At 44.1% G+C, this 70521-nt stretch overlaps 4 protein-coding genes across 23 annotated transcripts in view; all 4 read left to right on the top strand.

Annotated features, from left to right (window-relative positions):
- LOC121536532 (guanine nucleotide exchange factor DBS) overlaps positions 1–20755 on the top strand; it is a 91223-nt gene extending 70468 nt beyond the window's left edge. For 2 of the 7 annotated variants that reach the window (XM_041843884.2, XM_041843881.2), the window contains exons 5-33: positions 1107–1226; positions 1633–1749; positions 1947–2096; positions 2466–2590; positions 4666–4780; positions 5014–5133; positions 5455–5646; positions 7402–7593; positions 7850–8009; positions 8165–8229; positions 8363–8436; positions 8917–8983; positions 9436–9551; positions 9662–9731; positions 10061–10153; positions 11278–11370; positions 12120–12245; positions 12536–12757; positions 13084–13176; positions 13342–13420; positions 13575–13647; positions 15860–15951; positions 16100–16186; positions 16318–16377; positions 16639–16713; positions 17565–17674; positions 17975–18087; positions 18240–18343; positions 18456–20755. In XM_041843884.2, coding sequence (XP_041699818.2) covers positions 1107–1226; positions 1633–1749; positions 1947–2096; positions 2466–2590; positions 4666–4780; positions 5014–5133; positions 5455–5646; positions 7402–7593; positions 7850–8009; positions 8165–8229; positions 8363–8436; positions 8917–8983; positions 9436–9551; positions 9662–9731; positions 10061–10153; positions 11278–11370; positions 12120–12245; positions 12536–12757; positions 13084–13176; positions 13342–13420; positions 13575–13647; positions 15860–15951; positions 16100–16186; positions 16318–16377; positions 16639–16713; positions 17565–17674; positions 17975–18087; positions 18240–18343; positions 18456–18535 — 3183 coding nt within the window. In that variant the 3' untranslated portion in view covers positions 18536–20755. Of the gene's footprint in view, positions 1–1106; positions 1227–1632; positions 1750–1946; positions 2097–2465; positions 2591–4665; positions 4781–5013; positions 5134–5454; positions 5647–7401; positions 7594–7849; positions 8010–8164; positions 8230–8362; positions 8437–8916; positions 8984–9435; positions 9552–9661; positions 9732–10060; positions 10154–11277; positions 11371–12119; positions 12246–12535; positions 12758–13083; positions 13177–13341; positions 13421–13574; positions 13648–15859; positions 15952–16099; positions 16187–16317; positions 16378–16638; positions 16714–17564; positions 17675–17974; positions 18088–18239; positions 18344–18455 lie in introns of those variants that run through there. The other 5 variants (XM_041843882.2, XM_041843883.2, XM_041843885.2 and 2 more) reach the window with 5 other exon arrangements.
- A 20865-nt stretch (positions 20756–41620) lies between these two features.
- LOC121536530 lies at positions 41621–55913 on the top strand. 10 transcript variants are annotated; one of them, XM_041843870.2, is made up of 8 exons: positions 41621–42045; positions 49215–49327; positions 53240–53277; positions 53418–53488; positions 53721–53787; positions 53953–54150; positions 54413–54484; positions 55202–55913. In XM_041843870.2, the coding sequence occupies exons 1-8, from the start codon at positions 41797–41799 to the stop codon at positions 55303–55305; spliced, it is 912 nt and encodes a 303-aa protein (XP_041699804.1). In that variant the 5' UTR covers positions 41621–41796; the 3' UTR covers positions 55306–55913. The 10 variants fall into 10 exon arrangements, with proteins under 10 accessions (XP_041699804.1, XP_041699805.1, XP_041699809.1 ...); XM_041843871.2 differs by lacking the exon at positions 41621–42045 and adding an exon at positions 42352–42782; XM_041843875.1 differs by lacking the exon at positions 41621–42045 and adding an exon at positions 42369–42503.
- LOC121531270 (E3 SUMO-protein ligase ZBED1-like) lies at positions 51257–52368 on the top strand. Its single transcript, XM_041836512.2, has 2 exons — positions 51257–51754; positions 51839–52368. The coding sequence occupies exons 1-2, from the start codon at positions 51302–51304 to the stop codon at positions 52229–52231; spliced, it is 846 nt and encodes a 281-aa protein (XP_041692446.2). The 5' UTR covers positions 51257–51301; the 3' UTR covers positions 52232–52368.
- Positions 55914–56545: 632 nt separating the features above from the next.
- LOC121536529 lies at positions 56546–69635 on the top strand. Of its 5 annotated transcripts, none has more exons than XM_041843867.2 (20): positions 56546–56765; positions 60599–60703; positions 60991–61124; positions 63280–63314; positions 63596–63609; positions 63878–63948; positions 64076–64125; positions 64245–64327; positions 65872–65894; positions 66206–66255; positions 66373–66455; positions 66582–66604; positions 66805–66857; positions 67344–67422; positions 67642–67667; positions 67761–67819; positions 68299–68368; positions 68472–68888; positions 69002–69073; positions 69196–69635. In XM_041843867.2, exons 1-20 carry the CDS (start codon positions 56646–56648, stop codon positions 69270–69272), a joined length of 1644 nt encoding a protein of 547 aa, XP_041699801.1. In that variant the 5' UTR covers positions 56546–56645; the 3' UTR covers positions 69273–69635. The 5 variants fall into 5 exon arrangements, with proteins under 5 accessions (XP_041699801.1, XP_041699799.1, XP_041699800.1 ...); XM_041843865.2 differs by having other exon boundaries at positions 63596–63681; XM_041843866.2 differs by having other exon boundaries at positions 63596–63681; positions 69002–69083; positions 69196–69286.
- Positions 69636–70521: the final 886 nt, after the last annotated feature.

Raw genomic sequence — 70521 nt, 5'->3', positions numbered from 1 at the left:
GTCAAACGTTTCGGGTAGCCTTTTACAAGCTTCAAACAATAAGTTGGGTGAATTTTGGCCAATTCCTCCTGACAGAACTGGTGTAACTGAGTCAGGTTTGTAGGCCTCCTTGCTCGCACACGCTTTTTCATTTCAGCCCACACATTTTCTATAGGATTGAGGTCAGGGCTTTGTGATGGCCACTCCAATACCTTGACTTTGTTGTCCTTAAGACATTTTGCCACAACTTTGGAAGTATGCTTGAGGTCATTGTCCATTTGGAAGACCTATTTGCGACCAAGCTTTAACTTCCTGACTGATGTCTTGAGATGTTGCTTCAATATATACACATAGTTTTCCTTCCTCATGATGCCATCTATTTTGTGAAGTGCACCAGTCCATCCTGCAGCAAAGCACCCCCACAGCATGATGCTGCCACCCCTGTGCTTCACGGTTGGGATGGTGTTCTTCAGCTTGCAAGCATCCCCCTTTTTCCTCCAAACATAACAATGGTCATTATGGCCAAACAGTTCTATTTTTGTTTAATCAGACCCGCCCTCTCTACCCCTCTCTCTACCCCATCCCTCTCTCTACCCCCCTCTCTACCCCCCTCTCTACCCCATCCCTCTCTCTACCCCCCTCTCTACCCCATCCCTCTCTCTACCCCTCTCTCTACCCCATCCCTCTCTACCCCATCCCTCTCTCTACCCCCCTCTCTACCCCATCCCTCTCTCTACCCCCTCTCTACCCCATTCCTCTCTCTACCCCCCTCTCTACCCCATCCCTCTCTCTACCCCCCTCTCTACCCCATCCCTCTCTCTACCCCTCTCTCTACCCCATCCCTCTCTACCCCTCTCTCTACCCCATCCCTCTCTACCCCCCCTCTCTACCCCATCCCTCTCTCTACCCCCCTCTCTACCCCATCCCTCTCTCTACCCCTATCTCTACCCCTCTCTCTACCCTCTCTCTACCCCATCCCGCTCTCTACCCCATCCCTCTCTACCCCTCTCTCTACTCCTCTCTCTACCCCTCTCTCTACCCCATCCCTCTCTACCCTTCTCTCTACCCCATCCCTTTCTCTACCCCTCCTTTCCCCCTTCCTTCCCACTCTCTCTGTGTGTGTCTAGGGTTCGTTCCCAGGGAACCTGCAGTTGGTTCTGGTATTGAGGCCGACCACATTATTCCAGAGGACTCTATCAGACATCCTGTTCAAGTTCAATAAGGATGAGTTCAAGATGAAGGTGCCGGTATGTAGAGACAGCAGCCCAAACACACACACACACACACAGACACACACAGACACACACACACACACAGACACACAGACACACACACACACACACACACACACACACACACACACACACACACACACACACACACACACACACACACACACACACACACACACACACACAGCACACACACAGACACACACACACACACACACACACACACACAGACACACACACACACACACACAGACACACACAGACACACACAGACACACACACACACAGACACACACACACACACACAGACACACACACGCACACACACACACAGACACACATTCATATAATTATGTTTTTCTATCCTGAATTGGTGTGTGTGTGTGTGTGTGTGTGTGTGTGTGTGTGTGTGTGTGTGTAGGTCATTATGTTGAGTTCTGTGACTGAGCTTCACTCCTACATAGACCGGACACAACTGACTACTGAGCTAGGAGGAACCCAGGAGTACTGCCATGACAAGTGGATCTCACACCGCACCGTGAGTACACACACACACACACACACAAACACACACACACACACACAAACATATCCAGCAAACACACAACCAACAAATACACTGTAAATACACACATCATAAAAACCTTGGCCCAGTTCCCTACTTTTAGACTAATTACTTTTCCCAGTAAAGCTATGTATGTTATCAACCAATGTGTTTTATCCATCTGTGTCTAGGCCATTGAGGGCTTTGCTTTGATGGTGAAGGGAACAGCTCAGATCCTGCAGTCATTTGGGACAGAGCTAGCAGAGACTGAAGTACCCAACGAGATCCAGGCTACCGTCAACTTACTGAGGACACACACAAACAAGAAAGACAAGATGAAGGTACAGAGCGCGCACACACACACACACACACACACACACACACACACACACACACACACACACACACACACACACACACACACACACACACACACACACACACACACACACACACACACACACACACACACACACACACACACACACACACACACACACACACACACACACACACACACACACACACACACACCTGGTCCTCCAGATAGACAAATACACAAATTAATATGAGGCAGAATGTATTTAATGACAATCCATCTGTGTTGAATCTAAATGAACTGTTGTATAATGTTCTTTATCCCACACTGCTGATCTCAGAGTGGTAGTGTGTGTGTGTATCTGACTCCCGGGATGTGGGTGTGTCTCCAGGAGGATCTGCAGGTGGCTCTAGGACAGGGCAGCAGACTGTTGGAGAGGATTAATGAACCAGTGGTCAGAGATCCCGACCACAGCATGAACCAGGACGAACTGGAGAATCTGGCCACCGTACAGAGGTTAGAACACACACTGGGAACCTAGAACACTGGGGTTAGAACACACACTGGGAACCTAGAACACTGGGGTTAGAACACACACTGGGAACCTAGAACACTGGGGTTAGAACACACACTGGTAACCTAGAACACTGGGGTTAGAACACACACTGGTAACCTAGAACACTGGGATTAGAGAACACACTGGCAGCCTAGAACACTAGGGTTAGATGTAGAACACACACCTACAACCTAGAACCCTGGGGTTAGAACACACACTGGGAACCTAGAAGACTGGGGTTAGAACACACACTGGGAACCTAGAACACAAGGGTTAGACATAGAACACACACCTACAACCTAGAACCCTGGGGTTAGAACACACACTGGGAACCTAGAACACTGGGGTTAGAACACACACTGGTAACCTAGAACACTGGGATTAGAGAACACACTGGCAGCCTAGAACACTAGGGTTAGATGTAGAACACACACCTACAACCTAGAACCCTGGGGTTAGAACACACACTGGGAACCTAGAAGACTGGGGTTAGAACACACACTGGGAACCTAGAACACAAGGGTTAGACATAGAACACACACCTACAACCTAGAACCCTGGGGTTAGAACACACACTGGGAACCTAGAAGACTGGGGTTAGAACACACACTGGGAACCTAGAAGACTGGGGTTAGAACACACACTGGGAACCTAGAACACTAGGGTTAGACGTAGAACACACACCTACAACCTAGAACCCTGGGGTTAGAACACACACTGGGAACCTAGAAGACTGGGGTTAGAACACACACTGGGAGCCTAGAACACTAGGGTTAGAACACACACTGATAATCTAGAACACTGGGGTTAGAACACACACTGGGAACCCAGAATACTGGGGTTAGAACACAAACCGGGAATCTAGAACACTGGGATTAGAATACATACTGAAAATCTAAAACACTGTGGTTAGAACACACACTGGGAATCTAGAACACTGGGGTTAGAACACACACTGGGAATCTAGAACACTGGGGTTAGAACACACACTGGGAACCCAGAATACTGGGGTTGGGCTTAGAACACACAGTTAGAACCTATAACATTGGACTTAGAACACACGTTGAATCTAGAACACGGGTTAGAACACACAGTGGGAATCTAGAACACTGGGGTTGGACTTAGAATACACAGTTAGAACCTATAACACTGGTATTAGAACACACACTGAGAACCTAGAAGATTGGGGTTAGAACACACACTGGGAACCTAGAACATTGGGGTTAGAACACACATTGAGAACCTAGAACATTGGGGTTGAACACACAGAGGGACAGAACACACACAGAGGGACAGAACACACACAGAGGGACAGAACACACGCAGAGGGACAGAACACACGCAGAGGGACAGAACACACACAGAGGGACAGAACACACACAGAGGGACAGAACACACACAGAGGGACAGAACACACACAGAGGGACAGAACACACACAGAGGGACAGAACACACACAGAGGGACAGAACACACACAGAGGGACAGAACACACACAGAGGGACAGAACACACACAGAGGGACAGAACACACACAGAGGGACAGAACACACACAGAGGGACAGAACACACACAGAGGGACAGAACACACACAGAGGAACAGAACACACACAGAGGGACAGAACACACACAGAGGGACAGAACACACACAGAGGGACAGAACACACACAGAGGGACAGAACACACACAGAGGAACACACGCAGAGGGACAGAACACACAGAGGGACAGAACACACACAGAGGAACAACAGAAAAACACAGAAGAACAGCAGAGATTGTCCAAATGTCTCATGTCTCCTCTTCTCTAATCTTCTCTCCCTCTTTCTCTCAATCTCTCTCTCTTTCTCTGGCCCCATCTGGCTCTCTCACCTCCCCCATCACTGTTTCTCTCTCTTTAACCCTCCCCATATTTTCCCCCATCACTGTTTCTCTCTCTTTAACCCTCCCCATATTTTCCCCCATCACTGTTTCTCTCTCCTCTATCCATCTTCTCCCCTCTTCCTCCATCCCTCTCTCCCTCTCTCCTCTCCTCCGTCAGACTGCTGTCCCAGTTGGATGAGACAGAGCGGGCGTTTGATGAGTTCTGGGTGACACACCAGGCTAAGCTGGAGCAGTGTCTGCAGCTCCGTCACTTTGAACACAACTTCAGAGAGGTGAGTGGAACAACACACACCTGACGTCTGTACATGTTGGGTAACATAGACTAGCTACAGTATCTGAGAGCAATACACCATAGAGCAACATAGTGACACACCTGATCTTGGTACACCTATGGAACAGTGACACAGCCACCTGCGTTTGTGCGTGTACAACCGGATCTGAGTGTACATTGTGCTTTTGTGTACATCATTACACCTGTGTGTGTTCTGTTGTGCTGCTCTTCTAGGTGAGATGTCTGCTTGACCAGGTGGCAGAGAGATTGACAGCTTTCTCAGAGGTGGGAATAAACCCTGCCCATGCTGATCACATCATCCGTGAGCTGAACAGCCACGAGGAGAGAGTCTTAGTAAGTAAACACACACACTGATAAACATATATTATCCACAATACATATACACGTCTCATCATCTCCCTTTTATCTCTCTCTCTCTCTCTCTCTCTCTCTCTCTCTCTCTCTCTCTCTCTCTCTCTCTCTCTCTCTCTCTCTCTCTCTCTCTCTCTCTCTCTCTCTCTCTCTCTCTCTCTCTCTCTCTCTCTCTCTCTCTCTCTCTCTCTCTCTCTCTCTCTCTCTCTCTCTCTCTCTCTCTCTCTCTCTCTCTGTCTCTGTCTCTGTCTCTCTCTCTCTCTCTGTCTGTCTCTGTCTCTGTCTCTGTCTGTCTGTCTGTAGGAGGTATTGGACCGAGCCCAGGCTCTGGCACGTGAGGGTGACGAGTTGATCCAGAGCTCCCACTACGCTGAGGACTCCATCCACCCCAAATGTAGCGAGCTCCGAGCCGTGAGCGAGGAACTGAGTGCCAACCTGAGAGCAAAGAAAGACCACCTACTCAGAGCTATGGAGCTACACCACAATCTGGAGAGGGTGAGAGGGACAGACACACACACACATCCATACACACACACATATCCATACACACACACATATCCATACACACACACATATCCATACACACACACACATCCATACACACACACACATCCATACACACACACATATCCATACACACACACATCCATACACACACACATATCCATACACACACACACACACTACCCTTCAAAAGTTTGGGGTCACTTAGAAATGTCCTTGTTTTCGAAAGAAAAGCAAAAAATGTTGTCCATTAAAATAACATCAAATTGATCAGAAATACAGTGTAGAAAACCCTTTTGCAATTATGTTAGCACAGCTGAAAACTGTTGTGCTGATTAAAGAAGCAATAAAACTGGCCTTCTTGAGACTAGTTGAATATCTGGAGCATCAGCAATTGTGGATTCGATTACAGGCTCAAAATGGCCAGAAACAAATAACTTTCTCCTAAAACTCATCAGTCTATTCTTGTTCTGAGAAATGAAGGCTATTCCATGTGAGAAATTGCCAAGAAACTGAAGATCTCCTACAACGCTGTGTACTACTCCCTTCACAGAACAGCGCAAACTGGCTCTAATCAGAATAGAAAGAGGAGTGGGAGGCCCCGGTGCACAACTGAGCAAGAGGACAAATACATTAGAGTGTCTAGTTTGAGAAACAGACACCTCACAGGTCCTCAACTGGCAGCTTCATTAAATAGTACCCGCAAAACACCAGTCTCAACATCAACAGTGAAGAGGCGACTCCGGGATGCTGACCTTCTAGGCAGAGTTGCAAAGAAAAAGCCATATCTCAGACTGCCCATCTTAATCTTTTATTTTTATTGGCCAGTCTGAGATATGGCTTTTTCTTTTAACTCTGCCTAGAAGGTCAGCATCCTGGAGTCGCCTCTTCACTGTTGATGTTGAGACTGGTGTTTTGCGGGTACTATTTAATGAAGCTGCCAGTTGAGGACCTGTGAGGTGTCTGTTTCTCAAACTAGACACTCTAATGTATTTGTCCTCTTGCTCAGTTGTGCACCGGGGCCTCCCACTCCTCTTTCTATTCTGGCTAGAGCGGGTTTGCGCTGTTCTGTGAAGGGAGTAGTACACAGCGTTGTACGAGATCTTCAGTTTCTTGACAATTTCTCACATGGAATAGCCTTCATTTCTCAGAACAAGAATAGACTGATGAGTTTTAGGAGAAAGTTATTTGTTTCTGGCCATTTTGAGCCTGTAATCGAATCCACAATTGCTGATGCTCCAGATGATCAACTAGTCTCAAGAAGGCCAGTTTTATTGCTTCTTTAATCAGCACAACAGTTTTCAGCTGTGCTAACATAATTGCCAAATAGTTTTCTAATGATCAATTAGCCTTTTAAAATGATAAACTTGGATTAGAAAACACAACATGCCATTGGAACACAGGACTGATGGTTGCTGATAATGGTCCTCTGTACGCCTATGTAGATATTTCATTAAAAAATCAGCCGTTTCCAGCTACAATAGCCATTTACAACATTAACAATGTCTACACTGTATTTTTGATCAATTTGATGTTATTTTAATGGACAAAAACATTGCTTTTCTTTCAAAAACAAGGACATTTCTAAGTGACTTTTGAACGGTAGTGTATACACACACACACACAAACACACACATATACAGTACACACACATATATACACACACACACATAAAGTCGAACACCACCCCATAAACCTCTAAAAACTCCCTACCTCTCTCTCTCTCTCTCTCTCTCTCTCTATCAGGCTGCTAAGTGGTGTGATGATGGCCTCTACCTGCTGGCCTCCCAACCCGTGGACAAGTGTCAGTCACATGAAGGGGCGGAGACAGCGCTGCAGGAGATCGAGCGTTACCTAGATACGGCAGGACAGAACAAACTGACTGATCCTAGCGTCATCTGCAGTGATTACGAGACAGTGCTCAACCAGGACTTCAGGGTAAGGGGCTCCAGCTCTCTGACATGCAGTCATGTATGGTCACTAAAATGTGTCATCATAATGTAATGAAGTCAATACAAAGAAAGGATGGCACAGCAAACAAATAGCTGTCAACACCTGTGAGTGTCCCAGAGAGTCATTCTGCTGCTTGGTCCTCTCCTCTTCTCTTCCTCTCATCTGCACTCCTCTCTCCTTTCCTCTCCTCTCATCTCCCCCCTCTCCGCTCCTCTCCTCCTCCTCTCTCCTCCTCCCTCAGGACCAAGTAGAGAAGGTCTTTCAGAAGCAGGTGTCCATGCAGGAGATGTTTGAGAAGAGGATGGTCAGTCTGAAGAAGCTGGCAGCCAAACAGACCAGGCCAGTCCAGCCTGTGGCCCCAAGGCCTGAAGCCTTCATCAAGTCCCCACTGTCCTCGCCAGGTGAGTCCTGACATGCCACATGTCCTGAAGTACCACCAGTCCTTACATACCAGCAGCACCCTGTCCTCACAAATACAGTCAATGTATATTTAGATATGTGTGTAGTGTTAATTTCCCACCTCATGTCTTCCCCTCTCTCTTCCTCTCCCCCATAGCAAAGAGAGTGATGGAGAAGAGCTGCTCAGAGGGAGACTCTGTGAATGGGGTCAGCTGTAGAACAGTAAGTAGAGGTTCCTCTTACTTTGGTCTGTCTTTTATTGTGGGGTAGTATTATCATACCTGTGGTATGTATGTTAAATGAGACACTAGCTCCAGTCATTTCAGTAGATACTCATCCTATCCTGTGTTCTCAGGTGGAGGACCAGCTACAGAACAACAGAAGTGCCTCTCTGTCAGAGGAGGACGAGAACCTGGCCATCCTCAGAAAGTAAGTTGTCTGGGTGTTTTGTCAGCTGTTATGATGTATGATGCTAGTGTCTTCATTATGTCTGATCGTCTGTCTGTATTGAGTCTTTGATGTTTCTCTGACTTGTGTGTGTTGTGTTTCACCCCATACAAATAAGAAGGATAAAGACTCCCTAATCATCTGGTGTCTGTGTCATGTCTGGCCTGTGTGCAGGCTATAGCGTCTGACCTGCCTATATTATCATAATATAATTATGTCTGACCCGTCTAAGGTTGCAAAATTCCCAGGTTTTCCAGAAACTATGGTCGGAGGATTCCGTATTTCCTGCTTATTCCCTCTCGATTCCGGAAATCTTCCTACTGGGATTCCTAGAAAACCTTGGAATTTGGGGAAAGTTACGGGAATTTTAAAAACCCTAGACCTGTTTAAATCATGCTGACCTGTCTATATTCTGTCTGACCTGTCTATATTCTGTCTGACCTGTGCTATCTCTCTCTGTAGACATGTAATGAATGAGCTGCTGGAGACAGAGAGGGGGTACGTGGAGGAACTGCACTGTGTCCTACAGGTGTGTATCCCTCTCCCCTGGACCATATGAAGCCTCTATCCCTCTCCCCTGGACCATATGAAGCCTCTATCCCTCTCCCCTGGACCATATGAAGCCTCTATCCCTCTCCCCTGGACCATATGAAGCCTCTATCCCTCTCCCCTGGACCATATGAAGCCTCTATCCCTCTCCCCTGGACCATATGAAGCCTCTATCCCTCTCCCCTGGACCATATGAAGCCTCTATCCCTCTCCCCTGGACCATATGAAGCCTCTATCCCTCTCCCCTGGACCATATGAAGCCTCTATCCCTCTCCCCTGGACCATATGAACCTTTTCAGTCCTCCTCACCTGTGTGCATCGGTCTTAAGTGTTCAGCTTAGCCTCTCCACATCATGAGCTCAATCATTAGTGGTGGTGGGTAACAAAACTGCCTATTGGTCATCCTAAGTCATCTTTCTCTGTGTGTTTCAGGGCTATGCCTCAGAGATGGACAACCCAGCCATGGCCAGCCTCATGCCGGCTCCACTACAGAACAAGAAAGATGTGCTGTTTGGCAACATGCCAGAGATCTACCACTTCCACAAGAGGTAAACAAGCGCCCCCTAGCGGTTAATAATGATGCTCACACAGTGATAGAACTACTGTCATTGTACTGACTAACTAATCATATTTTTCTCTCTGCCTCATCATCTTCCAGAACCTTTCTGAGGGAGTTGGAAGAGTACCAAGACTGCCCAGAACTTGTGGGTCATTGTTTTCTGGAGAGGGTGAGTGTTTGGAGATTGAACTGGAATATGTTGTGTCTAAATCACTAGTCTGATTTTTTTATTTTACCTTTATTTAACTAGGCAAGTCAGTTAAGAACTAATTCTTATTTACAATGACGGACTACACCGGCCAAACCCGGACGACGCTGGACCAATTGTGCGCCGCCCTATGGGCCTCCCAATCACGGCCGGTTGTGATACAGCCTGGAATCGAACCAGGGTGTCTGTAGTGACGCCTCTAGCACTGAGATGCAGTGCCTTAGATGGCTGGTTGTGATGCAGGGGTATTTCTCTCTCAACCTTTCTCTCTTTTCTTCATTCTCTCTCAGATGACAGACCTGCAGATCTATGAGAAGTATTGTCAGAATAAGCCTCGCTCTGAGAGCTTGTGGAGACAATGCTCCGACTGCGCCTTCTTCCAGGTACACACCTACAGTGCCTTCGGAAAGTATTCAGACCCCTTGACTTTTTCCACATTTTGTTACGTTACAGCCTTATTCTAAAATTTATTAAATAAATAAAAATCCTCATAGATCTACACACAATACCACATAATGACAAAGTGAAAACATGTTTATAGAAATGTTTGCATATGTATTAAAACTGAAAAACAGAAATACCTTATTTACATACTTATTCAGACCCTTTGCTATGAGCTCAGGTGCATCCTGTTTCCATTGATCATCCTTGAGATGTTTCTATAACTTGATTGGAGTCCACTTGTGGTAAATTACATTGACTGGACATGATTTGGAAAGGTTTTTGTTTGTCATTATGGGGTATTGTGTGTAGATTGATGAGTGGGGGAAATGTTTTACAATCCATTTTAGAATAAGGCTGTAACGTAACAAAATGTGGAAAAAGTCAAGGGGTCAATACTTTCCGAATGCATTGTATACACACCTCCCCTAAGGTATACACCATATACACACCTCCCCTAAGGTACACACCATATACACACCTCCCCTAAGGTACACACCATATACACACCTCCCCTAAGGTACACATCATATACACACCTCCCCTAAGGTACACATCATATACACACCTCCCCTAAGGTACACACCATATACACACCTCCCCTAAGGTACACACCATATACACACCTCCCCTAAGGTACACATCATATACACACCTCCCCTAAGGTACACATCATATACACACCTCCCCTAAGGTACACACCATATACACACCTCCCTAAGGTACACATCATATACACACCTCCCCTAAGGTACACACCATATACACACCTCCCCTAAGGTACACATCATATACACACCTCCCCTAAGGTACACATCATATACACACCTCCCCTAAGGTACACATCATATACACACCTCCCCTAAGGTACACATCATATACACACCTCCCCTAAGGTACACACCATATACACACCTCCCCTAAGGTACACACCATATACACACCTCCCCTAAGGTACACATCATATACACACCTCCCCTAAGGTACACACAGACCCCCAATAGCTTCAGGCCTGAGCGGTTATTATCTCCTACTAATCTATTCTCCCGGTTCTGGTCTGTACCAGGAATGTCAGAAGAAGCTGGAACATAAACTGGGCTTGGACTCCTATCTCCTGAAACCGGTCCAGAGGATCACCAAATACCAGCTCCTGTTGAAGGTATATAATCTTTAAAGATCAAATTCGCATTTGGGGAAACAGCTCCATCCTCTCTCCTTCACTTCCTCATGCCTTAAAGCTGAAATTCATACAGAGGGAAACAGCTCCATCCTCTCTCCTTCACTTCCTCATGCCTTAAAGCTGAAATTCATACAGAGGGAAACAGCTCCATCCTCTCTCCTTCACTTCCTCATGCTTTAAAGCTGAAATCCATAGAGGGAAACAGCTCCATCCTCTCTCCTTCACTTCCACATGCTTTAAAGCTGAAATCCATAGAGGGAAACAGCTCCATCCTCTCTCCTTCACTTCCTCATGCCTTAAAGCTGAAATCCATACAGAGGGAAACAGTTCCATCCTCTCTCCTTCACTTCCTCATGCCTTAAAGCTGAAATCCATACAGGGGGAAACAGCACCACTGTTTTCCCCAGCACCTTTGTTATTGTTTTGTTGAGGAAACGGAGGAGAGGAGCATCATGGTAAAAAAAAATTGCAGCACATATTCTGCTGTTCTATCGCCAGTGCAATGATGTCCGAGGAAAAAAAACAGTGCTGGTTGTTTGTAGTAACTTCTTTGTTGTTGTAATATCTCAAACGGACGTGGCAGTTTCACCAATGAAGGATTCTAGCTTTAAGTTGTCTCAAGCATTCAAATATTTAGGTCCATATTAATATCCTTTGTACTTTGTACTTTATACACCGTTCCATTACAGATCCAAAAACAGACTTCAATGTGTGTCTTTGAATTGTAGGAGCTACTAAAGTACAGTAAGGGCTGTGAGGGGTCAGAGGACCTTCAGGAGGCGCTCACCTCTATCCTGGGCATCTTGAAGGCTGTCAACGACTCCATGCACCTCATCGCTATCACTGGATACGATGTGAGTTTATCATCGCTCAACTTCACATTGTATGAAATGTACAGCATATTGTATGAAATGTACTTCATATTGTATGAAATGTACTGCATATTGTATGAAATGTACTGTATATTGTATGAAATGTACTTCATATTGTATGAAATGTACGTCATATTGTATGAAATGTATTCCTTTCATGGCGTCATCATCACATTACATCATCAGAGATGTCAATATTACATGGGTCAGCAGCACCATAGCTTATGATGACACATTAACTTTCTCCTGACCTGTGACCCCTCCTCTGATAGGGTCACCTGGGTGACCTGGGCCGGCTGCTGATGCAGGGGTCATTCAGCGTATGGACGGAACACAAGAAAGGTCACGCCAAGGTCAAGGACCTGGCCCGCTTCAAGCCCATGCAGAGACACCTGTTCCTGCATGAGAAAGCCCTGCTCTTCTGTAAGAGACGCGAGGAGAACGGGGAGGGCTATGAGAAAGCCCCCTCCTACAGCTTCAAACAGTCCCTCAGCGTAAGTCTGTCTGTCTCTCTTTCTTTGTCTGTCTGTCTGTCTGTCTGTCTGTCTGTCTGTCTGTCTGTCTGTCTGTCTGTCTGTCTGTCTGTCTGTCTGTATGTCTGTCTGTCTGTCTGTCTGTCTGTCTCTCTTTCTGTCTGTCTGTCTGTCTGTCTGTCTCTCTCTCTCTCTTTCTGTCTGTCTGTCTGCCTTTCTCTTTGTCTGTCTGTCTCTCTCTTTCTGTCTGTCTGTCTGTCGGTCTTACCAAGTGTTTGATATTGCAAGTGAGTTAAGATATATGTTTTACAAGCTAACATTTTCCAAAACGGTATGCCCTCTACCAGATGAGTGCTGTGGGCATCACTGAGAATGCCAAAGGTGACAACAAGAAGTTTGAGGTCTGGTGCAACTCACGGGAGGAGGTGTACATCGTACAGGTGTGTGACCATCACTCAAACCCTGCCCATTCCACTGCTATAGATTACATGACAATGTATTTATTTTTTACAATGATACACAAGTCATATCTGACTCTATTTGGAAAAAACATGTAACACATGTATCTGCACTAACCAGTAATGGGTTTCATCGTTGTAATTCAGGCCCCGACATCTGATGTGAAAACGACGTGGGTGAACGAGATCCGTAAGGTTCTGACAACACAGCTGGAGGCCTACAGAGGTAGGCAGGGTGTCTGTGGCAGACCTGGGGTGATATAGTATTTGTTTTCTTTCTAATACTTTGAGTGTATTATATTGTAATCACATTGAGCATTACATTGCTCAGTGGTCATGATGAGGTGGGACTGTAGTAGATAACCCTGCGTGTCTTCTAGAAGCCAGCCAACAGAGGCCGTCAGACGGACTGTTCCAGTTCCCTCCTGCCGCTGGAGGACCTGTCAGCCTCGGGTCAGTCACATGGCCCATACTGACCTATCACAGACCCTCTCCTACACTTGTCCTATACTGACCTATCACAGACCCTCTCCTACACTTGTCCCATACTGACCTATCACAGACCCTCTCCTACACTTGTCCCATACTGACCTATCACAGACCCTCTCCTACACTTGTCCCATACTGACCTATCACAGACCCTCTCCTACACTTGTCCCATACTGACCTATCACAGACCCTCTCCTACACTTGTCCTATACTGACCTATCACAGACCCTCTCCTACACTTGTCCCATACTGACCTATCACAGACCCTCTCCTACACTTGTCCCATACTGACCTATCACAGACCCTCTCCTACACTTGTCCTATACTGACCTATCACAGACCCTCTCCTACACTTGTCCCACATTGACCTATCACAGACCCTCTCCTACACTTGTCCCATATTGACCTATCACAGACCCTCTCCTACACTTGTCCTATACTGACCTATCACAGACCCTCTCCTACACTTGTCCCATACTGACCTATCACAGACCCTCTCCTACACTTGTCCCATACTGACCTATCACAGACCCTCTCCTACACTTGTCCCATACTGACCTATCACAGACCCTCTCCTACACTTGTCCCTATACTGACCTATCACAGACCCTCTCCTACACTTGTCCCATACTGACCTATCACAGACCCTCTCCTACACTTGTCCCATACTGACCTATCACAGACCCTCTCCTACACTTGTCCTATACTGACCTATCACAGACCCTCTCCTACACTTGTCCCACATTGACCTATCACAGACCCTCTCCTACACTTGTCCCATATTGACATATCACAGACCTGCTCTCATAGCCTGACGACACACTAAATTCTTCCGTTGCTCTGTCGTTCGCTACATACGCTAGTCTGAGACTGCCGTCATTGAAGTCATTATGGTGATGAGGGGCATGAGGAGCTTTGTACAAAACAAAGTCATCAGCGATTGGATAATCTCTAACCAATCAGAGTATCAAAGCCAATGAAAAAGTTTCAAACCGCAGCTTTACCCACGTGTGTTCTGGCTCTGGCCCAACGCATCGGTTTCTGGACCATTCAGACGGCCCCGAATGTGTTCGTATTCAGTGAAGTGGTATAAAGTACTTAAGTAAAAATACTTAAAAGTACTACTTAAGTAGTTTTGGGGAGGTATCTGTACTTTACTATTTATATTTTTGACAACTTTTACTTTACACCACTATATTCCTAAAGAAAAGAATGTACTTTTTACTCCCATACATTTTTCCTGACACCCAAAAGTACTTGTTACATTTTGAATGCTTAGCAGGTCATGAAAATGGTCCAATTCATGCATTTATCAAGAGAACATCGCTAGTCATCCCTACTGCCTCTGATCTGGTGGACTCACTAAACACAAATGCTTCAGTTGTAAATGATGTCTGAGTGTTGGAGTGTGCCCCTGGCTATCCATAAGTATTATTTTTTTTAACTAGAAAACCGTGCCGTCTGGTTTGCTTAATACAGTGGTTCCTAACCAGGGGTACTAGGACCCCTGGGGGTACTTAGCCTATCCATAGGGGGTACTTGAGAAGACTTATGAGACCAAAGGCCTACTGGTAAAATGCACGAGGGGGTACTTCAGGGGCACTTCGGGCAGAGCAAAATTCAGTTTGTGATACAGTAACTGAAAAGGATGGGAACCACTGGCTTAATATAAGGAATGTGAAATTATTAATACTTTTACTTTTGATACTTAAGTATATTTTCGCAATTACATTTACTTTTGAAAATGAAGTATATTTAAATCCAAATACTTTTAGCCTTTTATTCAAGTAGTATTTTACTGAGTGACTTTCACTTTTACTTGAGTCATTTTCTATTAAGGTATCTTTACTTTTACTCAGGTATGACAATTGGGTACTTTTTCCACCACTGAGGGTCGGGGAGGTACTTAGATCCAGACGCATTGAGGAGAAGAAACTAACGTCCGTGGGCGTGACGTAGCGTTTGGCCGGAGCAAGAAGTCTGGGTAGCCAGGCAACTCCTCTTTGCCTCTCATGCCCAATGAGAAGGATTTATTTTCCAGTCTAGTATAAATCGCATGGAGGGTATGGGTTTTGTGGGTACAGAATTGATAATGGTTATAACCTGAACACAACATGTTGTGTAACCTCAGTGTGTTGCAGTGTGACTGACGTGTTTCATCCTCCTGTTTCCTCAGTCCATTTAGAAGAGGGGAGAGGAGCATGAAGGAGAAGAAGGGAGAACCGAGCAGCCCCGATCCTAACTCCTGCTCCTCCCCAAAAACCAAAGGTGAGCAGAGATGGGGGGGGTGCTAAATTCAACACTATTTCCTTATTTTATGTCTCACATACCTCTCCCTGTTGCTCTCCTGTTCCTCATGCCACTCACCTCTCCCTCATTCCCTCTCTCCCCTGCTCCTCTCCTTCTCCTGGCCCAGACGAGGCAATGACCAGTCCTACCTTAGACAGAGCAGCAGTGGCTAAAAAGCGTTTTACCTTGCAGGGCTTCAGCAACTTCAGCAAAGGTAATAGCACTATCTCGCCACCAGGGGCTGCCATAGTACTTTATGTGACTACATCATGCCAGCACTTTACAAGGCTAATGTCAGCACTGTAGCCTACAACACGATAAATCATGACACGCTTCCTTCCACAGACCTCTCACCTCCTGACAATAAAAGCTTAACTTTACCCAGGATGCCTCTCTCTCTGCCAGGTACAGATTAGTGTCTAGAGGTAACTGTGTCCCATAGCTTTAGGCTTCAGACCCTGTATCTCTGTTTTTCACCACTATAGTCTCAGAGTAGTGTGTGCTGTTGGATAACAATGGCAGTGCACAGAACAACACAGAGTAGACATACTTCCTGTAACATCCACTTTAAAGATATGCTACTACTTATTTATACTTCCTGTTAGTGTTTAGCTGCTCTTCTTCACTCTCTTCCTCCTCCTCACTTCTCTTCTTCTATTCGGCTAGGTTCTCCCACAAGCCCTGACCATAAAACCAAACGTCATGAGATAAAGAGTGATCCCACTCCGTTCGGCTTCAAAGGTACACCATCCCATAATAACCCTATTCACTAAATCTGTGGTCGAACACGGTCGCTGCATTTCATTATTTCGACGGTGGTTGGTCAGGGTGTATTGATTTTTTGCACACAGCAGTTTCTCCCCTCAGACAAAGAGAACATGGTTCATCAGGGAATGTATGAAACACTGTGTTGACTGACAGGCAACAGCGGTCGTAGTTACCACGCTCGGTCATTTACTGTGGTTGAGTATGTTCGCTGCGGTCGATTCCTTTGACTGTGTTTCATGCGGTCGTGTGTCTCTCTCTCTCAGAACCAGGCCCTCACGCTCGCCTCCACCTGGGCAGAGTCAGGTGGCTCAGCACCTCTAGTCTCTTACAGGCCAAGAGGAGAGGTACCGTACAGCACTCAATTGGACTGGACTGGTTTAGATTATTAAAATGTGTAGTGAGCACAAAATGGCTGCCGAATTTCACTGAGAGGTTTGCCCCTCATCTCTCTCACTCCCTGCACACTGTGTTCCCAGGCCTGAGTGTGTGTATGCACATGCAATACATTTATCAAGAAACAGGCACGTTCCTGGTTGCTTAGTAGTGTTGCGGTTCTGAATGGTCGAGCACGATTACTGTAGGCTCACTGATGGCTTTGTGGTTGAGTTCCACAGGACTTGGTCCTGTTCACTCTGATCGTGGTCCACCCTGTCACTGACCATGTCTGGTCTAGCAGAAGTTGCTGCAGTGCCTGCTCTCACTGTCCCTGTGTGTGTGTGTGTGTGTGTGTGTGTGTGTGTGTGTGTGTGTGTGTGTGTGTGTGCGTGTTTCAGACTAGACATGACACCATACTCTTACGTACCCTCTCTCCCTTCCTCCTCTAGGATGGACCAAGGGCTCTCTCTCATTGGACGCCAACGAGGAGAATGATGGGTACTCTAGCACTGAGGAGCCCCTAACCTCAGACCCTGAGGACGAGGGGGGAAAGAAACTGGTGAGTGTGGACGTGTTTAACTATACTTGTGTGGACGAGAAGTGCCCACAAAAATAGTAAACCAAGAAATTAGGGTTAAGGTTAGGTTTTTGGGTTAGGGTAAGGGTACGAGTTAGGGTTAGGGAAAATAGGATTTTGAATGGGACTGAATTGTCCCCACAAGGTTAACTGCGCAAGAGTGTGTGTGTGTGAGGATTGTCATCCACTCCAAGCTGTTTTGTAGCTCCACATACAAACCGTTTTAAAAGAATAGTTTACAATCATACATACAATGTAACACCCTATCCTGACGGTGTGCAGCGTGCAGGGAAGTACACAGTGGTGTCTGACTATGAGAAGATCAGGGCCCAGGATCTGTCAGTCAAGAGTGGTGAAACGGTTCAGCTGATCAAGAAGGGAGAAGATGGACAGTGGTGAGAATATTACCTCGACACTGGGTTTCACACAATCACACTCATAGCCTATTCCAACAAGGTAATATTCATTAGGGCACATCATAGTAAAAAGGTAGCTAAGTGCTGATCGTGGGGGGGGCGGAATTGTGTGTGTTTCTGTGTTGCTGCAGGTTTGTGAAGAATCTGAAGACTAAGCAGGAGGGCTGGGTGGCTGCAGCCAACCTTCACACCCTGATTGGAGAGTCCACGTCCTGCCAGTCTCTCACCAGTTCAGGTAAAACCTCCTCCTCTCCATCTAGGTAGAATTATGTGTGTGTGTGTGTGTGTACATCTCTCCTAAACCATCTCCTCTAACCTCTGTGTATGTCTGTGTGTGTGTATTACAGAGGGCAGTGGCTCAGGGAACCTCAGCACTTCATCCAGCTGCTGTGAGACCTACACCAGCTTCTCTGACATAAAGCCCTGAACCCTCCACCCTTCCCTGGTCCCATCAGGCCGCCCCTGGTCTCCAGAACCGAACCCAACAGCACCAGCTGGTGGCTCCCCCAACAAAGCAGCACTTCCTCCCCCTACCCAAAACCCAACTTTGCCCCTCCTTACCCAGAGGCAAGCCCCTGGATTAGGATACTGGTCAGCCATTTCAAGAAAATGCCAACAAATGCCAATGTTCCAGTGACCAGTCTATAGATAGCAGTGTCATTGATTAGAGAATGGATCTGGCGCCCTCGTGTAATTGTAGAGACACAGTGCAGTGTTGGTAGAAAGCAGCTCCATCCATCCACAGGATGAGCAAGTGGAGTATGAGGTCTAGCTACCCTAGACACTGATCTTAGGTCAGTTTAGGATTGGGGGAGGGTGAACTGTTCCCAGATCTGACCGTCAGCTAGGCAAGCAGACCTGGGGCAGGCCTGTATCAATGGCACTATGGCAGACAAAATGCTACGGACAAGATGGAACCTGACAGAACCCATAGAATTCTAATTCTATGATGAATCTGATCAGGTGTCAGTGATGAGGAAACGTCTTCAGCTGCCTTAGTGGTGGACATGGATCGTGTTGACCCCGTCTTGTTGTACTGTAGGCTTGTGTCACCATTACAATGCTGTTGGTCCGCATTATGGTTCCTTTGATTGTCTAGAAATAGACAGGACTGTTTGTATTTTTCAAATAGAAAGTTATTGTAAATAAAAAGATTATGAATGCGATGAATGAAAAGTATACCATGTTAAGCTTTTCAGATTGTTGCTCTATGAGTTTTACCAGTCACCTCAAACGTGTGACCATGGAAGTAACCAGTATGACCTATGACTATCTTATTGCCTCTTGGAGAGTGAGGAGTTACTGTACTTTGATAAAGATGTTATTCTACATCGTTCTATCTCCATAATGTAATCGCTCTCTACGCTTCCTCCCTCATGTCCTCTTAATTAGCTTACCCTGTCCTGCAACATTATTTCTGTATGATTCAGACCACAGGTGGCTGCTGAGGGGAGGATGGCTCATAAAAATGCCTGGAATGTAGTGATTGGAATGGTATCAAACACATGTAAACCAGTTATTCCGTTCCAGCCATTACTATGAGCCCATCCTCCCCAATTAAGGTGCCTCCAGCCTCCTGTGATTCAGACAGATCAGTCACAGTATTCACTGGTTGGTTGTCTTCATCAAATAACTTCATTATGATCCCCTTTTCATCCATTCCACCAGCTGTCCATTCACACGTGTTAAACATGACTTTGGATGTTGTATGTAGCATATCTGTAGGCTAGTCATTGCCAGTCATTTCTCCATGTGTACTGTGAACTTTCTTCCTTTTGTTAATAACTCAGAAACCAGTGTATAGTCTTAAATTATTTATTGTAAAGCAATCATATTTATGTAGATAGTTTTTATTATTATTATTATTTTCTTTAAGAAATCAGAAATTCTCTATCAGTCAGCATTGTCTGTTGTTTTTTTATATTAAAAAGGACTTAGGATCGTCAGTAGATAACAGACAAAATCATAAACCCCTCCTATTTCTACAATTTCTCTTCTTAAAAAAGGTCCCGCACCGTCATCCTATTTCCAAAGTAAAAATAGCATTTGAATGACCAAAACATCACCCATAATATTTTTACGCCATTAAAATGCTCAGAATTGAAGAAATGGTACATTCTCTCATCTCTAACTATCAGGAAGCCTGAAGGAACAGGCTGAGTAGGCGGGGAGCTTATATTCATGAGCTCACCTTGACTGACAGCTCTTTGAAACACCCTTGTGGTCGTTGCCAGGTAACAAGGTAAATAATGGACCAGGTCATTCCTAACCTAAATAGTATGCCCCAACCCATTTTCTCTGCAAAATGCTCTCATGGTCAACAGAACTGGCTTATGTTCTTGACGTGTGTCACGTTTACATATCATTCTAGGTGTACAGTTGCACTGTGTTTATGCATATATTAGTCCTATAATGAAGTCGTACCTTCCCAACAGAATACAGCATTCCTTTTCTCCACATTAAGTTTCTAGTCAGCCTATTGCTTTGTAACTAATTACAGAATACAGTTCACTGATAAACTACTTCACAAGAATTAGTAAAGCCTGAGTCACCTTAGACATAAGGGAATGTACATGAAAACCGCATGTAATAAGTGTACTTGACAATTAATGGTGCCTCTGCATTATAAATGACAATATGTTCAGAATTGTATGTATTGATCAGACATTTATTTGATCATTTACAATAGGCCAGCACAACCTAAATATTGATCAACCTAAATAAAAGGTGATAAATAATGGTGAGACATTTGACATTAGAAAAAGTAATTTGAGCCATAAGCATAATACAGGCACCCAGCCGCCCTACAGTAAGCAGGACCCATTGATTCATACAATTTGTAACACTGATCTCCTGTCCTAATGCTTGAAAAAAACTATACAGTGGGGGAAAAAACTATTTAGTCAGCCACCAATTGTGCAAGTTCTCCCACTTAAAAAGATGAGAGAGGCCTGTAATTTTCATCATAGGTACACGTCAACTATGACAGACAAAATGAGGGAAAAAAAATCCAGAAAATCACATTGTAGGATTTTTAATGAATTTATTTGCAAATTATGGGGGAAAATAAGTATTTGGTCAATTACAAAAGTTTCTCAATACTTTGTTATATACCCTTTGTTGGCAATGACACAGGTCAAATGTTTTCTGTAAGTCTTCACAAGGTTTTCACACACTGTTGCTGGTATTTTGGCCCATTCCTCCATGCAGATCTCCTCTAGAGCAGTGATGTTTAGGGGCTGTCGCTGGGCAACACTGACTTTCAATTCCCTCCAAAGATTTTCTATGGGGTTGAGATCTGGAGACTGGCTAGGCCACTCCAGGACCTTGAAATGCTTCTTACGAAACCACTCCTTCGTTGCCCGGGCGGTGTGTTTGGGATCATTGTCATGCTGAAAGACCCAGCCACGTTTCATCTTCAATGCCCTTGCTGATGGAAGGAGGTTTTCACTCAAAATCTCACGATACATGGCCCCATTCATTCTTTCCTTTACACGGATCAGTCGTCCTGGTCCCTTTGCAGAAAAACAGCCCCAAAGCATGATGTTTCCACCCCCATGCTTCACAGTAGGTATGGTGTTCTTTGGAAGCAACTCAGCATTCTTTGTCCTCCAAACACGACGAGTTGAGTTTTTACCAAAAAGTTCTAATTTGGATTCATCTGACCATATGACATTCTCCCAATCCTCTTCTGGATCATCCAAATGCACTCTAGCAAACTTCAGACGGGCCTGGACATGTACTGGCTTAAGCAGGGCGACACGTCTGGCACTGCAGGATTTGAGTCCCTGGCGGCGTAGTGTGTTACTGATGGTAGGCTTTGTTACTTTGGTCCCAGCTCTCTGCAGGTCATTCACTAGGTCCCCCCGTGTGGTTCTGGGATTTTTGCTCACCGTTCTTGTGATCATTTTGACCCCACGGGGTGAGATCTTGCGTGGAGCCCCAGATCGAGGGAGATTATCAGTGGTCTTGTAGGTCTTCCATTTCCTAATAATTGCTCCCACAGTTGATTTCTTCAAACCAAGCTGCTTACCTATTGCAGATTCAGTCTTCCCAGCCTGGTGCAGGTCTACAATTTTGTTTCTGGTGTCCTTTGACAGCTCTTTGGTCTTGGCCATAGTGGAGTTTGGAGTGTGACTGTTTGAGGTTGTGGACAGGTGTCTTTTATACTGATAACAAGTTCAAACAGGTGCCATTAATACAGGTAACGAGTGGAGGACAGAGGAGCCTCTTAAAGAAGAAGTTACAGGTCTGTGAGAGCCAGAAATCTTGCTTGTTTGTAGGTGACCAAATACTTATTTTCCACCATAATTTGCAAATAAATTCATAAAAAATCCTACAATGTGATTTTCTGGATTTTTTTCTCTCAATTTGTCTGTCATAGTTGACGTGTACCTATGATGAAAATTACAGGCCTCTCATCTTTTTAAGTGGGAGAACTTGCACAATTGGTGGCTGACTAAATACTTTTTTTCCCCACTGTACAAAGTAACAAAGTGTGACGTCCTATGACGTAAAAGTGAATTACTTAGGCTTTAGGAAATTCAACCACCTATAGAGATTGATGGGGAGGGGAGTGGGAGATAGGGACCCATGTACCCCTCTTCAATCAAGCAGGCTTCAGTCAAGCCAAGATTGAAGTGGGAGACAAATCCAGCTATGGCCTCCTCCTCGTCAGGCCTCTCACACTGGGCTGACAGGGGTCCTGGGATGGACAGATCAGGCCTCTCACACTGGGCTGACAGGGGTCCTGGGATGGACACATATGCGGTGCTGGATCTAGGGTGACCTCGTTAGAGGAGATCCAGGAGCCGGTCTACGTAGCCTGTAATATTTTTGAAAAAAGGGAAAAGTTTGTTAAATGGGTAGTGAATTTAATTGATTTACTGTTCTGAGTTATGATGCCATCAATTCATTGATGTATTGTTCTACTCATTCTACAATGTGTTTTCTGGTGTTTTTGAAGTACCCGGTCTTGTTGTACTGTAGGCCTGTGTCACCATTACAATGCTGTTGGTCCGCATCATGGTTCCTTCGATTGTCTAGCATTAGACAAGGCTCTTTGTATTTTTCAAATATAAAGTTATTGTAAATAAAAAGATTATGAATGCAATGAAATGAAAAGTATACCATGTTTAGCTTTTCAGATAAATTAGTTGCTCTGAGTGTTACAAGTCACCTCAAACGTGTGACCATGGAAGTAACCAGTATGACCTATGGTAGACCTATGGCTATCGTATTGCCTGTTGGAGAGTGAGGGGTTACTGTTCATTTGAAAGCTGCCTCGTAGAGTTGTTTTTAGTTTTTTAAATTTAAATTAACTTTATTTAAATCAGGGCAGCCCAATTGAGACCAGGGTCTCATTCACAATGGTGCCCTGAGAACAAACAACTCACAACATGATATTTCAATAAATCAATGCAACAGCAAAAGGAACAACCAACCAAAACACTAATAAACCACCACTACCAACCAAAACACTAATAAACCACCACTACCAACCAAAACACTAATAAACCACCACTACCAACCAAAACACTACTAAACCACCACTACCAACCAAAACACTACTAAACCACCAAAACACTACTAAACCACCACTACCAACCAAAACACTAATAAACCACCAAAACACTAATAAACCACCACTACCAACCAAAACACTAATAAACCACCACTACCAACCAAAACACTAATAAACCACCACTACCAACCAAAACACTAATAAACCACCAAAACACTAATAAACCACCACTACCAACCAAAACACTAATAAACCACCAAAACACTAATAAACCACCACTACCAACCAAAACACTAATAAACCACCAAAACACTAATAAACCACCACTACCAACCAAAACACTAATAAACCACCACTACCAACCAAAACACTAATAAACCACCAAAACACTAATAAACCACCACTACCAACCAAAACACTAATAAACCACCACTACCAACCAAAACACTAATAAACCACCACTACCAACCAAAACACTAATAAACCACCACTACCAACCAAAACACTAATAAACCACCACTACCAACCAAAACACTAATAAACCACCACTACCAACCAAAACACTAATAAACCACTACAACCAACCAAAAACACTTGAAAACCTCAGTGAATTCATCCCTCATCAGTGTTCTTAACTGCCCTATTGGCACCAGGGATTCAATATTTAATAAGCTGATTTAATAAGCTTATTTCTCTCAAATTTAGTGCACAAATTTGTTTATATCCCTGTTAGTGAGCATTTCTCCTTTGCCAAGATAATCCATACACCTGACAGGTGTGGCATATCAAGAAGCTGATTAAACAGCATGATGATTAAGTACCTTATGCTGGGGACAATAAAAAGGCCACTTCACACAGTTGTCAAGTTGGCTGGATGTCCTTTGGGTGGTGGACCATTCTTGATACACACAGAAAACTGTTGAGCGTGAAAATCATTACACAGGTGCACCTTGTGCTGGGGTAAATAAAAGGCCACTCTAAAACGTGCAGTTTTGTCACACAACACAATGCCACAGATGTCAAAAATTGAGGAAGCCTGCAATTGGCATGCTGACTGCAGGAATGTCAACCAGAGCTGTTGCCGGAGAATTTAATGTGAACCTCCAACATCGTTTTAGAGAATTTGGCAGTCCGTCCAATCAGCGTCACAACCACACTCATGTGTAACCACGCCAGCCCAGGACCTCCACATCCGGCTTCTTCACCTGCGGCATCATCTGAGACCAGCCACCCGGAAAGCTGATGAAACTGTGGGTTTGCACAACCAAAGAATTTCTGCACAAACTGTCAGAAACCGTCTCAAGGAAGCTTATCTGTGTGCTAGTCGTCCTCACCAGGGTCTTGACCTGACGGCATACACTAGACATAACATAGTAAACGTAAATCCGGGACACTCATTAGTATTTGTTACCATAAGACAGGTTACGTAGGGTGGTTGGGCGTATAACGCGAACATCTAGCAACCCAAAGTTTGCTTGTTCGAATCTCATCACGGACAACTGTAGCATTTTAGCAACTTATTACTACTTTTTAGCTACTTTGCAACTACTTAGCATGTTAGCTAACCAAACTGTATTTGTCACATGCGCCGAATACAACAGGTGTTGACTTCACAGTGAAATGCTTACTTACGAGCCCTTAACCAACAATGCAATTAAAAACAAAGAACATTTGGCTAAATAAAAAGGAATAGTAACACCATTAAATAACGAGGCTATATAATAGGAGTACCGGTACCGAGTCAATGTGCAAGGGTACGAGGTACTTGAGGTAAGTTAGGTAATGCAGTGCACTCGGAAAGTATTCAGACCCCTTGACTTTCTCCACATTTTGTTACACTACAGCCTTATTCTAAAATTGATTAAATTACATTTTTTTCGTCAATCTATACACAATACCCCATAATGACAAAGAAAAATCAGGTTTATAGAAATGTTTGCACATTTAAAAATAAAAACAGAAATACCTTATTTCCATGTTTATCCCATGTGTAACTCTGTGTTTTTGTTTTTAATAGCACTGCTTTGCTTTATCTTGGCCAGGTCGCAGTTGTAAATGAGAACTTGTTCTCAACTGGCCTACCTGGTTAAATAAAGGTGAAATAAAATACATAAGTATTCAGATCCTTTGCTAGGAGACTCGAAATTGAGCTCAGGTGCATCCTGTTTCCATTGATCATCCTTGATGTTTCTACAACTTGATTAGAGTCCACCTGTGGTATATTCAATTGATTGGACATGATTTGGAAAGGCACACACCTGTCTATATAAGGTCCCACAGTTGACAGTGCATGTCAGAGCAAAAACCAAGCCATGAGGTTGAAGGAATTGTCCGCAGAGCTCCGAGACAGGATTGTGTCGAGGCATAGATCTGGGGAAGGGTACCACAAAATGTCTGCAGCATTGAAGGTCCTCAAGAACACAGTGGCCTCCATCCTTCATAAATGGAAGAAGTTTGGAACCACCAAGACTCTTCCTAGAGCTGGCCGCCCGGCCAAATTGAGCAATCGGGGGAGAAGGGCCTTTGTCAGGGAGGTGACCAAGGACCCGATGATCACTCGAACAGAGCTCCAGAGTTCCTCTGTGGAGATGGTTGTCCTTCTGGAAGGTTCTCCCATCTCTGCAGCACTCCACCAATCAGGCCTTTATTGGTAGAGTGGCAAGACTGAAGCCACTCCTCAGTAAAAGAGACATGACAGCCCGCTTGGAGTTTGCTAAAAGGCATCTAAAGGACTCTCAGACCATGAGAAAATAGATTATCTGGTCTGATGAAATCGAAGATTGAACTCTTTAGCCTGAATGCCAAGCATCACATCTGGAGGAAACCTGGCACCATCCCTACGGTGAAGCATGGTGGTGGCAGCATCATGCTGTGGTGACGTTTTTCAGCCGCAGGAACTGGGAGACTAGTCAGGCTCGAGGGAAAGATGAACGGAAAAAATTTGAGAGATCCTTGATGAAAACCTGATACAGAGCGCTCAGGACCTCAGACGGGGGAGAAGTTTCCACTTCCAACAGGACAACGACCCTAAGCACACAGCCAAAACAACGCAGGAGTAGCTTCGAGTCTCTGAATGTCCTTAAAATGGCCCAGCCAGAGCCCGGACTTGAACCCGATCGAACATCTCTGGAGAGATCTGATAATATCTGTGCAGCGTTGCTCCCTATCCAACCTGAGAGAGCTTGAGAGGATCTGCAGAGAAGATTGGGAGAAACTCCTAAATACAGGTGTGCCAAGCTTGTAGCGTCATACCCAAGAAGACTCAAGGCTGTAATCGTTGCCAAAGATGCTTCAACAAAGTACTGAGTAAAGGGTCTGAATACTTACAATTGAAGTCGGAAGTTTATATACACTTAGGTTGGAGTCATTAAAACCCTTTTTTCAACCACTCCACACATTTCTTGTTAACAAACTATAGTTTTTGTAAGTCGGTTAGGACATCTACTTTGTGCATGACAAGTAATTCTTCCATAAATTGTTTACAGACAAATTATTTCACTTATAATTCACTTTATCACAATTCCAGTGGGTCAGAAGTTCACATTCACTAAGTTGACTGTGCCTTTAAACAGCTTGGAAATTTTCAGAAAATGATGTCGTGGCTTTAGAAGCTTCTGATAAGCTAATTTACATAATGTGAGTCAATTGGAGGTGTACATGTGGATGTATTTCAAGGCCTACCTTCAAACTCAGTGCCTCTTTGCTTGACATCATGGGAAAATCAAAAGAAATCAGCCAAGACCTCAGAAAAGAAATTGTAGACCTCCACAAGTCTGGTTCATCCTTGGGAGCAATTTCCAAATGCCTGAAGGTACCACATCCATATGTACAAACAATAGTACACAAGTATAAACACCATGGGACCACGCAGCAGTCATATGGCTCAGGAAGGAGACGCGTTCTGTCTCCTAGAGATGAACATACTTTGGTGCGAAAAGTGCAAATCAATCCCAGAACAACAGCAAAGGACCTTGTGAAGATGCTGGAGGAAACAGGTACCAAATTATCTATATCCACAGTAAAACAAGTCCTATATCGTCATAACCTGAAAGGCCGATCAGCAAGGAAGAAGCCACTGCTCCAAAACCGCCATAAAAAAGCCAGACTACGGTTTGCAACTGCACATGGGGACAAAGATTGTACTTTTTGGAGAAATGTCCTCTGGTCTGATGAAACAAAAATAGAACTGTTTGACCATAATGACCATCATTATGTTTGGAGGAAAAAGGGGGTCGCTTGCAAGCCGAAGAACACCATCCCAACCGTGAAGAACGGGGGTGGCAGCATCATGCTGTGGGGGTGCTTTGCTGCAGGATGGACTGGTGCACTTCACAAAATAGATGGCATCATGAGGAAGGAAAATTATGTGGATATATTGAAGCACATCTCAAGACATCAGTCAGGAAGTTAAAGCTTGGTCGCAAATGAGTTTTCAAATGGACAATGACATACTTCCAAAGTTGTGGCAAAATGGCTTAAGGACAACAAAGTCAAGGTATTGGAGTAGTCATCAGAAAGCCCTGACCTCAATCCTATAGAACATTTGTGGGCAGAACTGAAAAAGCGTGTGCGAGCAAGGGGGCCTACAAACCTGACTCAGTTACACCAGCTCTGTCAGGAGGAATGGGCCAAAATTCACCCAACTTATTGTGGGAAGCTTGTGGAAGGCTACCCGAAACGTTTGACCCAAGTTAAACAATTTAAAGGCAATGCTACCAAATACTAATTGAGTGTTTGTAAACTCCTGACCCACTGGGAATGTGATGAAAGAAATAAAAGCTGAAATAAATCATTATCTCTACTATTATTCTGACATTTCACATTCTTAAAATAAAGTGATGATCCTAACTGACCTAAAATGGGGAATTTTTACTAGGATTAAAATGTCAGGAATTGTGAAAAACTGAGTTTAAATGTATTTGGCTATGGTGTATAGCAGCACCCACCCGTAGTCTGCGCTCCAGCAGGTATATCTCACTGGTCATCCCCAAAGCCAACACCTCCTTTGGCCGCCATTCCTTCCAGTTCTCTGCTGCCAATGACTGGAACTAATTGCAAAAATCTCTGAAGCTGGAGACTTATCTCCCTCACTAACTTTAAGCATCAGTTGTCAGAGCACCTTACCGATCACTGCACCTGTACACAGCCCATCTGAAATTAGCCCACCCAACTACCTCATCCCTATATTGTTATTTATTTTGCTCCTTTGCACCCCAGTATCTATATTTGCACATAATCTCTTGCACATCTAGCATTCCAGTGTTAATACTAATTGTTATTATTTTGCACTATAGCCTATTTATTGCCTTACCTCCATAACTTGCTACATTTGCGCACACTGTATATATATTTTCTGTTGTATTGTATTGTAACTCTGTGTTGTTGTTTTTATCGCACTGCTTTGCTTTATCTTGGCCAGGTCGCAGTTGTAAATGAGAACTTGTTCTCAACTGGCTTACCTGGTTAAATAAAGGTTAAATTTTTTATTAATTTTTTATGTAAACTTCCGACTTCAACTGTATGTAAATGTCATATTTCAGTTTTGTATTTTTAATACATTTGCAAACCTTTCTAAAAACCTGTTATTGCTTTGTCATTATGGGGCATTGTGTGTAGATGATTGATGAGGGGAAAAAACAATGTAATCAATTTTAGAATAAGGCTGTAACGTAGGGGTCTGAATACATTACCATTCAAAAGTTTGGGGTCACTTAGAAATGTCCTTGTTTTCAAAAGAAAAGCAATTTTTGCAAAGAAAAAGCCATATCTCAGACTGGCCAATAAAAAGAAAAGATTAAGATGGGCAGTCTGAGATATGGCTTTTTCTTTGCAACTCTGCCTAGAAGGTCAGCATCCCGGAGTCGCCTCTTCACTGTTGACGTTAAGACTGGTGTTTTGTGGGTACTATTTAATGAAGCTGCCAGTTGAGGACCTGTGAGGCGTCTATTTCTCAAACTAGACACTAATGTATTTGTCCTCTTGCTCAGTTGTGCGCCGGGGCCTCCCACTCCTCTTTCTATTCTGGTTAGAGCCCGTTTGCACTGTTCTGTGAAGGGAGTAGTACACAGCGTTGTACGAGATCTTCAGTTTCTTGGCAATTTCTCGCATGGAATAGACAGACGAGTTTAGACAGACGAGTTTCAGAAGAAAGTTATTTGTTTCTGGCCATTTTGAGCCTGTAATCGAACCCACAATTGCTGATACTCCAGATACTCAACTAGTCTCAAGAAGGCCAGTTTTATTGCTTCTTTAATCAGCACAACAAAAATTGCTTTTCTTTCGAAAACAAGGACATTTCTAAGTGACCCCAAACTGTTGAATGGTAGTGTACATCAGGATAGATAATAAACAGAATATGTGAAGAGTCTGAAAGTTTGTATGCGTGTGTGGCGTGAATATGCGTGTGTGTGTGTGTGTGTGTATGTAGTGTGTGTGTATGTAGTGTGGATAGAGTCCAGTGAGTGTGCAGAGCCAGTGCAAGAAAGTCAGTGCAGAAAATAGGGGGTCAATGCAAATAGTTCAGGTAGCCCTTTGATGAACTGTTCAGCAGTATTATGGTTTGGGGGTAGAAGCTGTTCAGAAGCCTTTTGGTCCCAGACTTGGCGCTCCGGTACCACTTGCCGTGCGGTAGCAGAGAGAACAGTCTATGACTTGGGTGGCTGTAGTGTTCGACAATTTTTAGGGCCTTTCTCTGACACAATCTAGTATAGAGCTCCTGGAAGGCAGGTAGCTCGGGGGAAGAGGAGTTGTTGTGCCCTCTTCACGACTGTGTTGGTGTGTTTGGACCATGATAGGTCTTTAGTGATGTGGACACTGAGGAATTTGAAGCTCTCGACCCGCTCCACTACAGCCCCATCTATGTGAATGGGGGCGACCTTTATTCTTTGTTTCTGGTAGTCCACGATCAGCTCCTTTGTCTTGATGACATTGAGGGAGAGGTTGTTGTCTCTGACCTCCCTATAGACTGTCTCATACATCGTCGGTGATCAGGCCTACCACCGTCATGTCGTCGGCAAACTTAATTATGGTGTTTGAGTCGTGCTTGGCCAGTCGTGGGTGAACAGGGAGTACAGGAGGGGACTAAGCACGCACCCCTGATGTGTTGTCGCTTACCCTCACCATCTGGGAGCAGCCCGTCAGGAAGTCCAGGGTCCAGTTGCAGAGGGAGGTGTTCGGTCTCAGGGTCCTTAGCTTAGTGATGAGCTTGGAGGGCACTATGGTGTTGAACGCTGAGCTTTAGTCAATGAAGAGCATTCTCACGTAGGTGTTCCTTTTGTCCAGGTGGGGAAAGGGCAGTGTGGAGTGTAATAGAGATTGTGTCATCTGTTGGGGCGGTATGCGAATTGGAGTGGGTCCGGTTTGTCTGGGATGATGGTGTTGATGTGAGCCATGACCAGTCTTTTAAAGCATTTCATGGCTACAGATGAGTGCTACGGGGCGATAGTCATTTAGACAGGTTACCTTGGCGTTCTTGGGCACAGGGACTATGGTGGTCTGCTTGAAACATGTAGGTATTACAGACTGGGTAAGGGAGAGGTTGAAAATGGCAGTAAAGACACTTGACAGCTAGTCAGCGCATGCTCCGAGTACGCGTCCTGGTAATCCTTGTGAATGTTAACCTGTTTAAAGGTCTTCCATCGGCTACGGAGAACGTGATCGCGCAGTCGTCCAGAACAGCTGGTGCTCTCATGCATGGTTCAGTGTTTCTTGCCTCAGCAAGCATAAAAAGGCATTTAGTTTGTCTGGTAGGCTACCGTCACTGGGCAGCTCACGGCTGGGTTTCCCTTTGTAACCTGTGCGATTGTTTGCAAGCCCTGCCACATCAGACGAGCATCAGAGCAGGTGTAGTAGGATTAGATCTTAGTCCTGTATTGAGGCTTTGTCTGTTTGATGGTTTGTCGGAGAGTGTAGCGTGATTTCTTATAAGCATCCAGATTAGTGTCCCGCTCCTTGAAAGCGGCAGCTCTAGCTATGGCATATGTTATTACGGTTACTGTGGGGACGACAATGCACTTATTAATGAAGCCGGTGACTGATGTGATAAAGTCCTCAATGCCATCGGATGAATCCCGGAACATATTCCAGTCTGTGCTAGCGAAACAGTCCTGTAGCTTAGCATCCGCTTCATCGGAACCACTTCCGTATTGAGCATCACTGGTACTTCATGTTTTAGTTTTTTATTTTAAGCAGAAATCAGCAGAATAGAGTTATGGTCAGATTTGCAAACTGCCACACACCTTCCCCTTGAGTTTACCCGATCCTGCCGTTATGTCCTGCTTATGAAAATAAATACATCTCAATGTCCAAGAGCTTTTTTTGGTCATAGGAAACGATGGCGGAAACATAATGTCCAACATTTATGATCAATGCAAAAAAATAGCACAATTGGTCAAGAGCCCGTAAAACGGCTGCTATTCCCTCCAGCACCATTCTGTAATAACCTTTCCCCTAACCCAGCCAATGTTAGCGTTAGCCACCTAGCCAATGTTAGCGTTAGCCACCTAGCCAATGTTAGCGTTAGCCACCTAGCCAACGTTAGCATTAGCCACCTAGCCAACGTTAGCGTTAGCCACCTAGCCAGCCACCTAGCCAACGTTAGCGTTAGCCACCTAGCCAACGTTAGCGTTAGCCACCTAGCCAACGTTAGCGTTAGCCACCTAGCCAACGTTAGCGTTAGCCACCTAGCCAACGTTAGCCACCTAGCCAACTTTAGCGTTAGCCACCTAGCCAACGTTAGCGACCTAACCAACGTTAGCGTTAGCCACTAGCCAACGTTAGCCACAACAAATTGGAATTCGGAACATATATGTTTAGCTAATTTTTATTGTACGAATTGCAATTTGTAACGTATCGTACGATTTGTAATTCGTCAAATATCATACAAAAGGTAATTCATAACATATTGTAACGACCCTGGGTTTATAAGTGCGGATATCGACTGCCACGGGAGCATGCTTTTGGGGCACAATCGATGGCGCGCTGGTTGAGGGCTCGAGACCTGCTCCCTGCCTGTTTCATTACATGGGTGTCAGAAGTGATCGGACCTTGCATCCACGAACGTGTTCCTAACAGCGCCGGAAGAAGATGGCTGCCGTTTTACAGCCCTCTAACCAATTGTACTATTATGTGTGTTTTTCCGCGTTATTTGTAATTTATTTTGTACATAATGTTTCTGCCATCGTCTCTTATAACCAAAGAGAGCTTCTGGATATCAGGACAGCGATTACTCACCTCGCGTTGGACGAACACTTTTTCTTCAACGAGGCGTTCGCGAAGGATATTCTACAGACTCCCAACAAGGCCCAGATCCCCGTCATTCGCGTGAGGAAGAGACGGAGATATCGTGGACGTAGGTCGGGTGCCTTGTAAGGATCCGACGGCGAACGAGTAAACTGCCTCTCCCATCAATCCTATTAGCCAACGTTCAAGCTTTGGAGAATAAAATGGACGATTTAAGATTACGGTTATCCTACCAACGGGACATAAAAACTGTAATATCTTATGTTTCACGGAGTCGTGGCTGAACGATCGACAATGATAACATTCAGCTAGCAGGCTATACGCTACATCGGCAGGACAGAACGGCAGACTCGGGTAAGACGAGGGGTGGCGGTCTCTGTATATTTGTAAACAACAGCTGGTGCACCAAATCAAATACTAAGGAAGTCTCAAGGTTTTGCTCGCCTGAGGTAGAGTATCTTATGATAAGCTGCAGACCACACTATTTACCAAGAGAGTTTTCATCTATATTTTTTCATAGCTGTCTATTTACCACCACAAACCAATGCTGGCATTAAGATTGCACTGAATGAGTTGTACAAGGCCATTAATCAACAGGAAAACGCTCATCCAGATGCAGCGCTCCTAGTAGCAGGGGACTTTAATGCAGGGAAACTTAAATCCGTTCTACCTAATTTCTACCAGCATGTTAAATGTGCAACCAGAGGGGAAAAAAACTCTAGACCACCTTTACTCCACACACAGAGACGCATACAAAGCTCTCCCTCGCCCTCCATTTGGCAAATCTGACCATAACTCTATCCTCCTGATTCCTGCTTATAAGCAAAAACTGAAGCAGGAAGCACCAGTGATTCGGCTAATAAAAAAGTGGTCAGATGACGCAGATGCTAAGCTACAGGACTGTTTTGCTAGCACAGACTGGAACATGTTCCGGGATTCTTCAGACAGCATTGAGGAGTACACCACATCAGTCACTGGCTTCATCAATAAGTGCATCGATGATGTCGTCCCCCACAGTGACCGTACGTACATACCCCAACCAGAAGCCATGGATTACAGGAAACATCCGCACTGAGCTAAAGGGTAGAGCTGCCGCTTTCAAGGAACGGGACTCTAACCCGGACGCTTATAAGAAGTCCCGCTATGACCTCCGACGAACCATCAAACAGGCAAAGAGTCAATACAGGTCTAAGATTGAATCATACTACACTGGCTCTGACGCTCGTCGGATGTGGCAGGGCTTGAAAACTATTACAGACTACAAAGGGAAGCACAGCCGCGAGCTGCCCAGTGACACAAGCCTACCAGACGAGCTAAACCACTTCTATGCTCGCTTCGAGGCAAGCAACACTGAAGCATGCATGAGAGCACCAGCTGTTCCGGGACGACTATGTGATCACGCTCTCCGTAGCCGATGTGAGTAAGACTTTTAAGCAGGTCAACATTCACAAGGCCGCAGGGCCAGACGGATTACCAGGACGTGTACTCCGAGCATGTGCTGACCAACTGGCAAGTGTCTTCACTGACATTTTCAACATGTCCCTGACTGAGTCTGTAATACCAACATGTTTCAAGCAGACCACCATAGTCCCCGTGCCCAAGAACTCTAAGATAACCTGCCTAAATGACTACCGACCCGTGGCACTGACGTCTGTAGCCATGAAGTGCTTTGAAAGACTGGTCATGGCTCACATCAACAGCATAATCCCAGAAACCCTAGACCCACTCCAATTTGCATACCGCCCCAACAGATCCACAGATGATGCAATCTCTATCGCACTCCACACTGCCCTTTCCCACCTGGACAAGAGGAACACCTACGTGAGAATGCTATTCATTGACTACAGCTCAGCATTCAACACCATAGTGCCCTCTAAGCTCATCACTAAGCTAAGGATCCTGGGACTAAACACCTCCCTCTGCAACTGGATCCTGGACTTCCTGACGGGCCGCCCCCAGGTGGTAAGGGTAGGTAACAACACATCTGCCACACTGATCCTCAACACGGGGGCCCCTCAGGGTGCGTGCTCAGTCCCCTCCTGTACTCTCTGTTCACCCATGACTGCATGGCCAGGCACGACTCCAACACCATCATTAAGTTTGCCGACGACACAACAGTGGTAGGCCTGATCACCGACAACGATGAGACAGCCTATAGGGAGGAGGTCAGAGATCTGGCCGTGTGGTGCCAGGACAACAACCTCTCCCTCAACGTGACCAAGACAAAGGAGATGATTGTGGACTACAGGAAAAAAAAGAGGACTGAGCACGCCCCCATTCTCATCGACGGGGCTGTAGTGGAACAGGTTGAGAGCTTCAAGTTCCTTGGTGTCCACATCACCAACGAACTATCATGGTCCAAACACACCAAGACAGTCGTGAAGAGGGCACGACAAAGCCTATTCCCCCTCAGGAGACTAAAAAGATTTGGCATGGGTCCTCAGATCCTCAAAAAATTCTACAGCTGCACCATCGAGAGCATCCTGACTGGTTGCATCACCGCCTGGTATGGCAACTGCTTGGCCTCTGACCGCAAGGCACTACAGAGGGTAGTGCGTACGGCCCAGTACATCACAGGGGCAAAGCTCCCTGCCATCCAGGACCTCTATACCAGGCGGTGTCAGAGGAAGGCCCTCAAAATTGTCAAAGACTCCAGTCACCCTAGTCATACTGTTCTCTCTGCTACCGCACGGCAAGCGGTACCGGAGTGCCAAGTCTAGGTCCAAAAGACTTCTCAACAGCTTCTACCCCCAAGCCATAAGACTCCTGAACAGCTAATCATGGCTACCCGGACTATTTGCACTGCCCCCCCACCCCATACTTTTTACGCTGCTGCTACTCTGTTAAGTATTTATGCATAGTCACTAACTCTACCCACATGTACATATTACCTCAACTACCTCAACTAGCCGGTGCCCCCGCACATTGACTATGCAACGGTACCCCCCTGTATATATAGCCTCCCTACTGTCACTTTATTCTATTGTATATATAGCCTCCCCTACTGTCACTTTATTTTTACTTCTGCTCTTTTTTCTCAACACTTTTTTGTTGTTGTTTTATTCTTACTTTTTTGTTTAAAATAAATGCACTGTTGGTTAAGGGCTGTAAGTAAGCATTTCACTGTAATGTCTGCACCTGTTGTATTCGGCGCATGTGACCAATAAAATTTGATTTGATTTGATTTGATTTGAATACATTCCTGTAAGATGTTGAGTTGTGGGCTAGTGCGAGGATGCGCACTTTGAAAGGAGGGAGTTGTGTAACAACCCTGGGTTTATACGCGCGGATATCGACTGCCACGGGAGCATGCTTTTGGGGCACAGTCGATGGCGTGCTGGTTGAGGGCTCGAGACCTGCTTCCTGCCTGTTTCATTACAATATCATACGAAATGGATGATGGACATCCACAAATTAGTACATACCATACAAAACGTAACATATCATACTAATTGTGAGTCCCGGATTTACATTTACTATGTTACACCTACCCCTAAATCCAGGTTGGTGAGGCTACTGGCTTTTCAGGTTTGAAATTACTGAACCTAATTGCCCACTGGGCACAGACGTCCATTCAATGTCTATTCCACGTTGCTTCAACCGGTGTGTGCCCAGTGGTTGAGTGGTTTTGCACACCCGTTACCTATTATTTGCCCTTATGAAAACACTGAAACTGGAAATAAGCTATTGAATTACATTTGGGCTGCAATATGTTATCGGCCAGGTAGGACCGTCATGGTAGCCTACATGAGGAGAATTATGCTTTTAGGCTTAGAGATAGGCTGTACAAATCCACAATACCTAGACATCGGGCACCAGCTGTTATTGAGAAATAGACACACACCCCCCACCCCTCATCTTACCAGACGTAGCTGCTCTGTCCTGCCGATGTACAGAAAACCCAGCCAGCTCTATATCCGTGTCGTCGTTCAGCCACGACTCGGTGAAACATAAGATATTACAGTTTTTAATGTCCCGTTGGTAGGATAGTCTTGACCGTAGATCATTGAGTTTGTTTTCCAGTGATTGCACGTTGGCCAATAGAACCGATGGTAATGGCGATTTACTCACTCGCCTATGAATCCTAACAAGGCACCCCGACCTTCTCCCTCTGTATCTCCAGCTTTCCTTCACGCAAATGACAGGGATTTGGGCCTGGTCTCTTGAGAGCAGTATACCCTTCGCGTCGGACTCATTAAAGAAAACATCTTTGTCCAGTTCGAGATGAGTAATCACTGTTCTGATGTCCAGAAGCTCTTTTTGGTCATAAGAGATGGTAGCAGCAACTTTATGTACAAAATAAGTTACAGACAATGCGAAAAGAGCTAACAAAATAGCACAGTTGGTTAGGAGCCCGTAAAACAGCAGCCATCCCCCCTCCGGCGCCATTGTATCACCTTTTAGCAAGTCGGACATTTCTGAGTTTCCTACGCATAAAAAAGGTTGGATGGAAACCTGGTTAGTGTTCATTTCATTAACGAAAAGTGACAAATAGTCATTAAACACCTATTTTTCAGTGGCAATTGAGATGATAACTGACTAAATCGACCCAGAAAAAAACAATAACTAAACATTTACATTTTAGTCATTTAGCAGACGCTCTGGATAAGAGTGACTTACAGGAGCAATTAAAGGTTAAGTACCTTGCTCAAGGGCACATCGACTGATTTTTCACCAGAGATGAGAGAGAGGGCTAATGGCTGAAAGTTATAGCATGTTGGTTGTTGCTAAGACATGTGGTATGTACTGTGTAGTTGTTGCTGTGAGAGCTGATTGTAATGTTTTGTGTTAGTTTGTTGTTCAGAGAGTTTCTTTAATGTCCTGAGTTAGTTGTTTTTCTCAGGTTTTGTTGTGAACCAGTTTGTGTTATTTTGTTTAATTTGTTCCCAAGGGGGGAAGGGGAAGGCACCTAGGGAGTGCTTAGGCAAGAGGCCCGCAGGCATACATTACCCGTAGAAGTTAATTGTCTATGCACACTAGGAAAGACCTGGGCGGACCATCCCCTGTATTTTGGTTAGTGCACTAGCAGGTGGTGCTAGTTAAGTAAGAAGTGGGTAGGCAGGTAAGGTTGGAGAGGGGGCTTTGATATTTACTTTCTTTGCTTTGTTCCGTCCAGCCCCTTTTCCCCAAATTTACCGTGCGAAGGAATAAATTCCCTGTTAACGGTATTCTCTGCCTTTTGTCATCCTTACTCACACCTACAGTCCCATACCTCTTTCACATCACGGAGAGTTGAGTTGGAGCAGGGTGTTGCGTTCCCTCTTCCGAGAGGAGTGCGTAACACTGCTAGACTAAAATTATTCTTCATTTCCTTTGACAAAAACGAGAGACGAAATCATCTGACTAAAATCTGACTAGTACATGAACTGTCTGGACAATCGTTTTTTAAAGATTGACAACTTTTCAGTGTTATTTGTTTGGTCGAATCAAAAGCATAGAGGACATTAGCAGAATTGTAAGGCTTTCTCATTCCAATGTTGCAATGCTGTTGTAGGTGAAAAATAAATACATACCATGCCCCGGTCATTCACTAGTCACCTCTCTGCCTGGCAACCGTTCTCCAATCTGGCGGCAACAAATCATTGATGCAAATAAGGCACACGCCATGGCTACTCTGCCGGTAGAAAAAGGGGCGACGTTTGGAGCCACTTTACTTATCGTGTCGATTCAAACAAGACCGAATGCAACGTTTCCACGGGAGAAGACAGCGTTTGCACCCACAAGTTGACGGGGAAAAATACTACCAACCTCAAGAGACATCTGAAAGCGCATCATCCCAGTATATACAGTCAGGTAATGACAGATTAAACGCTAGATAGTTAGTTTACTGCAACCTATCAGACCACTACTTATGACAAAACTTTGATTACAATATAACTCAAGTAGGTTAAGGGGTGTGATTTAAAATAAATCTGCTGCAGAGTAATGTGTTCTTCTGCCAATTTGACTGTTGGGAGGAGAATCATGATAGGACGTTATGCTGAAAAATGTGTTAGTAGGACAAGCTAGGTATGTTTGTGCACATGGAAGTCAGTGATTTAGATTTAATATAGGTTAACCTAACGTATCATCGGAAAGGTAAATTAGGTTGAATTAGCTGTATCCCTGAAAACCCTTTTATGTTTATCCCTGAAAACATCTGGTTGATGGCAACTCCGCTAAGGGTGACTATAGGTTAATTGGGCAATAAAAAGGTGATGTGACTAAAATGAAAGTGGATTTAGTTGACTAAAATGGCCCACTGTCATTTTTACAATAACTGGACTAAATCATTAGTCAGATGACAAATGTGACTAAGACTTCATGATATGTTAGTCAAAATGACTAAGACTAGACTAAGACCTAGATTCAATCAGATCAAGCATTAACCGGTGATAGCTGACACACTCATAGCTGGTGTTTTGGCGGTGTCGGATGTGTAACTGCGTTGGAGCTGTACAATTGGTGAGCAGCTGCTCTTGATGATTGTCACGAAGCCACACCTGTTAGAAGTTCAGAACAAGAAAGTGTAGGCTATATAGTAATAATGACGCTCAAATTGAAAATCATTAAACTAAATGAAGATTTATATCAGCCTAATCGAGGTGTAGATTACATCTCACATTCCAGTGTTCGAAGGTGTAAACAAGGCTGCTTCATAGAGTATGATAGAGGCCTCTAGTGGCCAAAACGCCATATTAGAATGAGTAGCGACATTGAAGGGGTGACTTCCTACTTCATTAGCTGAATCCCTCCTGATGATCAGGAGGGATCAGCCAGTTGTGAATAAGAAAATTGACTACTTCAAAATGGAGAGCCTTAATGCTGTCAGACACTATAATGGCACAGATACAAAGATGAGTCCTCTATCTACCTCTATGGGCTGCATGGGATTTCTCCTAATGCGACTCAGTGCAGCCAATGGCATTGTCCACTTTAGGTATAACGCCAGGAGCCGCTTGTGGATTTGACAGCTCTGACACCGCCAAAACAACCGCTATGCGGATATCGCCTAAAGCGAATCTGATTGAATAGAGCCTTATGGGCTGGATTATAATCTTATCGCCTAAATATCGCGAAGAGCCGGGTTAACATTTAAAGGTAATTTCCGATTGAGCCGACATGTGCTGTGTTTGCCCGTGAATGCAGTCTCCTTGACCATGGGAACATTGCCAAATTTGCTATTTTACATTTTAGTCATCCAGAGTGAGTGTCATTTTAGTCATACTTATCCAGAGTGAGTGCATACATAATATTTTTTTATACTGGCCCCCCGTGGGAATCGAACCCACAACCCTGGCATTGCAAACGCCATGCTCTACCAACATCCCTGCCGGCAATTCCCTCCCCTACCCTGGACGGCGCTGGGCCAATTGTGCGCCGCCCCATGGGTCTCCCGGTCGCGGCCGGCTACGACAGAGATTCGAACCAGGATCACCACTGCGCCACTCGGGAGGCTATGAAGCAGATCTTCAGCGCTACGGGTTGAATAGAGCCCTAGCTCTCAAACTCTAGGCAGTATTGTGCCTTCTCCCGATTTACATTTACGTCTAGTCTGAGACCAGGCTGTCTTCCTACAGTTTTCTGCTGTTAGATTCGCCCACAACTGCCTCATGTGAACTACAATCCCAAATCAAATCAAATGTTATTGGCCACATGCGCCGAATACAACAGGTGCAGACATTACAGTGAAATGCTTACTTACAGCCCTTAACCAACAGTGCATTTATTTTTAATAAAAAAGTAAAATAAAACAACAAAAAGTGTTGAGAAAAAAAGAGCAGAAGTAAAATAAAATAACAGTAGGGAGGCTATATACAGGGGGGTACTGGTGCAGAGTCAATGTGCGGGGGCACCGGCTAGTTGAGGTAGTTGAAGTAATATGTACATGTGGGTAGAGTTAAAGTGACTATGCATAAATAGTTAACAGAGTAGCAGCAGCGTAAAAATATGGGGTGGGGGGGGCAGTGCAAATAGTCCCGGTAGCCATGATTAGCTGTTTAGGAGTCTTATGGCTTGGGGGTAGAAGCTGTTGAGAAGTCTTTTGGACCTAGACTTGGCACTCTGGTACCGCTTGCCGTGCGGTAGCAGAGAGAACAGTCTATGACTAGGGTGGCTGGAGTCTGAGAATTTTGAGGGCCTTCTTCTGACACCGCCTGTTATAGAGGTCCTGGATGTACTGGGGCCAAGCGGTGTTTTAACGTTTAGAAACGTCAATAATCGTTGCTTGCGATACAGCTTTCGATACATATGGACTTATAGCGAGAACGAATCCTTCAAATAAAAAATATACACTTACTGTAGCAGTTTTGCACAGATCCATACAGTTATGGGTGCCTCCATCCAACGAAACTGCACTTCCAGAGTAGGCATTCAGGGCACGCTAGATAGATAATTAGCACAGGTGGTCGCCTCTGTTTTCTGTAAACAAGTGCTGTAACATGGAGATATGTCCGTGTGGGAACACTAACCCTATAAATGTGTATCAATTTAACTCTTTTTTTTCTAGCTGATATGAAAGATAAGGTCCTTGTGTTTCCAAAACTGTACCACAAACGATGCATGTTAATGTTCAGACCGAGCATCAGGGCTCTTAACAAAACTCCCCCCTACAAAATACGCCGTTATCCAATGATTCGTGTAATGTAATGCTACGGAGTGTTAGTCAACGGCTAATATAACCCTAGATCAACAAAAAAGTGCTAAAATGAACACTGTAAAGTGCGTGTGTGTTGCATCTTATCGGGTTTCCTAATAATATAATATTTTGTATTGCTTGTAAATGTCATTCTAGACTGCATATAGGAGAAGCCTACAGCTAAACTATTCTTTGCTACGGTAGTTTGCAGCCAGCCTACATCCCAACCAGCGCGCATTGACACAGTGAAGACTAACCATAGGACAACCCTACCCGCACAGCCCAGCCAGAGAAGACCGAAAAAAAAATGGAAAGCAAAAAGCATACCACGGAAAACCAGAACTTGACCCAAAAGATCAAAAATAAGGAGCTCAGAATCGTGAAAAACAGAGCACGAGTCAAATCAAATGTATGGGATCATTTTGGAGTAATCGTTAACGCTGACAAACAGCATGTGGAAGGATTCGCAGCATGTAAAAAGTGCAAGCGGGTGTTAGCCTATGATAGCCATAGAACAGGCACTTCCAGCTTGAAAAAACACATTGAGAAATGCACGGTAAGACATCTATTAATTGCACAGTAGCCAATTGTAATGCAAAACAAGAAGCTTAAAATGCGCGGCAGGAAGGACAAAGATGGTTAGCTCGGTTTGTGGCGGTCGGTTAAATTCCACATGGTTCGGGTTGAGGTAGCAGTCTTTCCTAATGGCGGTTTGCAGTCGGGTCCAACAGATCCGTTTGTGCGGTTATGATTTTTTTTGGGGGGGGGCTCAAATTGGACTCTGTGTGGCAGACACAAACAGTATTAGTTTATGTGCGTGTGATAATTGAAATAATATGCGTGCTGTTGTGAAGTAGGATGCTTGATTTATTGTCAAATGTTGCTTTTGTATGTGTCGGCTATGTGAAGTGGTGAAGACGTTCGCCTTTAATCCCTGCACATGCGCAATGAAATTTCTGATTCCAGACGGCTACCAAAGACCGTACACTGTGCTGCTAAATACGTGCATTCGAGGTAGCTTAAAATATCCTTCAATTACACTCTAAGAACCAGCAGTTGTGAGATATGGAATGTAGAAGCAGAGACCGTAAAAAATATAGGAGTCACACATGGAGATATTTCAATGAAATCTCTTCGGAAAGTGTGACATGCAAGCTGTGTGCGGCTGTTCTGAAGCGGACGAGCGGTAGCACAACATCCATGTTGAACCATTTAGAAAGGATCCATCATCTGTCGCTAAGACATATCAAAACGCAGCGAGAGCGGATTTCTACCGTTAGAGGTAAGAGTCCTGTAAGTGTTTTTATTTAATTCTTAGGTAGGCTACTACAGCAAACTCGTGTGATATCTGGACTGGTCACAAAGACAAGTTTCTCTTCTACCTCCGCTTGTAGGCCTACCGTAATTACTCCTCATGAGGTTGCCCTAAATTCCGAATGCGTCACATTTGTTTTGCCCACAAATGCAGTTAATACGGTAAATTGGCGATGTTTGGTCACTCGAGAGGAAAAGCCGAAGCATTTACTCCGCCCAAAATCTGTCCACGAAAATAAGACTACGAAGTGAGGAATTTTTGTATGGAGGTCAATGAGTGTCGAATTTGGTCAACAAAAATTGCCTGCTACGTGAGGCTTATTTGATCGAAACGAAGTTTAGTAATGGTTAGGTTGTTACGAATGCACTGATAAGTGGACGCACGTGGCAGTTTTTTCCAAATTGGCCATTATCGGAGGTTTGCCTTTTTATCACACGCGTATCTGCCCTTTCATTTGCTAGAATGGACCCACCTGATCTCGTCTCCTCTCGCCGGCATTCCATGTTTGAGGACATTTATTTCCATTGTTATAGCGGTCACTCGACTATCTCGTCAATATAATAGATAATCTTTGGTCAGTCACACCAGAGAGGAAGAGGCGAAGCGAGAGGGTTTATTCCCGTCAAAATCTGTCCGCGGGAATTCAGCGATAAACCGACTGCATTCCCGCCTTTGGGACAACGACTCCCATTGTTAGGGCGGAGACAAAACCATCTCGTCATTATATACAGTATCTGCGCTCACACTCACGCAGCTCTTTTGGTGAAGGTAACAGTAGGCTACTCTGCTGTTTTGGTCAGTCATATAGATTATCTGGTTTGGTTGTTTATTTGTTCCATTCATTCACAAAATGTCTACACCAAGTTCACCCAGCTTTGGTTCAGCTGTGTGGCACAGCTTCGACAGAATAGAAGCTGCACTGGCAAAATGTAAACACTGCGACCGGAATATCAGATGTAAAGGAGGTAGCACCAGTGGCATGAAAAGGCATTTAGAGTCTCGGCATCAGGTAAACTGGACCTCGGAAAAGGACTAACGTTACCAGAACAAATTTGAGACCTCCGTCTTTTCTGACACTGTGCTGGTAACCAGACAAAAGCAATGGAGCTATAGATATTGGAGCGCCCAAGAGACAGTAGGTATTAAAATGAGTCAGCACTAAATAGCTATAAACCTGCTGATGTGAAGAGTTATATTTCACACGATCAATGAAGAACTTGGAGTTATACTACGTTGATTCAATGATCATGCGCACATTTCCGTTACATGGATTTGCGGATATCCGCTTGTATGCCAGCCTAAAAAAAATACATATATTGTGGTAGCTAACCAGTTATTCTTATCGATTTGACGTTGTGTTAAAACCGCGCTCGAAATAGTGTTTTTTAACACGCACGTAGAAGCCTGCTAATTTGGCTAGTGCAGCAGAGATCTAAAGGAAAGGTTTTGACTCTGGAGATAAAATATGTCACAGCATAAAACGGAAGCGATGGGACGTGCTAAAAGTAGTACAGCTTGGATGTATTTCACCAGAAAAGGCATTGATATATGTATATGTCGGCTATGCAAAGCAGTACTCCGATTAAACAACGGCAGTATGTTAAACCACATAAAATACAAGCACCCAGCCATCGTAGCAGAAGCTCTAGATGGTAAATCAAAAACGACCATCGGGGTAAAGTAGAGAGCTATTATTATCCACCACATGTTATTTTGTCCCTCGAATATTAGTACCTTTATTGGCATACCCGTAAAACTTAAATTAAACGCTGTCTCAAATAGCCGCCTAGCTGTCCCTTTTAATGGTCGCCATACCCTAGTTCAACATCAACCATTTAAAATAGGCTACTAAAATGATTCCAATCCCGATTTAAAAGGCAAATGCAGTTTAGCGGTATTATTGGGCAGACTTTAGGACCATGTGGACGCCTGGAAGCATGAGGCAAGGCTGTAAAGCTAGCTGGGTTAGCTGACAACGACACAAACGATGCGGCGATTCAATGGGTAGAAGTCCGTGTTTTGTGATTCTGGATGGCCAGATAGCTAGCAAAAATGACAAGCTGCCATGTGGGGAATCATAGGTTGCTAGTTTTATCTCATTCTTGATACCATGGCATGTCTTGTTTTGACTGATGTAATGCCTATGCTAATATGTCAAAAATTCGCTAGCTAGCTAACCAACAACTGTAACGATGTAGTTGAGACAAGTGCTCATTGTGCAAATGTATTTGTTTTCAATAAACATTGGAGACGAAATGTAGTTTACATGTTGTCAACTATTTAAGCCAACCCCTTCGATTTTGCTCTATAGTTACTAAACAACCCTCTATGGCTGGCTGGCTTTAAGGAGAGCAGTGTTGCCAACAATTTTTCTGTGAGATCAAATCAAATCAAATCAAATTTTATTGGTCACATGCGCCGAATACAACAGGTGCAGACATCACAGTGAAATGCTTACTTACAGCCCTTAACCAACAGTGCAAAAATAAAACAACAAAAAAAGTGTTGAGAAAAAAAAGAGCAGAAGTAAAATAAAATAACAGTATGGAGGCTATATATACAGGGGGGTACCGTTGCAGAGTCAATGTGCGGGGGCACCGGCTAGTTGAGGTAGTTGAGGTAATATGTACATGTTGGTAGAGTTAAAGTGACTATGCATAAATAATTAACAGAGTAGCAGCAGCGTAAAAAGGATGGGGTGGGGGGGCAGTGCAAATAGTCCGGGTAGCCATGATTAGCTGTTCAGGAGTCTTATGACTTGGGGGTAGAAGCTGTTGAGAAGTCTTTTGGACCTAGACTTGGCACTCCGGTACCGCTTGCCGTGCGGTAGCAGAGAGAACAGTCTATGACTAGGGTGGCTGGAGTCTTTGACAATTTTGAGGGCCTTCCTCTGACACCGCCTGGTATAGAGGTCCTGGATGGCAGGAAGCTTGGCCCCAGTGATGTACTGGGCCGTACGCACTACCCTCTGTAGTGCCTTGCGGTCGGAGGCCAAGCAGTTGCCATACCAGGGGGTGATGCAACCAGTCAGGATGCTCTCGATGGTGCAGCTGTAGAATTTTTTGAGGATCTGAGGACCCATGCCAAATCTTTTCAGTCTCCTGACGGGGGAATATTCTTTGTCGTGCCCTCTTCACGACTGTCTTGGTGTGTTTGGACCATGATAGTTCGTTGGTGATGTGGACACCAAGGAACTTGAAGCTCTCAACCTGTTCCACTACAGCCCCGTCGATGAGAATGGGGGCGTGCTCAGCCCTCTTTTTTTTCCTGTAGTCCACAATCATCTCCTTTGTCTTGGTCACGTTGAGGGAGAGGTTGTTGTCCTGGCACCACACGGCCAGGTCTCTGACCTCCTCCCTATAGGCTGTCTCATCGTTGTCGGTGATCAGGCCTACCACTGTTGTGTCGTCGGCAAACTTAATGATGGTGTTGGAGTCGTGCCTGGCCATGCAGTCATGGGTGAACAGAGAGTACAGGAGGGGACTGAGCACGCACCCCTGAGGGGCCCCCGTGTTGAGGATCAGTGTGGCAGATGTGTTGTTACCTACCCTTACCACCTGGGGGCGGCCCGTCAGGAAGTCCAGGATCCAGTTGCAGAGGGAGGTGTTTAGTCCCAGGATCCTTAGCTTAGTGATGAGCTTAGAGGGCACTATGGTGTTGAATGCTGAGCTGTAGTCAATGAATAGCATTCTCACGTAGGTGTTCCTCTTGTCCAGGTGGGAAAGGGCAGTGTGGAGTGCAATAGAGATTGCATCATCTGTGGATCTGTTGGGGTGGTATGCAAATTGGAGTGGGTCTAGGGTTTCTGGGATAATGCTGTTGATGTGAGCCATGACCAGCCTTTCAAAGCACTTCATGGCTACAGACGTCAGTGCTACGGGTCGGTAGTCATTTAGGCAGGTTATCTTAGAGTCCTTGGGCACGGGGACTATGGTGGTCTGCTTGAAACATGTTGGTATTACAGACTCAGTCAGGGACATGTTGAAAATGTCAGTGAAGACACTTGCCAGTTGGTCAGCACATGCTCGGAGTACACGTCCTGGTAATCCGTCTGGCCCTGCGGCCTTGTGAATGTTGACCTGCTTAAAAGTCTTACTAACATCGACTATGGAGAGCGTGATCACATAGTCATCCGGAACAGCTGGTGCTCTCATGCATGCTTCAGTGTTGCTTGCCTCTGCGCGAGCATAGAAGTGGTTTAGCCTCGTCTGGTAGGCTTGTGTCACTGGGCAGCTCACGGCTGTGCTTCCCTTTGTAGTCTGTAATAGTTTTCAAGCCCTGCCACATCCGACGAGCGTCAGAGCCAGTGTAGTACGATTCAATCTTAGTCCTGTATTGACTCTTTGCCTGTTTGATGGTTCGTCGGAGGGCATAGCGGGATTTCTTATAAGCGTCCGGGTTAGAGTCCCGTTCCTTGAAAGCGGCAGCTCTACCCTTTAGCTCAGTGCGGATGTTTCCTGTAATCCATGACTTCTGGTTGGGGTATGTACGTACGGTCACTGTGGGGACGACATCATCGATGCACTTATTGATGAAGCCAGTGACTGATGTGGTGTACTCCTCAATGCTGTCTGAAGAATCCCGGAACATGTTCCAGTCTGCTAGCAAAACAGTCCTGTAGCTTAGCATCTGCGTCATCTGACCACTTTTTTATTAACCGAGTCACTGGTGCTTCCTGCTTTAGTTTTTGCTTATAAGCAGGAATCAGGAGGATAGAGTTATGGTCAGATTTGCCAAATGGAGGGCGAGGGAGAGCTTTGTATGCGTCTCTGTGTGTGGAGTAAAGGTGGTCTAGAGTATTTTTTTTCCTCTGGTTGCACATTTAACGTGCTGGTAGAAATTAGGTAGAACGGATTTAAGTTTCCCTGCATTAAAGTCCCTGGCCACTAGGAGCGCTGCATCTGGATGAGCGTTTTCCTGTTGATTTATGGCCTTGTACAACTCATTCAGTGCAATCTTAATGCCAGCATTGGTTTGTGGTGGTAAATAGACAGCTATGAAAAATATAGATGAAAACTCTCTTGGTAAATAGTGTGGTCTACAGCTTATCATAAGATACTCTACCTCAGGCGAGCAAAACCTCGAGACTTCCTTAGTATTTGATTTTGTGCACCAAATCAAGGAGCTATTGGCTCCTTGATTTGCCGCTAGATGACGTTTTGCCATTGCCGCGATGACGTCATACCGCCAATTTGCCTCGCTGCAGTCCCCAACGAAGCGTTTAAAGATGCCTGTAGTACATGGCTTTGGCTAGGTAACTGCTGTTTGATTTGACATGAATCTTAACTAGAGTTTTAATCCCGGTGCTGAGCTAATTCATAGCAGCTAATTCTTGTATGACATGTTTGTAGAATGTTAAGTCCCATATTGACTGAGGTGAATGAAGCTACAGCAACAAGGTGATAATGGCTGGCGTCAATTTTGTTTGTTTCTGCTGTTCTCCACATTGCATTTGAGAGTTTAAATTGTGTAGAAATGCAGTAAATAAGCTTTAAATTTAGGTTTAGCTGAAATGTTGCTAGCCATGGCTAGTCTGGCTGACACCTAAATCGAAGTCTTCTTCCTTGCTGTGTGGTCACGTGGGTCGTGTCAGCCAGGCTAAACCATGGCGCCACCAAAAAGAAAACACAACATCAAATTCGCAGAGTGAAATTCTGTCGAGGCAACAGCCAAGCATTTTTTTAATTGATGCAAAAGGAGTGAGATAATGGAGAAGTCAAAAAGTCGAACTTCAACGTTTGTCTAAGGTGGATCAGAAGAGGGTGAGGCTGCAAGGTGGGGGGAGGAAAAAGGTAAAAGTAAATAAACAGCAGTCTCTAATATGCGCCGGTTGTGTTCAGTGATTGAAGCAAATAAACGCCCAGGCTATTAATTGAAGTTTTACAGATAGAGTATAAAACCACCCAACAAAATCTTCAGGGACAACATGTACAATTTTAAAGCTACAATCCTTTTTTCAAAAATCTAAAAAGCAGCTCCACCACTTGTTTTGGTATACATCTGGTGGGCTACGATATACTGAACAAAAATATAAATGCAACATGCAACAATTTCACAGATTTTACTGAGTTACAGTTCATATAAGGAAATCAGTCAATTGAAGTAAATTCATTAGGCCCTAATCTATGGATTTCACATGACTGGGCAGGAGTCACTAACAGGGTTGTAAACACATTTGTTCACAAAATTTGAGAGAAATAAGCTTTTTGTGAGTATGGAACATTTCTGGGATCTTTTATTTCAGCTTGTGAAGCATGTGACCAACACTTTACATGTTGGGTTTTATATTTGTGTTCAGTGTATTATGCTCGCTAGTACTTTCTGCTGCATAAATTCACATGGTGAATGGAACATGACGTACCATAATGTTATTTGTTAATGGTTATGTGGTATGAATGGTTTTTCTACAGTCATTGAAGTACAACAAAAGAGAAGCTGCAATAAAGGAAGAGAAGACACTGTCCAAGAGGAACACACATGAGGATGAGGAAGATGAGCCGCACCCTAAAAGAGGGATGTCAAAGTGGGTACTTTAATTTACATTTACAAGGTTAGTCTCATTGAGATTAAACATCTATTTAGCAAGAGACCTGGCCAAAATAGCAGCACACAAAACATGTACAACATAAAGCACTACAGTTTAATAACATCAGTTTACACATTGAACAAGCACCTTGGTTTTGGGAGGAGGGGTTCAACTAGGGCGGCAGGTAGCTTAGTGGTTAAGAGCGTTGTGCCAGTAACCGAAAGGTCGCTGGTTCTAATCCCCGAGCCGACTAGGTGAAAAATCTGTCGATGTGCCCTTGAGCAAGGCACTTAACTAGGGCTGAACGATTAATTGCATTCGCGATAATATCGCGATTTGACTGAACGCGATTTTCTAATCGCAACGTGCGCGATTTGAGGTGGTCACGTGACGCGACTTTTCATGCTGTCCAGCGCAATGGCCTCTTGCTCGACGGAACAGTCAGAAACTGACACAGCTGATACTTTAATATCGAAGAGGAACAGCACGTCGGTGGTGTGGAACTATTTTGGTTTTAAAAAAGATGCTGAGCAGCATCAGGTGTTGTGCAGAGCATGCCGTGCTCCGATTGCTACTTCACGGGGTAACACTACAAACCTGTTTCAGCACTTAAAAAAATACCACAAATCAATGCATGACAGTTGTATGACCAAAATGCCGAGCATCAGTGCGCGAGACAAGCCAAATACCTCAAGACAGGGATCACTGACAGAAATGTTCGAAAGTGTCACTCCGTATGAACGTAATTCAAAAACGGCACGGAGAAATCACTCGGACAATAACCGAGTTCATAGCCAAAGATATGATGCCTCTCAGCACGGTGACCAAGCCTGGGTTCATGGCATTAATACATACGCTTGATAAACGTTACAGTATACCCTCCCGCACATACTTCAGTCAGACTGCCATACCGGAGCTGTACAAAAAGTGCAAAGAGAAAGTCGCCGCGGAACTTAAAACGGTGGAGTTTTTTGCTAGCACTACTGATATGTGGTCAAGCCGCACAGCTGAGCCGTACCAGAGTCTTACAGTCCATTTTATTGATGAAGATTTCAACCTCCGAGCTCGCTGCCTACAAACTACCTACTTCCCAGACGATCACACAGGGGAAAATATTGCAGCCGGCCTGAGAGAAGGGCTTGTCAGCTGGGATCTCCACGAGGAGAATCACGTCTGCATCACGACGGACAACGCGTCGAATATGGTGCTTGCTGCGCGGCTTAATGAATGGACGAGGCTCCAATGTTTTGGCCACAGATTACATCTTGCCATTGGTAAGTTATCGTGTGTGTGTGTGTGTGTGTGTGTGTGTGTGTGTGTGTGTGTGTGTGTGTGTGTGTGTGTGTGTGTGTGTGTGTGTGTGTGTGTGTGTGTGTGCGCGAGTGCGAGAGAGAGAGATGCGTCGATTAGTAAAGCTGAATATACAAATATATATAAATGATATTATATAAATCGGATGGGATTAAATAAATTCATACTTCCACTCCTTTTCTAATATGTAAATTCATTTTACTTGCTTATATCATATGTCTGTCTGTGGTGGAATGCCCACCTGCATTTTTTTTCTTTTCTTGTTTTTGTTTTTTACATGTTTTTTTAGTGTTTATGAGAGAGAGAGAGAGAGAGAGAGAGAGAGAATTGACATGCAAATAAAGACCCTTTGAATTGAGAGAGAGAGAGAGGATGTGTTGTGGATGTGTGTATTTCAGAATTACAGCTAATTTGAGTGTGTAATAGTGAGAGCCTTGTATCAAAACTCAAATTGTGTGTAATACACTACTTTTTATTTCTTTTAGAAAATGCACTCAAAGATGACAGAGTGTCAAGGGCAACAGCACTGTGCAGGAAGCTGGTGGGGCACTTTTCCCACAGTTGGAAGAAGAAAGCAGCCCTGACGGAGGCACAGAGAGAGCTCAAACTCCTGAGCACAACCTCATAACGGAGTGCCCAACAAGATGGGGTTCTAAAGAAATGATGATTGCCAGAGTGCTTGAACAGGCCAAAGCCATTTCTCAGGTATTGTCTGGAGATCGATATGCACGCTCCCTTATCCCAACCTGGCAGGATATTGACGTGTTGGAGTCGATTCACAAGGCACTGCATCCTCTACTGGAGTTTACTGATGCTCTTTCTGGAGAGGAGTATGTAAGCATCTCCTACCTCAAGCCAGTTCTCCACCTTTTTGCCACATCAGTCCTGGCTGAAGATGCTGAGGACACTGACCTGACTAAATCAATAAAAACCAAAGTCCTAGCATACCTCAATAACAAATATGGAGACCCAAACATCCAGGAGCTTTTGGATGTTGCCTGTTTCCTGGACCCTAGGTTCAAAATACAGTACATCAGTACAGACAACATCCCTGCTATCAAGACTCGTCTGAAGACAGAGATAGTAGACTTGGCACAACGTACATATCATTGGGTAAATAATTATGTATTTCACAAAAACAAAAATTTTCTGTAAAATCTAACTGGAAAACTAATGGCTGTTGTTTTCATCTAATAGGAGAAGAGGTCTCGTACTGAAACTGTTCAGATGCCTCAAAGTGCACAGTCCTTGGGGGAAAAGACGAAGAGGTCTCTTGGCAGTTTTTTCAAGACCAGTTCAGCCTCTCCTTCTTTGCCTGTAAATCTTGAAGATGTCGCAGAGGCAGAGATAAACAATTACCTGATGACTCCTACCATTGATGGAGAAGATGATCCATTGGCTTGGTGGAGGGTGCACAAGATCAGCTACCCACAGTTGTGCACCATGGCACGCAAGTATCTTTGTGTACCTGCTACAAGCGCTCCCTCAGAGCGTCTTTTTAGCACAGGAGGGAATATTGTGACTTGCACTCGCTCATCCTTGAAGCCAGAAAAAGTCAATATTCTGGTTTTCTTAGCAAAAAACCTGTGAGCCACTGAGAACAGAACTGTTGGATAAGTATGGCTGGCAGTGCCATACTCGTAGTGAACTTTAGTCTGTGTGGTGTGTTATTGTTGTGTACTTGAGATAAGTGAGGCTCATCTATTTTATATTATAATATTCAAATCGTTTATAAAAAATAGTTTGTCTAAATTAAAAGTGCATTTCTCATTTTTTATTTATAACTTTATTTACTTTGATTTTACAAAATATTTTCAAAGCAAATTCCTTGTTTCAGTTGTGTGAAATGTTACTGACTTGGGAGCAGTAAGATACATACAATTTAAAATTATTTTTTTCTTAAGACTGTACCTTTTGCACACAGTGTTTACAAAGTTCATGCCTTTGTTTAAATTATTTAAATGCACAGTGGCAAAGCCACAGATGTTTCTGTAATGAGCAGTTCAATAAAAATGTCATTTATTTCAAGTCATACATGTTTGAATTTAATTCTAACAAATAGACCCAGCCTATGGGAAAGAACATTTCACACTAAATGTATATACTATTGTGTTGGTCATATTTAAATCATTCATTATGTTTTGTAGGGGAAAAAGGATAAATAAATTAAATCGCATATTAAATCGCAATCGCAATAAAAAAAAAAAAAAATCGCAATTAGATTATTTTCCAAAATCGTTCAGCCTTACACTTAACCCTAATTGCTCCTGTAAGTCGCTCTGGATAAGAGCGTCTGCTAAATGACCAATTATTTTTTTATTATTTATTTTAACTAGGGGTCAACACATTGACAGCCCCCCAATTCATTGTATCATGTATATTGGAAGATAAAACATTGGTAACACTTTTCTATAGGCCTACTGTATTAGATTGTCAGAGCCCATAATCAAATCTAGTCTGTTATGACAGACTAGGTTGTTACATATTTAGTTCATATAAATGTTTGATTTGAGTTCAAAATGGCCAAGCCTTTGCCAGACTGTACTTCAGTGTTCTAATGGTTTAACTTTGTATTTCTGTGTTCTTAACATCCCCCAGGCAAGAACCCAATACTTCACTGGTAGCCTTGACAGAAGGTTAGTTTCTGTTGTTGTATTAACAGTTTAAATCCAATATGTCCTGTATAGTCAAATATGTCAACTTTCAGATGGTCTCATAGCAATAGTATTGTGGTTATGTCTCTCACAATATACTATGTTGTTTTTTTATGCGGTAGACTGTGCTCCAGAGCAGTTTGAATTTCAGTATGGACTTGAGGGACCAACATTTAAGGATGACAACAGGGAGGTGAGTTGGTAAAGCGTTGCTCAAATGAGCAGGTGTTCTTTTACTCTTGTAGTTAGCTGCAGTTAGCACAAAACGGACTGGTACCCAGGCGATCGTTCAACTCCTTGTCATGCCAAAAATGATGTTTGGCATGACAATGAGTGGCATGATGGCACAAACCGATCTGGGACCAGGCTAAGCTACAGCTCCTCATTTCTTCTACTCAAACCTCTTCCTTTTTCCCCCTGTGCAGTCCTCCAAGAGCCATCTGTCGATCATCAAAGTGGAACAGCTGGACTCCCTCCTCCCAGACCAAACCGGTGTGTGGGGGAGGGGGGTGGGACTATAGTGAATGTATGCACTAAACTGGACAATGAAGCAAGTGAAAATTATCTGCGGTAACATTTGGACTAGGATTGATTTGCCTACATATCCAATGTGCACTTATCAGGAGTCGACTCTTCTCCTTTCTGTTCCATCACCAGATTCCAGCTGTGGTTCTGGGTCACCTGGGGATTCGGGGCCTCCTGGCTCGTCTGGTTCTGGGTCCAGTACGAGTCAGGCTGCACAGTTTTTCAGGAAGTGCCACCAGGCAGGCTGTACACAGTTCATCTTCTCAGAGTTCGCCTCCCGCCTCAGCACCATCACTGAGAGGATCACATCCCAGCAGGCCAGTGAGGAAGGTGAGACGGAACACCTGAGGAATAGAAGGGCACTAAATGGAATGATACATTCGACTACTGATAGATAAAATGGCTTGGGACTGTTGTCGGCCAACTTAACCGGATCAGCTAACTAAACCGGGGCGCGCGCGTTTTCAAAGTGCATTTGTCAACTGTATTACCCATTGTAAAACTGCTCCTTGTTGGACGTGTGCTTGTAATATTACATTTTTATGTTAGTGTTAGTATAGATATTAACAAAAATGGTTTCCTGTGTCCACAGATTTCAACCTCACCCTGAAAGTGCTGGAGGCCTCTGGGATGCTGCCAGAGATCTTTGCCAAAAGAGACCAAGGTAAAGTATTTAAACATCCCCATTAATGGAAAACGCCACCCAAAAAGGATATTTTGGTATTTGTTTCGTTAGTCCATTGTTGACATAGTGCCAAACTATTTTGCTTGTCAGCAATGAATTTTCAAGATGTGTAACTTTCAAAGGGGATGATTTCTGTATTTTGAAAGTTGCATATCTTGAAAAATGTATTTGGGGTCTATGTCAACAATGGACTAACGAAACAAATACCAAAATATACTTTTTGGGTGGAACTTTCCTTTAAGTACAAAATATACACTATTTTTGTGGTACATGGAATAAAGTCCCCATAAGTTAGCTCCTCATAGGAATTCTGGTTTGGAAGCACAAGTAACCTTGCCTGACACCTGAAGAATTATGTTTCCCGAGCTAATAATAATAATAATAATAATAATATGCCATTTAGCAGACGCTTTTATCCAAAGCGACTTACAGTCATGCGTGCATACATTTTTTTTGTGTATGGGTGGTCCCGGGGATCGAACCCACTACCTTGGCGTTACAAGCGCCGTGCTCTACCAGCTGAGCTACAGAGGACCTAATGCCTAGGCTTAAGCTTGATGGGCTAACACAGTCATGTGGCATGCAGGAGACCCGCCGGGCTCGTACCCTGATCGGTCACACCCACTGTCCAATAGGCAGACAGAGCCCAGAGAACTGCTGTCACCCTGATGCCCTGTTTCTTTCCCTTTTTTTTAGAAATGGAGAAGAGACTGAGGGAGCTGCAGAGAGAGACTGAAGCGGTGAGGACGGCCAGGTCTGCCATGAGAGATGCTTGCGTCATGAGCTTCACCTCATCATGACAGAGCACTGCTGAAGATAAAAGCGGTTTTATAAGGCGTTATAACCAGGGCCTGGAGTTTCTGACCACGTAACTGAACTAGGAAGGTATAGGACCTGGAGTTTTCCCTGGTCCAATCCCCTCGTCAGGAGAAACTCTGATCCTTCTTTTAACCGAATGTAAATATTTCAAACCTTTTGTATTTGCCATATTTTTCTACCCGTGTTCAAACTTTAACTCTGTGACATTTGACTCTATGATATTTGAACTCTGATATTTGAAAGCAGTTTGTTTCACCCTGGCCACTGACTTGGGTGGCATGTTAAACATTAAATTAGTAATTGGTAATATAATATTTTGACAGACATTGGTTCTGAGGTTATTGGAGATGTTTTGATGTTAGTAGGTGATCCTTAGTCTCCCTCTGTGCTGTATGTATATGTTCACTAACCCTTAAGACTAAATATATCCTAATATACTGTATGTGCAAACCAGTATATCTAATTTTCTCTTGATGGGTACTATGTCCACTAGTAATATAAGACAAGTTCATTATTATGAATACACTGGTAATATAGTATACTTGAGAGGAAATCTGAGAACTGTGACATTTTCTGAGAATGAATTAAACTCCTGTTATGTAAATTAGTTGTGTGATGTGATTATTTCAGATCGAAAATGTCCCGAACTTTTTTGTATAGTAAATAGTACAAGTTACAAAGTTACTGCACTGCTCATGCTCTACAGTGGAAAGGGAGGTGTATAATATAGGTGGTGAAGATTATGATTTCTCAGAATGTATTGGTATACCAGGGTTCCCCAACTGGTGGTTTTATTTGGCTCCCCAAGTGTTCTTAGCAAAAAAAAAATATATAATTGATTTTCATTGTTAGGCATAACACACCAGGAAATTAGCTCCAATTGCAGTTTATCGATGGAAATTTGAACGCACAGAAATACCGTGACGAGATCCTGAGGCCCATTTATTTTAAGGCGTCTGTGACCAACATATGCATATCTGTATTCCCAGTCATGTGAAATCGTAATTTATTTATTTAAATTCACTGATTTCCTCAACTGTAATTTAGTAGAATCTTAGAAATTGATGGGTTTATATTTTTGTTCAGTATAGTTGACGATCCCTGCCATTTACTGTGGTTGGCAGTGCGCAATGCCCTCTTGCACACCCAAGTGTACTGAAACTAAAACCACACCGAGACTTGTTTAGACAACATTTCTGAAGAAGCGAAACCGGAAGCCCAGCTAGCACGGAGATTCGAAGCAGCAGACGGACGGAGGTTGGCGCGATCAATTTTCTGATTCTGGGAAGTTGTTGCTAAAGATAAAACGAACACTTGCAGAATGGGTACCGAGCAACATGGCAAGAAAGTCCAATGCGTACTTTGTCAAACGTCCGAGGAGAATCCGACAACTGGACCGCTATCGACAAAAGGTTCTGTCACCGCTCATGAAAACTGCTTGGTAAGATTTTAAAAGGCGTTATAACCAGGGCCTGGAGTTTCTGTTATTCCAGCTACGCGGGTCATTTAGCTTTGGGCGAAGATTTTGGTACTGGTAGGCTAGCAAAGATAACTTTCTTGAAGGAACTAAAACGAGTCAATCAAGTTAGAATATTAGTATTTAACAAGGTTTCCCAAACTCGGTGCACGTTTTGGTTTTTGCCCTAGCACTACACAGCTGATTAAAATAATATAATTTCAATCAGCTATGTAGTGTTACCTTGGGGTCAAGAGGACCGAGTTGGGAAACGCTGAGCTAACAATCTGTGGTAAACCCAGTTGACAGTGTGGCCAAAGAGTTTCTAAACCCAGAGGAGCAACATCGCGAGACTTCCGGGAACGCTTGCGAAACAGAGCCGTTTAGGAAGTAAATTGGGTGTATTCGTAAATTCACTCTGGAGTGCGTTCGTAATTTCAGAGTATTGTCAGATTCGTTCAGAGCGCACACTTTTCTCAATCCTAAAGCACAACCTAGATTCGAGCCAGTGTCTTAGTTGAACATGTTGTTACTCCAACCTCGTGAAAGTGACAAACTGACACGTTTACATTCTTGTAAAACAAAAAACTTCATATCGAAGGAGTGCATTTGATTTGACGGCGTGCACATGCGCGAGACGACCGTTATGCCTTTGCTAGCCAACGTCGCAATGACATCGCCTACAAGCGTGATCGGGGTTTTCTATTGGGGAAGCCGTTTTAGCCTATCTTCATACTGTACTGTCTTTGGTGGCGCACTATAGGAGACCACGAAAGGACACCTTTACAGATAAGATAGGCTGCATGGCTTTGTGGTTTACTTTCCCATTTAAATTATCAATGCAGTTAGCCCTAGGCAAAGGTCTTCTCTGGCCTAGGCTGGAGATGTGGGCCAGTTAGTTGGGGGTATACTGAGCGATTAACTTTTTTTTTTTTTTTTTCGGTTATTAAACAACTAATTGAATTACTAGAACTCCATTTGAACTCCATTTAGTTCGTTTTTTTGTGATCCCAACGCGCCTGTTCTCTAGAGAGAAATCAAATCATTCACGAGAGAAATCAACTCAATAATTACATTATGTGGGACGCTGGGCTGAATGGAGTTTTCATGAAGCAAATATTCAATTTAGTTCAGCGCAAACGTGGTAATTCACTACAATGACCAAAATCCATTGCGCCTGTTTTTTTTTTGGTTCGTCACTAGTTACCACAGCCACAAAGTCCTAAACCCCGCCTACTACATTATGTTGGATACACACAGACCACATGAGAGAGGAATGTACACAAGACAAGGACGAGACAGAGGGTTAGACAGTTCGTGAAAGTATGCCTTATCATCTTTGAAGAACTAGTCAAATGTTATTGACAGAGAGCTCTGCAGCTAGCCTAGCTAAATAGGATGACTAAAGACAGGACAGTATGGGGAGCACAGAGATAAAGTTAAAATCAAATAAGATTTGATTTGTCACGTGCCGAATACAACCGGGGAAGACCTTAACATGAAATGTTTACTTACAAGCCCTTAACCAACAATGCAGTCTTAAGAAAATAGAGTTAAGAAAATATTTACTAAATAAACTAAAGTAACAAAAAAAAAAATAACGATGCTATATATAACCTTAGGGGGTCCCGGTACCGATTCAATGTGCAGGGGTACAGGTTAGTCGAGGTAATTTGTACATGTAGGTAGGGGTAAAGTGACTATGCATAGATAATAAACAGTGAGTAGCAGCAGTGTGAAAACAAACGGGGGGGTCAATGTAAATAGTCCGGGTGGCCAATTGATTAATTGTTCAGCTGACTTATGGCTTGGGGGTAGAAGCTATTAAGGAGCCTTTTGGACCTAGGCTTCGTGCTCCAGTACCGCTTGCCGTTTGGTAGCAGAGAGAACAGTCTATGACTTGGGTGACTGGAGTCTTTGACAATTTATTTGGCCTTCCTGTGACACCGCCTAGTATAGAGGTCCTGGGTGGCAGGAAGCTTGGCCCCAGTGATGTACTGGGCCATACGCACTACCCTCTGTAGCGCCTTATGGTCGGATGCCGAGCAGTTGCCATACCCGGCGGTGATGCAACCGGTCAGGATGCACTCGATGGTGCAGCAGTAGAGCTTTTTGAGGATCTGGGGACCCATGCCAAGTCTTTTCAGTCTCCTGAGGGGTAATCGGCATTGTCGTGCCCTCTTCATGACTGTCTTGGTGTGTTTGGACCATGATAGTTTGTTGGTGATGTGGACACCAAGGAACTTTAAACTCTTGACCCACTCCACTACAGCCCCGTCGATGTGAATGGGGGCGTGTTCGGCCCTCCTTTTCCTGTTGTCCATGATCAGCTCCTTTGTCTTGCTCACGTTGAGGGGAGAGGTTGTTGTCCTGGCACCACACTGCCATGTCTCTGACCTCCTCCCTATAGGCTGTCTCATCGTTGTCGGTGATCAGGCCTACCACCGTTGTCGTCAGCGAACTTAATGATGGTGTTGGAGTCGTGCTTGGCCACGCAGTCGTGGGTGAACAGGGAGTACAGGAGGGGACTAAGCACGCACCCTTGAGGGGCCACTGTGTTGAGGAGCAGCGTGGCAGATGTTGTTGCCTACCCTTACCACCTGGGGGCGGCCCGTCAGGAAGTCCAGGATCGAGGGAGGTGTTTAGTCCCAGGGTCCTTAGCTTAGTGATGAGCTTTGTGGGCACTATGGTGTTGAACGCTGAGCTGTAGTCAATGAACAGCATTCACACATAGGTATTCCTTTTGTCCAGGTGGGAAAGGGCAGTTTGGAGTGCAATTGAGATTGCGTCATCTGTGGATCTGTTGGGGCGGTATGCAAATTGGAGTGGGTCTAGGGTTTCTGGGATAATGGTGTTGATGTGAGATGACCAGCCTTTCGAAGCACTTCATGGCTACAGACGTGAGTGCTACGGGTTGGTAGTCATTTAGGCAGGTTACCTTAGTGTTCTTGGGCACAGGTGGTCTGCATGAAACATGTAGGTATTACAGACTCGGTCAGGGAGAGGTTGAAAATGTCAGTGAAGACACTTGCCAGTTGGTCCGCGCATGCTCTGAGAACACGTCCTGGTAATCAATCCGTCTGGCCCTGTGGCCTGGTGAATGTTGACCTGCTTAAAAGTCTTACTCACATCAGCTACGGAGAGCTGTTTGGCTGCTACTGTCTGAGCAGAGATGAGATGGCATGACTTTAAGGAATTAAAAATAATAAAGTCATCAAATAAAAACAAAGTAATATACAAAACTGTCTTCCCCACGGTTTCCCAAACTCTGTAGTTATTTGAATCAGCTGTGTAGTGCTAGGGCAAAAACCAAAACGTGCACCCAGGGGGGGCCCCAGGACCGAGTTTGGGAAACCCTGCATTAGCGGAGAAAAATATTTATCAGCAGAGCAGGGAGAAAAAAACCCCACACCAAAACATCTTCCTGCGGCCATGCATGGTTTATGAGTTTAGTACAACTGTCATACCCCATCAGAACCCCAAAAAGAACATCTATTTCATTGTTTGTTTGTAAACAATTTAATTGTAAACAAACACTGTATAGCTTCAAACATGGTTAAAACTATAATTTTGATCTCATGGATGGTCAGTCCTCGCATCCACAGCTCTGTCTATGAATTTGATTGCTTACATAACACTTAGGCCTATGTTATGTTTTTTTGGTGTGTTTTATTTGGATACATGTTATGTAACCAATCAAATTCATAGATGGAGCTATCGATGCAAGGACTGACCATCTATGAGAATCCCAGATTGTTGTTTGAATCCCAGATTGCCCCTTTAACTCTCTGCTTTTCCATGTGTTGTCTGAATGGCAGCTTTATTCATCTGGGATTATTTGCCAGAACTCGCCAGAGTTTGACGACTTGTTTGGTTTCTCTGAGGAAGATGTCCTTAAGGAGATAAAAAGGGGAAACAGACTGGTGAGGTTCTTTTATTGTTTCCCTTGGCTGTTTGAATGTTTCCTTTGGTTGTTTGAATGTTTCCCTTGGTTGTTTGATGGTTGTTTGAATGTTTCTCTTGGTTGTTTGATGGTTGTTTGAATGTTTCCCATGGTTGTTTGTATGTTTCCATTGGTTGTTTGAACGTTGTAGGAAGGAATTAAGTCTAACTGTTTTAGTCGGATCCTCTAGTTATGTCTGATGTTTAGTTATCTAATGTAGCCTTTACAAAGCAAACTGCTACTTACTGTACTGTTTCTCCAACCCAGATTTGCTACAGATGTAAGAAGAAGGGTGCCACGGTGGGATGTGAGGTGAAACGCTGTAAGAAGTCCTACCACTACCCCTGCGCTGTGCGAGACGGGGCCCAAAACGTTGATGACCATAGAGAAGAGAAGTTTACGTTAGTGCAAGGCACAACGTCTTTTCTTCCTAACAACTATGAAATATATTTTTGAACTTCATTGCAAATGAGAGGTGGTTCTTAACTGACCAACTTGAAGGGATACTTTGGGATTTTGGCAATGAAGCCCTTTATGTTATTTATTTATTTAGTAGAACGTTTGCGGGATGAAATCTTTTGAGATGCACCATCTCGTTTTCAAGTGTCCAAATGAAATAACCGAAACAAACAATACTTACAGTTGAAGTCGGAAGTTTACATACACTTACAGTGGGGAGAACAAGTATTTGATACACTGCCGATTTTGCAGGTTTTCCTACTTACAAAGCATGTAGAAGTCTGTCATTTCTATCATAGGTACACTTCAACTGTGAGAGACGGAATCTAAAACAAAAATCCAGAAAATCACATTGTATGATTTTTAAGTAATGAATTTGCATTTTATTGCATGACATAAGTATTTGATACATCAGAAAAGCAGAACTTAATATTTGGTACAGAAACCTTTGTTTGCAATTACAGAGATCATACGTTTCCTGTAGGTCTTGACCAGGTTTGCACACATTGCAGCAGGGATTTTGGCCCACTCCTCCATACAGACCTTCTCCAGATCCTTCAGGTTTCGGGGCTGTCGCTGGACAATACGGACTTTCAGCTCCCTCCAAAGATTTTCTATTGGGTTCAGGTCTGGAGACTGGCTAGGCCACTCCAGGACCTTGAGATGCTTCTTACGGAGCCACTCCTTAGTTGCCCTGGCTGTGTGTTTCGGGTCGTTGTCATGCTGGAAGACCCAACCACGACCCATCTTCAATGCTCTTACTGAGGGAAGGAGGTTGTTGGCCAAGATCTCGCGATACATGGCCCCATCTATCCTCCCCTCAATACGGTGCCGTCGTCCTCTCCCCTTTGCAGAAAAGCATCCCCAAAGAATGATGTTTCCACCTCCATTCTTCACGGTTGGGATGGTGTTCTTGGGGTTGTACTCATCCTTCTTCTTCCTCCAAACACGGCGAGTGGAGTTAAGACCAAAACGCTCAATTTTTGTCTCAAAATGGCTTAAGGACAACAAAGTCAAGGTATTGGAGTGGCCATCACAAAGCCCTGACCTCAATCCTATAGAACATTTGTGGGCAGAACTGAAAAAGCGTGTGCGAGTAAGGAGGCCTACAAACCTGACTCGGTTACACCAGCTCTGTCAGGAGAAATGCGCCAAAATTCACCCAACTTATTGTGGGAAGCTTGTGGAAGGCTACCCGAAACGTTTGACCCAAGTTAAACAATTTAAAGGCAATTCTACCAAATACTAATTGAGTGTATGTAAACATCTGACCCACTGGGAATTTGATGAAAGAAATAACAGCTGAAATAAATAATTCTCTACTATTACTCTGACATTTCACATTCTTAAAATAAAGTGGTGATCCTAACTGACCTAAGACAGGGAATTTTTACTAGGATAAATGTCAGGAATTGTGAAAAACTAAGTTTAAATGTATTTGGCTAAGGTCTATGTAAACTTCCAACTTCAACTGTATCTACTTCCCCAGAGTCAGATGAAGTCATGGATACAATTTTTAGTGCAATTTGAAGGAAGTTGCAAACTAACGTTAGAGCAATTGATAACTAGGGTTAGCGCATTGAGTTACATTTTTACATAAAAATGTTTAGTCATTTAGCATACGCTCTTATCCAGAGCGACTTACAGTTAGTGAGTGCATACATTTTTCATACTGGCCTCCCGTGAGAATCGAACCCACAAGCCTGGCGTTGCAAACGCCATGCTCTACCAACTGAGCTACACGGGGCCTGAGTTACCATAGACTTCCAGTCATTGCGCTAACGCTAGTTAGCATTGGCTAGCAAAACTACCTCTAACTTCCTTCATACTGGATGCAGAGACATAAAAATGGTATCCATGAGTTCATCTAACTCTGGGGAAGTAGATCCTCTGTAGCTCAGCTGGTAGAGCACGGCGCTTGTAACGCCAAGGTAGTGGGTTCGATCCCCGGGACCACCCATACACAAAAAAAAATGTATGCACGCATGACTGTAAGTCGCTTTGGATAAAAGCGTCTGCTAAATGGCATATTATTAGATAAAGGTCATGACCATGTTATTGAATGGGGCTCTATGACTGTATCTCTGTGTTTTACAGGTTGTACTGTCAGAAGCATCATCCGGAGATGGCAGGTGAGGCGGCTGTTAGGAGTTTTATGTGTCCATCTGGTTCATGCCTGTAGGCTACCTGAGTAACTGTTACTATAGCAGAAATCAATGAGTTGTCATTCCCAATATATATCTGGATGTGTTTAGTTTATTAAATACCTATTAGTCCATCAGGGCAAATCTTCCTGGCTTTGTACACGAACACGCTGCCTCTGCCGGTCCAACTTGCAGTTCCAGCAAAAAGCTATAAGTTAATGAGGTGCTTCTTTGACTTTTTGTTGAGGGTTGTTTCTGTCTCAACACAGCAACCAATGGAACAGTGAGTAGAGCATTGTCTTTCAACGGGGATTCAAACACAGAGGTGAACAACAATGGAGAAACGTCACCCAAGGTCTGTGTTCCACTGATTGTACTGTAATAACACACATACAGGACAATTATGGAATGGATAGTTAACAGCTAGGCCTATATATGACTGATTACCTGGTCACTATCCCCGTCCGCTGGCCATCATTGAACCACATCATCCAGCTAAAGGCTGAGAAGCAAACACAACTAAATTAATCAATTTCCGTTCCCATTTCCAGCTGTTTTGTCTCGTCTGTGAGAAGAAAGAGGAAACCGTCAGTCTAGAACACATCGATAGTGGCATTGTCAAGTGAGGATGAGGAGGAGTTTTTAATTCCAAAACCATTATCTTTGCTTTTTCATTTCTATCATTGATGTCAGTACAGTGCTTTATTATGTAGTTGTGAGAGCCTGGCGTGTCTGTCTCTGTCACTTAGGCCATATTGTGAAAAGCATGAACTACAGTCGTTGCAGAAAGAGCTGGATGGTAAGTAATTTATCTCCAATGACTCACACCAACATGGACTTGACTTCTCCTTTGGTTGTGTTTCCATGTAGTTTAAAGATCAGATTTATAGTTTAGAAATGTATGTTTCAATTCTAAAGGACTTGATGCAGTGGCAGGACCCTCATCTCACAATAGTGACTCCAACATGTCTAGTAAACGACGGCAGAAACAAACACCCAAGGTGTGTATTTAGCTGTTGAGAAGGGATGTAAACTCAGCAAAAAAAGAAGTGTCCCTTTTTGAGGACCCTGTCTTTCAATGATAATTCGTAAAAATCCAAATAACTTCACAGATCTTCATTGTAAAGGGTTTAAACACTGTTTCCCATGCTTGTTCAATGAACCATAAACAATTAATGAACATGCACCTGTGGAACGGTCGTTAAGACACTAACAGCTTACAGACGGTAGGCAATTAAGGTCACAGTTATGAAAACTTAGGACACTAAAGAGGCTTTTCTACTGACTCTGAAAAACACCAAAAGAAAGATGCCCAGGGTCCCTGCTCATCTGCGTGAATGTGCCTGAGGACTGCAGATGTGGCCAGGGCAATAAATTGCAATGTCCGTACTGTGAGATGCCTAAGACAGCACTACAGGGAGACAGGACGGACAGCTGATCGTCCTCGCAGTGGCAGACCACGTGTAACAACACCTGCACAGGATTGGTACATCTGAACATCACACCTGCGGGACAGGTACAGGATGGCAACAACAACTGGCCAAGTTACACCAGGAACGCACAATCCCTCCATCAGTGCTCAGACTGTCCGCAATAGGCTGAGAGAGGCTAGACTGAGGGCTTGAAGGCCTGTTGTAAGGCAGGTCCTCACCAGACATCACGGGCAACAACGTCGCCTATGGGCACAAACCCACCGTCGCTGGACCAGACAGGACTGGCAAAAAGTGCTCTTCACTGACGAGTCGCGGTTTTGTCTCACCAGGGGTGATGGTCGGATTCATGTTTATCGTCAAAGGAATGAGCGGGATCGATTTGGAGGTGGAGGGTCCGTCATGGTCTGGGGCGGTGTGTCACAGCATCATCGGACTGAGCTTGTTGTCATTTCAGGCAATCTCAACACTGTGCATTACAGGGAAGACATCCTCCTCCCTCATGGTGTACCCTTCCTGCAGGCTCATCCTGACATGACCCTCCAGCATGACAATGCCACCAGCCATACTGCTCGTTCTGTGCGTGATTTCCTGCAAGACAGGAATGTCAGTGTTCTGCCATGGCCAGCGAAGAGCCCGGATCGCAATCCCATTGAGCACGTCTTGGACCTGTTGGATCGGTGGGTGAGGGCTAGGGCCATTCCCCCCAGAAATGTCCAGGAACTTGCAGGTGCCTTGGTGGAAGATTGGGGTAACATCTCACAGCAAGAAGTGGCAAATCTGGTGCAGTCCATGAGGAGGAGATGCACTGCAGAACTTAATGCAGCTGGTGGCCACACCAGATACTGATTCAGGGACACATTATTCCACTTCTGTTAGTCACATGTCTGTGGAACTTGTTCAGTTTATGTCTCAGTTGTTGAATCTTGTTATGTTCATACAAATGTTTCCACATGTTAAATTTGCTGAAAATAAACGCAGTTGACAGTGAGAGGACGTTTCTTTTTTTGCTGAGTTTATATCTTCAGTAAAGAAAGTCACGTAATATGCTCATGTAATCATATATGGTAATATAATAGTGAATCGTAATCTCTTTGCTTTTGCTGTTGAAACAGAGACGGTTGAGCTCCTCTAGCACGTAAGTATGGAATTCATGTATGCATGTCATAGTTGGGTGGTCTGTTTCTTGGATGCTGTCCAGTTGACCTAGTCCATGAGCTAGGGGGTTCGGTTTGGGGTGACAATTATGTCTCATAGTGATTTTATTTGATGTCCCTAAAGTAGGAAAATGTGTGATAGCATTCCAGCAATGGTAGCTTTCTGTGTGTTAACACTTTCTTCAATCCTTCCATCCCATTCATCTTTGCTCCTTAATTTCTATCATTGATGTCAGTACAGTGCTTTATTATGTAGTTGTGAGAGCCTGGCGTGTCTGTCTCTGTCACTTAGGCCATATTGTGAAAAGCATGAACTACAGTCGTTGCAGAAAGAGCTGGATGGTAAGTCATTTATCTCCAATGACTCACCAACATGGACTTGACTTCTCCTTTGGTTGTGTTTCCATGTAGTTTAAATATCAGATTTATAGTTTAGAAATGTATGTTTCAATTCTAAAGGACTTGATGCAGTGGCAGGACCCTCAGCTCACAATAGTGACTCCAACATGTCTAGTAAACGACGGCAGAAACAAACACCCAAGGTGTGTATTTAGCTGTTGAGAAGGGATGCATATCTTCAGTAAAGAAAATCACGTAATATGCTCATGTAATCATATATGGTAATATCACAGTGAACTGCAATCTCTTTGCTTTTGCTGTTGAAACAGAGACGGTTGAGCCCATCTAGCACGTAAGTATTGAATTCATGTATGCATGTCATAGTTGGGTGGTCTGTTTCTTTGATGCTGACCAGCCCTGTTCTGTTTCACGTTTTGAGTGCATGTAGCTTTATTAACATTCTTTGCTGTCAAAAAGTTAAATATGTAAATATGTCTCTTTAATTCTCTGGGCACTATTTTTCTGAACACTGCTCAACTTTTTCTGTCACAGACAGGAAGTGAAATCATCAAAAAAGAGGATACAGGAGGATTTCTCAGACTCAGGTTACTTTATTGTTCCAGTAGGCTCCCTTTTCATTATCTTGATTGTTGTCGATTTATATTTATACTGAAAAAATATATAAATGCAACATGCAACAATTTCAATGTTTTATTGAGTAACAGTTCATATAAGGAAATCAGTCAAAACTTGAAACTTGAGCAAATTTTAGTGGCCTTTTATTGTCCCCAGCACAAGGTGCACCTGTGTAATGATCATGCTGTTTAATCAGCTTCTTGATATACCACACCTGCCAGCTGGATGGATTATCTTGGCAAAGGAGAAATGCTCACTAACAGGGATGTAAACACATTTGTACACAAAATATGAGAGAAATAAGCTTTTTGTGCATATGAAATATTTCTGGGATCTTTTATTTCAGCTCAAGAAACATGGGACCAACACTTTACATGTTGCATTTATATTTTTGTTTTTACAAAGACATCAGTGATGCATTGCATTGATTAGTATTTTTGTATGTTCTGTAACAGACGGAGATGAGAATGGAATTGACATGGAGTTAGCCCCTTTGGAGTCTGATCTAGAAGACAGTGTCAACTCTGAACACAGGTAATGGTGATGGTGCTCTAGTCTGGTGTGAATAAAACTACTTTCATGTTTAGTCTGATGGGCATAAAAACCCAATCATGAGACATGTTATCTTTTCAGTGTTGAGGCGGTTCCTGTGTAGGCCAAATATTATAGAAAGGGAGGGAGGGAGATAACAGTTGCCTGCCTCTGTAATGTACAGTGACGTTAGAAAAATAATATTGCTCTCTTACTTCACAGAAATCATGCTGAGGCTCCCACCACAGGTAAACATGTCAGGGTACACATTTACACACACAACACATTGCCAGGAGGTTTAATATCAAACCTGATAATATCAAAACCACTGTTTTCCGCAGGAAGTCAGCCAGAACCTGAAAACGGAGACAATAGCGATAGCGATACAGTCATAGACTCAGTGAGTTACACAACACTCTTGACTATTCTTATCCAACACTTCCTGTGGCATTACTGTGTCTCTGTCCTGGTCCTAAACCATTGGTTTGATCATTACTGTGTCTCTGTCCTGGTCCTAAACCATTGGTTTGATCATTACTGTGTCTCTGTCTTGGTCCTAAACCATTGGTTTGATCATTATTTGGTTTGATTGACCATTGGTTTGATCATCATTTGGGCTCCCGAGTGGCGCAGCGGTCTAAGGCACTGCATCTCAGTGCTTGAGGCGTCACTACAGACCCCCTCGTTCGATTCCAGGCTGTATCACAACCGGCCGTGATTGGGAGTCCCATAGGGCGGCTCACAATTGGCCCAGCGTCGTCCAGGTTTGGCCGGTGTAGGCCGTCATTGTAAATAAGAATTTGTTCTTAACTGATTTCTCTAGTTAAATAAAGCTAAAATAAAATAAAAATAAAATACAATTATTGTGTCTCTATCCAGGACGCTGTGTCCCAGAGTCTGTTGCTGTCAGTGGCGTCTGAAGAACCCTCTCAGGGCACAAACCTCTCAGGTAGATACTCACCTCCTACACTCCTTACTTACTATCCCTACTGATCAGTTTAGTCTTGGAAAAGCTTTTGATAATGTAGCCGTTTTCTATTCTCTCCTCTCAGTGTGCAGTTCTGAGCCGTGTGAACCAGGACAAGCCGCAGAACCTGTCCTCTCTGGTCGACACGGCAGCTCTCTCACACTTGGTCCTGCTCACGATCCAATCTCATCCGTCCACTCTGGTCCACTCATTGTCACCAGCACACCTACTCGTACCAGTCCACCAGTCTCACACGTCCCCCCTGGTTGCTGTTTCATCCCTGTGTCCTCTCCACCTTCTCCCTCTCCACACTCTGTCTCTAAACGTCCTCCGGCTGGGCCTGGAGGCCTGGGTTCACCTGTTGGTTCTGACTCTGAAGCCAGCAGAGTGTTCTGGAGTAGGTGTAACGAAGCAGGCTGTACAGAGTCCATCTTCAACACCTTCATCTCTGACATGGTCAGCATCTCCAATAGGATCCTGTCGAATAAGGCCAGTCAGGAGGGTGAGTGGCACGGTTGGGTGGTATTAAAAAAAAACTTGCCTCACCAATGAATCCCTGTTGGGAGCATATTATCAGAAATGCTGACTTTATTTCTTGCCTTCTCTCGTTTTCAGATTTTGATCTCTCTCTGAGAGTGATGGAGGCTTCTGGAAAATTATCACAGATGCTCTCAGAGCAGGAGAGAGGTGAGAATTGGTGGGTTAATAACAGGTGTACAGGAGTTTGTAGCATTGTGTGAATGTTAAGGCTTCTTATTTTTGAAAGCTTATGAAATCTAAATCTAATATATTCTCCCTCCTTTGTTCAGAGTTTGAGAAGAAGCTAAATAAGCTAGAGAGAGCTACAGCAGCCATAAGGGATGCCAGGTCAGCCCTGAAGCGATAAGGAGCACTGCCAGATAAATGACAACCATAATCCACCTTCCCTCATTCAGTTCATTGGCATCACAAGATTTTATAGGGTGCTTTATGCAGCAATATATTGAGAATTTGATTTCTCAATAGTTTTTGAAGAACGCGTTGTTCCACTTTCTTACCTTGTCAATATCATAATCCCCACCCAAAAGTACTTTTATATTGTATGTTCAACCTCTGAGACCGGGAACCAATTGTGAAACAAGAAGAGGCTGCCATTTTGCTTGCCAGTAGCAAAAGGACGTTTTACCTTTAAACAATTTATAAATGTTTATATAAATATATATATACAGTGAGGGGAAAAAAGTATTTGATCCCCTGCTGATTTTGTATGTTTGCCCACTGACAAAGAAATGATCTGTCTATAATTTTTATGGTAGGTTTATTTGAACAGTGAGAGACAAAATAACAACAAAAAAATCCAGAAAAACGCATGGCAAAAATGTTATAAATTGATTTGCATTTTAATGAGGGAAATAAGTATTTGACCCCCCTCTCAATCAGAAAGATTTCTGGCTCCCAGATGTATTTTATACAGGTAACGAGCTGAGATTAGGAGCACACTCTTAAAGGGAGTGCTCCTAATCTCAGTTTGTTACCTGTATAAAAGACACCTGTCCACAGAAGCAATCAATCAATCAGATTCCAAACTCTCCACCATGGCCAAGACCAAAGAGCTCTCCAAGGATGTCAGGGACAAGATTGTAGACCTACACAAGGCTGGAATGGGCTACAAGACCATCGCCAAGCAGCTTGGTGAGAAGGTGACAACAGTTGGTGCGATTATTCGCAAATGGAAGAAACACAAAATAACTGTCAATGTCCCTCGGCCTGGGGCTCCATGCAAGATCTCACCTCGTGGAGTTGCAATGATCATGAGAACGGTGAGGAATCAGCTCAGAATTACACAGGAGGATCTTGTCAATGATCTCAAGGCAGCTGGGACCATAGTCACCAAGAAAACAATTGGTAACACACTACGCCGTCAAGGACTGAAATCCTGCAGCGCCCGCAAGGTCCCCCTGTTCAAGAAAGCACATATACAGGCCGTCTGAAGTTTGCCAATGAACATCTGAATGATTCAGAGGAGAACTGGGTGAAAGTGTTGTGGTAAGATGAGACCAAAGTCGAGCTCTTTAGCATCAACTCAACTCGCCGTGTTTGTTGGAGGAGGAATGCTGCCTATGACCCCAAGAACACCATCCCCACCGTCAAACATG

Source organism: Coregonus clupeaformis, chromosome 23 (genome assembly GCF_020615455.1).
Source record: "Coregonus clupeaformis isolate EN_2021a chromosome 23, ASM2061545v1, whole genome shotgun sequence".
In the NCBI taxonomy this organism is placed as follows: Eukaryota; Metazoa; Chordata; class Actinopteri; order Salmoniformes; family Salmonidae; genus Coregonus; species Coregonus clupeaformis.
Note: the sequence above shows the minus strand (reverse complement) of the source record. Positions and strands in the feature narration are given on the sequence as shown.

Bases quoted from the DNA above. Each gene is read 5' to 3' on its own strand.
- LOC121536530 (XM_041843870.2), top strand. From the start codon at position 41,797: ATGGAAAGCAAAAAGCATACCACGGAAAACCAGAACTTGACCCAAAAG. The intron at 53,489-53,720 runs GTGAGTTGGTAA...CCCCCTGTGCAG, and splicing joins TTAAGGATGACAACAGGGAG to TCCTCCAAGAGCCATCTGTC. The intron at 54,485-55,201 runs GTAAAGTATTTA...CCTTTTTTTTAG, and splicing joins CTTTGCCAAAAGAGACCAAG to AAATGGAGAAGAGACTGAGG.
- LOC121536529 (XM_041843865.2), top strand. From the start codon at position 56,646: ATGGGTACCGAGCAACATGGCAAGAAAGTCCAATGCGTACTTTGTCAA. The intron at 63,682-63,877 runs GTCTGTGTTCCA...TCCCATTTCCAG, and splicing joins ATGGAGAAACGTCACCCAAG to CTGTTTTGTCTCGTCTGTGA. The intron at 64,126-64,244 runs GTAAGTAATTTA...TCAATTCTAAAG, and splicing joins GTTGCAGAAAGAGCTGGATG to GACTTGATGCAGTGGCAGGA.
- LOC121531270 (XM_041836512.2), top strand. From the start codon at position 51,302: ATGATGATTGCCAGAGTGCTTGAACAGGCCAAAGCCATTTCTCAGGTA. The intron at 51,755-51,838 runs GTAAATAATTAT...TTCATCTAATAG, and splicing joins CACAACGTACATATCATTGG to GAGAAGAGGTCTCGTACTGA.